Genomic DNA, 72,089 nt, shown 5'->3' on the forward strand with positions numbered 1-72,089 from the left:
AAAGATTGTAGGCAAGATAACCTCTCTATAAATTAAATTTAAAAGTGAAATTGTAACACCTCTACATTTCTATTCTAAATATATTTTGAACAATTGTTATTTTTAGACATGCAAATATTTATGGATGTGAGTGGCAATGGAATCCATGATTTGGATATTATTATAATGTAATTGTTTTATGAAATAATAAATAAAAATGGTTTGAAAACATTTAGGAAATAACATTTGAGATTGAGATTTTTTGTCAAGTATGGAAACAATTATTGGTGGTCAAGTTTAAGATGAACTTTCTCTACTTTAATATAATGGGAGAGAAAAATCATATTAAAACTAATTAGCTAAAGAAAGATACTAAGTAAAAGTGGAATAAATCCCTACAAGAAAAAATTGAGGACTTTAAAGAAAAAACAAGATGTTTTTTTTAAGAAAAAAAAGAAAAAGCCTAAGCAAAAAAGGGTTGGTAGATCCAAAAAAAGAAAAGAAAAAGAGTGATAAAAAAAATATATTAGCAAAAAAATATATAAAATAATCCACCAAAAAATCAAAAGAGTTGTTGATTCCTTAGCGAGAAAACCTTAGCTCTGGGGAACTTGCAGAGGTAATTCATGGTCAGGAAAGTACGGGTCACAGTCACGGTTAGATTTTCTTGTTGTGGTTATTGTATTAAACGTACAGTAGATGATTAGTTAATCATTAATATAGTTTATGATTTAAATATCGCCTATACACATGTATCTATACTCATGTTTGGTTTGTGGATATGAGTTGAAAGTCTCCTTTAAATATTATTAACCATTAAGAAATAAATGAAAATATACCTATGGGAGTGATTAAGAAAGTTAGGTTGATTAGCCAGAACTGTGAAACTAAATGAATGTGAAAGTTATATATAAACGTAATGTATATTGAAAAACACAAGTCAGGGATTAACCCTTGCCTGCATACAATCTGTACCACCAATTTGGTTTGGTGTATTGGAACTGATCTAGTAACTATAAAATATAAGGAAAGAGTTTTTAAATACAATTGCAAACATATGAGCTACAAATATTTTAGCTGAATCTGCAGTAAATCTTATCAGAGTACATATACCGCACGCATATAAACAAAAAAACAACACAACTTTCAATTTGCCTAAGCATGAAAGTATGCACACCTTTAATAGATCAAAATGAAATGCACAGGTAAATAAAAAAGGAAATTATAGATGGGTAATACTAAGTATATTGGACCCCTCATTTAGGAATAAAGAATTACAAATTTCTCTCTGCTACCCAAAGTTAAACATTTGATTGTCCAAAAATTAATATACAACCGAAGAATTTCATTTTAAATTTCGAGTCAAAACTCTTAAGTATCCAAACAAACAGGGCTTCTACAGTGGGCTCCTTGGCACCATTAATTGGAAAGGAGTCATCATGGGAAGTAGGGCATACAGGCTTCCGACCTGGAACACTTGCAACAAAAGCGATGAGGACTTGCACTGTAAGGGTATCACAACCTTATGCATACGACTGGACCTAACTGGGATTAAGTCGTGGTACCTGAAATAACAGAGTTAAATTCAAAATTAGGAACAATTAAATTCAATAAGACAAGCAATAGGTACAATGTAGGCAAGCCAAATTAATTTAATAACTAAAATACATGTAGTGGAGATTTGCAATGGAAATCCTTCTCCCAAATCCCACGAAGAAGGATAAATTTCAGAATGTGCAAATTGTCCCAATTTCCGTGTGATACTTCAAACCTTAGCAGTGCTCAGAGGAGCGGCCAGAGTGAGAGCGACATCGCAAAAATGGTGGATAAGCACTATTCACAACAGTCATTTCACCTTTAACCGACTAGCCTTACTGTTCTCAAATTCCACTTAATAAGGGTCTAAAAGATCAAACCCTCAAATTCCGTTGATGAGTACCGTACCCAATTTCCCATGGTGTTTACGTGAACGACAAGGGTCACCATCTGTATAAGTAAAACTAAGTGAATTCTCTAGTCTCTTCAAAAACTTAATATTCGGCCTAGAGCGTATTAAGTAATTTACCATGACAGACAACATAGAATGCCAAAATAAATTCAAGCTATGGGAACCCATTTTTCTTATGTGTAATAAATTAATCTTCCATTAGGTGAAGACACCTGTGGGTAAGGACCGTGTAACAAAAATTACATATATATATATAAAATCACACTATTCATTTCATTCGTATAAATGATTTGAAGCTTGAAAGGTATAAATATAAAGGCAACTATCTCTTTATCTATTAACAAAAAAATGGATTTGTAAACTTATAACCACTCAAGTAGTCTTTCTACATAAGCTTAGAAATTGTATTATTGCACCTGTATCTCAATCAAATTGGTGATATAGGTATTAAAAAAAAAAAAAAAAGTAGAAGATAAGGTATGTGACAAAAATCATTCACACCAGAAGTGCCACGATTGAATTTTGGAATGTAGTTTCTCTCATAAATTATCAAATCAATGAAATGTTAAATTAACTGTCATCTCCCTAGAGATTTTTTGACATAATGTGCTGAGGAAAACAATTTTTTCTTCAATGACTATTTAACGTGCTGAGGAGAAATTTTTCTTCAAATTTTTCTTCAATGACAGAATGCGCTGAGGAGAAACGTTGGTTAGTGGAATAGCCACAATACGTTCCTATAAAACTTTTGGAAAAATTACCCTATTAAAACCTTGGATGTACTCTATAAGAAAAACCCTTGTATTAATCGAAAAATTATGAGAGACTACTCGAGAAAAACCCTCAGAAGTACTGAGAGGGAAAACCACGAAAAAAATATCCTCATAAAGAAAGAATAATGAGTGCAACAGTTGAAAGGTACATATACAACCCTAAGGCCATTTAATTAACCCGAGACAAAAGTACCTATTAGTGTAATCCTAAAAGGTTTTTGGAAGACCTATAGTCCATGTATAAGTCATCAGGCACAAGATTTTTATTAAAAGGCATGACAGAAAAACCTTTAAAAAAATAAATTTTGTTAATATGATACTTTAATGCCCAAATTTAAGTTAACATTGTTAAAACCTTTAACAAGACAAGTAACAAACAAAGTGCTAGGAAGACATGTGAACATTACCTGCTGTATATCGTTTGAATAATTTCCCTAGTGTGGGTTGGAATCCAATTACCTTCAATGACTAAGAAAATTAATTTGCAGTGTCAAACAATGGAATAGAACTGTGAGATTTTCTAAGTGTAAAGGAAGAACAAATGCCAAATGATTGATTCAAAGGGGTAGTCATTACAATTGATTAGTCATTAAGCAATCACCACCGTATGATTACCTTATGTAATCTAGAGCATGCACATGTGAATCTGTCACATGGACCAAACAATAATGTGGCCAACATGTTAGACATGTTGACAAGGGACCCACACATTAAGGACTTGAGGTGTGTTGCAAGGCATGGTTCCATGGTGCTTTGATTACACATTGGATAAGAAACAAGAGGTTTTTATTTCAATTCATAGTGGGCTCAATCATAAAGATCACTGCTAGACAAAATAAATATATAACAAATACATCTAAGAATATTGGTCAAAGACCATTAAAACAAACGATAATGTGGTAATGATATTGTGTATAGTTAAAGATAGTCTAAAATAATATGGATCCCACGGTTAAAAGTTCAAAGTTAAAATGTCAAATTTTGTATTTTATATATGAATGTTATCTCTATATGATTTTAGGAGAGGAAGTTTTGTTAAAAAAAAAGTTTTATTTCTAAATTAATGACATATAACAACATTTGATTAAATAAGGGAAGTAAAAAAATAAAAATGGGTGTGTATGTTAGAGGTATATTACTCTCTAAATCTCCTAGCTTATAGTGTCAACCCCGACTTCACCTTCTTTTGCCCTCTAGTAAGGAATTAGAAAGTACATTCTGTATACCAAGCTCTTACCAAATCCAAGGTCAACAAAATTAGCCAAGTCCACATTATCAATTTCATTTTAGGGTATCATCATATGGGTTCCTCTCCAAATATCTTCTTGGTATGTTGCCTCACTGACCTCTTTATCTAGTATTTAGTGGTGTCACTGCACAAGTCACATTATCTCTCCACTAGCCAAGTCTTCTATCTCCTTCACTTTTCCTTTATCATGATGTGAGGAAGGGTAAATGATCATAGGAGGCATCAAGAGGGCTCAGGGCCCTCAACTTCAAGGGCATAGATATTTGTGGAAAGCTTAGTCCAAATTTACCATAACATGGCTCTTTTGGTTGTCTAGAAGGAAATTGAGAAGGTAGAGAAGAAAGCTTCCATTGAACATCGATTTATATCCAATGAGGATGTGCTTGTGTAGGTTGGGAAATGGATTCAAGACCAAAACAACTAGGAAACAAAACACTAAATATATGTTTATTGGTAGGTCAAAACTATAATGGGATGAGTTCCGGTGAAGCTATATGAGGAGCAACAAGAGATTTTTCTCTGTCTAGATGAGACCCAAAAGAAGATGAAGAAATTAGATAGGAAGGTGACAAGGATGACATGTGTCCATGGGTTTACATTGTTCATTGAGACCCCAATTGGAAAAATAGCATGGTTGTAGCGTGAACATGTCATGATAAAAGAAGTTTAGAGAGAATTGTGTCCAAATAACTTCAGAAATCATATGTTATAACTGAAGGCAACAAACATGTTTAGCAAATACCAGAAAAGAACAAAACCAATCCATGGATGGATTAGGAATATGTTATGTACATCATGTAACATATGGAGAAATGTAAATTAGGTTTCCCATATTCTAACAAAATGTATGAAGCAGTAAGAAGGTGGTAACCAAAAGAAACATAAAATCAATCACACTATTCTAAATTGTTGGAGAATCTAATTCCAACCACTTGCTAGGTGTCTAAACCATTGCTAGGTCTAAACCATCCATCCAAGTGTTCTAGTTCAATTTCAGTTAGTCATGTTTAGTTCAATCTCACTAGAGTTATTTATTGTTGATGTGCCCAATATAATATTATTTAACTGATTTGTAATATTGAGAAGAATAACTCCTTGCTCCACAATTTTCATTACCAATCTGCATAAAACTCCGTGAAAACAGCCGAGATCAAAAAGTCAAAGAAGAAAAGCCCTCGTCGAAAAGTCAGTAGCTACGTAGACAGTGAAGGAAGGCCAAGAGGACAAGACAATACGGATTGTTTCAGCTTAAAGAGACGGTGGAGTTATTTTTATAATTTTTTCATAAACTGTAGCCCATTGAGGCAACGCACTGCCTCAACAAATTGGGTTACCTGTCACAACTCACGGATTCTTCTCTGTGGCGAGTTTCATTCCCACAAAAAAGTGTGTTATCTGTGATTAAAAAAGATCGAAAGGGCATGAAAAGTCAACAAGATCTTGATTTTCATTTGCTGTATTCGTAAGGCAAAAAAATGACGTATTTTTTTTAAATAAATTTTTGCACCCCATAGAAATATGAAGCACGTTGATCTACTGAAAACTACGAAACATTGGAAATCAGCGGCTCAACAAATAAAGGGAGTGACGATTAAAGCCTCCAACGATAACGAAGTTTAAAATTAAGAGCACGAGATCGAAGTTTAAAAAGTCAAAGGTAAATAAAAAAATACGTTTTCCATTTATCTTAAACAAAAGCTTTACTGAATGGTTTGGAAAGTCAAAGATAAACGAGAAAAGGTGTAGGCGTCTTTCATTTATGTTAAACAAAAGGCTTTTGCTTGCGAAAGGCATTCGTATTATAAAGGGCTGATGTCAATTTTTATTTTTGTTTAAAAGGACTATTTTCATATATTATTTAAAAAGGATATTTAAAGCCTTAAAATGGGTCTATTAAGAAAAAAACGCATTGCATTGTTTCAATTGGTTTTGGGTATTGTGATATTTTTTTTAATGTAAGAGTTTTTGAAAGATTTTGTGAAAGTATTAGAAAAATTGTTTACTTATTTATTTGTAGAAGTAGAGAAGCTATTGTAGAGGCATTTTTATTGAAGTTGGTCACTATGTCTGTAAATTTATTTGTTTGTTGGATCTATAATAACAAATCTACAACGAGATGAAAAGTTAGTTGAATCCCATTGTGGTCAGCCAAAAGTGGAGGATGTTTGTGAAGGATTTATTGAAGAAAAAGAGAAGGGGCACGTAGATGCTTGTGATTCCCACTGTGCACAACCACAAGTGGACGAAGATTTGGTGAATCCAACAACAAATCTTGTTGATGACAACTTGGTGGTTCCAACAACAGATCTTGCTGATGACAACTTTGTGAATCCAACAATAGAACTTGTTGATTACAATTTGGTGAATTGAGCAACAATGGTTGATGATGACAATTTGGTGAATCTAACAACAATGCTTGTTGATGACAATGAAATTGCCATTGGAGCAGTCAATTCTATGGTGAATCCAATAATTAATATTGCTGATGTAAAATTTGATAAAGAATTGTTGACTAAAGATGAATGGTTGCAGATGAGGCAATAAAAACATCATATTGACATGATGCTATTTGGTGAGAGAGGCTCACTTGAGTCTGAAAACCAAGTGAAAAACAACTTGTTTGCAACAACATAGGTTAGTAAAGAAGTCAAAGAGATAGAGATAGAAACAGAGAAGGAAGCGCAACATGAGAAAGCTCTCATTGTCGAGAAAAATGAAGAGAACCTATGTGGTTCTACAAATGTTTTTACACTTATCATTTATTTCCAATGTGTAAGTAAACATGATGATTATGAAGAAGAATTAAGTTTCCTTGAAGCATGGCTTGCAACAACATGTCTAGATGAGGTTTACATAGAAGTTGCAGAAATGAATGTTGTAAACAACATGCATGATAAACACATTAATGAAATTTTAAGGTATTTGAGTTTTGAAGATATTAAATTTTATTCTAGTCTTATGTTGCAGACTTATGATGAAAAGCGCACTACAAAAGATAATATGTGGCAGCAACCCACATACAAGTCATTTTTTGAAAAATTCCAGAACATGCTTAAACAACATGGAACAATGGAAGACATGCACCAACAAATGAAGAAACTAAGATTTGAAGGATACAACAAAAAGAAAAAGCTGAAACTAAGGTTCGAAAGATACAACAAAAAGAAAAAGTTGAAAAAATTTAGAGGTTATAGGATATGGAAGAAGAAAAGAAGAAAAATAAATCTAATTGAAGACAATTTTTTTTTAAATTATAAGCCTAGTTGAGACATAGACCAAGACATCTTAATTGAATTTTTATGTGGTTGTAATTAAGTGGGGGTGTTAGAGAATCTAATTCCAACCACCTGCTAGGTGTCTAAACCGTCCATCAAAGTGTCCCAGTTCAGTTTTAGTTAGTCTAGTTTAGTTCAATGTCACTGCAATCATTTATAGTTTAGTTTAGTGTCACTGCAATCATTTATTGTTGACGTCCCTAATATAAATTTATTTAAATGATTTGTAATATTAAAAATAATAAATCCGTGCTCCACAATTTTCATTTTTTATCATAAATAACACGTAGGGAAACCAAGAGACAGAGTAAATAAATTTACTCTTGTAATAAGTATGATGAAATTTCACCATAGATATTAGTAGATTGTAAGTGTGTGTGGTCATATCTATTGAGTGCATATAACAACATTCGGTTTCCATCTAACTTAGCTGTAGTACATGCCATGGAAAAACATTACTACACCTTGAAAAGGATCAATATCTAGTTTTAATCCATAAATGTGAAACGCACGACTTTTATTTGAAAATTTGTTAGGGAGATGAAGAGTCTTGTATTACATGAAATTGAGAGCAAGAGAGATTTCAGGGTGTATCACCAAAGGAAGCAGTACACGCCCCTTTTATTATTGCATAATGTGGTGTTCCTTTAAAAAAAGAAGCTGCTGTCAAATGGGCTAGTAAAAGCGCTTGAGTAGTTAACTGTAATTGATGCTGAATGCAGGGAAACAAAAAAAAAACGGGAAATGGAACCTTCGAGATCCGATTTTCATTGTAGATGAGCAAATCATGAAGCGAGTAGCACACCGCAATCCTTGTCGAGTAGGCGGAAGTTCCACCAATGGAGACACTCAATTGTTCATTTCATGATATTCCAAAAACTTTCATAAGGCCATGGGAAGAGATTAGACACAACAAACACATAATTGGTTTGGGTTACAAAGAGAATATTTTGGATGTATCTTTTCACATACCAGATTTTGCTAAACCGATACAATTCCGAAGCATTGGATTTCTAGACGGTGTTGTTCCAGAACAAGTTGATAAATGCCAACAGTGTAACAGAGTTGGACATGTGAAATATCAGCATTTTTATCTTCACCCGTGTGAGCATTGTGGAAAGAGAAATCATCATACAAATAGATGCTCCAGAAAGAAGAGAAAGAAGTCTACTGCAAGAGAGAAGGTAAACTTCGGATGGGTTGCTTCTTGAGATTAGATAAAAACAACCAAGAATATTTACAGGGCATATCGAAGAGTATGTTCCAGAGTGATGACCAACCTTGCAGCAATGAAGAGTACTTCTCACCTTCTATCCGACAAGGGGGTAATGGTTGATGGTCTACTACAGGTTCAAGTTCGAGATGTCAAGTGAGCCCAAGTAAGATTGAGTTGATTGAGCACTTCCATGTTTGGAATTGTTCGAGGAACTGCTATGATAGTCAGAGTTTGTGGTCACCTTAAAACCACTTTTTTTGTTGTTCTGAAAACCACTATGAAGGTTCTAGAGTTGGTGTTGGTTGAGACCTTGAGTTCTCCCATCTTGGTTTGTGGTTATCCTTAAAAACCATTTCTTGAGAGACATTCAGCTCTTGGCTGAGATGCATTTTTTTCATTTTGATCTCTCGTTCTTGGACTTTGGTATATCCCTTTGGATTGAGGGGGCACTGTTAGATAGATATACTGTAAGATACACAAGACTAGAAACCAAATAAACTGTATATTAAATGATCTCAAAGAATTATGTACATGCTGTACATATAAATACATATAGGAAACATTTGAATTAGTTCTCGGGAGTTTTTGGACTCCAATAACTACCCAAACTGACCCAAGGTTAATCTCAACGATTAGCTATCTAATAATCCCCCCTTCATCCAAAGGGATATACGAAAGTCCAAGAACGAGAGCTCAAAATGCAAAAATGCATTTCAGCCAAGAGCTGAATGTCTCTCAAGAAATGGTTTTTAAGGATGACCACAAATCAAGATGGGAGAACTCAAGGTCTCAACCAACACCAACTCTAGAACCTTCATAGCGGTTCTCAAAACAACAAAAAATTGGGGTTTTAAGGTGACCACAAAATCTAGAACTATAATAGCAATTCCTCGAACAATTCCAAACATGGAAGTGCTCAATCAACTCAATCTGACTCAGGCTCACTTGACATCGCGAACTCAAACTTGTATTAGACCATCAACCATTCCCCCTTGTTGGATACAAAGTGAGAAGTACTCTTCATTACTACAAGGCCGCTCATCACTCTGGAACATACTCTTCAATATGCCCTATAAATCTTCTTGGTTGTTTTGGTCCAATCCCAAGAAGCAATCCATCCGAAATTTACCTTCTCTCTTACAATAGACTTCTTTCTCTTCTTTTTGGAGTATCTATTTGTATGATGATTTCACTTTCCGCAATGCTCACACGGGTGAAGATCAAAACACCGATCTTTCACATGTCCAACTCTGTTATACTATTGGCATTTATCAACTTGTTCTAGAACAACACCATCCAGAAATCCAGCATTTCAAAATTGTATCGGTTTAGCAGAATCTGGTATGTGAAAAGATACATCCATAATATTCTCTTTGTAACCCAAACCAGTTCTGTGTTTGTTGTTTCTAATCTCTTCCCATGGCCTTATGAAATTTTTGGGAATATCAGGCTTCTCATAAGAACTTTTAGTTGCATTTCATTTTGTAGATCTTCGTAAAGGTTGCTGAAGTGGTTGTGATGGTTGCTCATCTTGAAAAACAGGCTCTTCAAGAGAAATTTCTGGTCCTGTAGAAACATTACTCTGATTATTTTATGAGTGATGATTGGGCTCAAACACACTATTATTCTGAACAAGAACGGGTTCAAAATTCTTCTTTTGCAGTTCTTCTCACTGAAACTGGGATTCTAGTTCCAAAAATTCAATTTTGCTTTTCGCATTTTGCAAATATATTTGGATGTCAAAGAGCGTGTCCTTGTTGACTTGGACACTATTATGAACACTGGATGACATTAAATTGCGTAATAACTGCAACAAATCATCGACTTTGGCCATGTTCTTAAACAATCAACTTTGAAAAAGGGTGTCAGCTACCACCGAAAATGCACCCAATACAAACAAATTTATGATAACTGGGTGTTGGGTTCAACCGATCATGCACCCATCTACAACATAACTTTAACTTCGAATCTTCAATTCAAACTTTGACTTTTCAACTTTAACAATTTTTGTGGTAAAAAACACAAAAAAATCTTCTAAAATTATGTCTTCGACTTTGACTTTACAACTTTAACAAATTTTGTGATAAAACACAAAAAATTCTAAAATTATCTTGTCAAAAATTTGAACCTATGACCTTCAATCCACCAAATAACTATGTAAATTTTACCAACCACTATGCCTTTGATTTTCTTGTTTTTATATAATCATAACTTTAGAAGGCAATAAAAAAAATGATGACTTTCTTATGGCTTTCCTTGGAACCGATCTGGTGAATTTGCTGCAACGTTCTCATACACTGCCACATGTCCTTATGCCTCAAATATTGCAGTTATATAATTATTAACGCACAAAATATCTTTGCCAAAGCTTCCAATCCCGTCGAAGTTTCCTTATGCCTCGAATATTGCAGTTATATAATTATTAATGCACAAAATATCTTTTCCAAAGCGGGGATCAGATTTCAGATTTCAGCTCAACAATCACACGAAGAAACAACGACGCTGATTTGTGCTTTAAATTGTATGTTAAATTTTAATAATATGTCGACCCTGTTTCATTATCCTTTCTTTCGTAAGTGTAAAAAAAAACGACACGTGTGCAGACCTTTAAAATGAGAAATTTCAAATAAACTCTTTTAAAATTCCTTTGAAAAGAGAATTATTTTTAACTCTGTGATTTTGTAGGCAAAGTGGATACCAAAAATTTTATTTTTAAGAAATTCACTTGCCACAAATCGAAATCATTCCATTCAATGAAATTGCAGGGTTCGGCAATCGAAACTAGCACAAGAATTCGTCAATTATAACAAAAGAATCTGACTAAACTGAATGAATCCATGAAGACAGGCCATGAAAACCACCATTCTCTCAGAGTCAATCTCGACAGTGGAAATATACACTGTTATCTCTGGATCTACGTAGTGATGCAAATGGCTCTATTCTTTAACACACAAAAATACAAATTGGCGTACCTTTTGTATATAAGTTTGAAAACACTACATTCAATGAAATTGCAAAGATTCAAACAATGCTTTAATCAACAGTCAACAATTTCTTCAATCAACTCAGTTCTAATGGAAATCCAACTCGAACTCACAATAAGCACCAGTTTACATCTGCATTGCCTGAGAGCTAGGCGTTGTGTGAGACAGAGACTGTCTGCAAGAAGGTGCACACCCAGCTTCTTTGTAAAAAATAACTCTGCTGGTTTATGGCTCAATTCAACCTGTTGTCTCTTCAAACCACGAATTGAAGGGGCTACACAGGTAGAAAATGCAGAAAAACGAATCGATGCTGCACATAAAACTTTGTTTGAAACAGTCACTTTGAAATCACCCCCTCATCGCTCCTTTTTATTTTTATTTTTAGATCCACATTTTTCGATTCGCTCCTTGTTTTTTTTTTTTTTAATGAATTAATAATATATCTAAACAAAGAGCGCTGAAAATCTAACAGATGTGGAATTGATGGAGCAGAACAGAAAAATACCTTAATGCCTAATCAATTTTTCCTTCATTAATCGGTCTGGTTACAGATGTAGCATACGTATGCAATTCTGGCAATTAAGTTTACGCCGTGTCTCCTCCAACAATTCTTCAAGATATTTAGATTCAATAACACGTGTAACGGGACGTTACATACCTTCGTTTACTTGATCGAAAATCATGCATCAACAACCCCAATACCCTTGACAAATGTGGTACTTCGAATGCTCCAGTTAGCAACACACCCAACGAGGAATCAAAGACAGACCCATTATGCACAATGCGTCGACTAAGAATATTCTGCAAGATCCCCCGTTCAAAGCTCTAGATCGAACGCAGGGAAACTTAAAAAAAATGGGAAATGGAACCTTCCCGATCCGATTTTCATTGTAGATGAGCAAAGCATGAGGCGAGCAGAACACCGCAATGCTCGTCGAGCAGGCAGAAGTTCCACCGATGGAGACACTCAATTGTTCATTTCACCATGTTCTGGAGCTCTTTGCAGACATGCTCAAGAAATCCAGATAGCTTTAGGTTACAGTACAAAGTATTTAGGTTACAGTACGAAGTATCAGATAAATTTATCCTGAAAAATGGAAAATCGAACCTTCCAGATCCGATTTTCATTGTAGATGAGCAAAGCATGAGGCGAGCAGAACACCGCAATGCTCGTCGAGGAGGCGGAAGTTCCACCGACGGAGACACTCAATTGTTCATTTCACCATGTTCTGGAGCTCTTTGCAGACATCCTCAAGAAATCCAGATAGCTTTAGGTTACAGTACAAAGTATTTAGGTTACAGTACGAAGTATCAGATAAATTTATCCTGAAAAAAGTAGCTAATCGGATATGTGTAGAGTCTTGAAAGGAAGAAGATATTGGCCTCATTATTATCATGGTGAGGGGACCGATATCACTTTCTACATCACAGACCGTTCATAATCACGTTGAACACAAGAATAAATGACCAAGTTCTCCTGGGCATAACGTTTTCTATAACGCGATTTTTTGAAAGTTTTTCTGTCGGGTTTTTCTGGTCGAAATCTGGCAAGAATTTATTGGAATCGCAAGTTTGATAGCTAGTTTTTGCACAATGAAAGCGTCCCAGGGGTTTTCGAGGGTGCTGAATCCAAATATGCAATTAAAAAACCATTTTAACTGCAACAAATCAAGATTTAATCTCAATTTCTTCGGCCGGATTCTGTCACCGGAATCTCCAAAAAAATCACATTATAAATAACTCCGAACGTTTTCTGACATGAAAAAAAAGTATCGCACTCATCCAGGAGAATGTCTGACCTTGCACTGGGGACCCGTTTTAGTATTGCTCCACGAGTCAGAATATCGAGCTGTTCGTCCATGCGATTCTTTACTTTTTCATTACTGTTTATTACCCGCAAAATGACGCAAAGAGCTCATAATTTCATTTGTTTTTAGTAAGAACACGCTGAGCGTTTTGAAAATATAACATCGAACACTTATCACTCTCAGTTCCCTTAAATATCAGGGATGGCCGTCTCAGAAACAGAAATTTCGACTATCTTATATTTTATTTTATTTTTATTAGAGCAATGCAATTAGGCAGGACGCTCTAAGACAGAAAAATTTGGACAGCTTAATTATTTTTTGTGATTAAAATAATTTGTAATTTGGTTGATTTAGTACTAGCACAACACACAACGTAAAATTTCATTTTCAATGTACCTGTTAATTGAGTTGTACCAATAACTTTGTCATGAAAACGAAAATTTAAATATTTTAAAGTATTATATATATATATAATCTTTTTTAATTTTAAAATACATTATTTATGTGAATAACTTGATATCTTTTTTATATTTTAATATCTTCTATGTTTAATATGAAAGACTCTTTACAACTCAATATAGGAGTGATGTGTAGGTGTAATGTAAGAAAGTTTGCAAACATTTTAACAATTAGGATTAATATGATAAATTTATAAAGATTGAATTTAAGCTTCTGTGATCCATATTATGGAAAGTAAGAAAATTTTGTGTAAAAATCACATCATCACAAATTTGTCGACGCCCTTCGAACCATGTCGTGTAGTTCATTGTATTTATATATGATGACTTTATATTAATATGAACCATGTCGTGTAGTTCATTGTATTTATATATGATGACTTTATATTAATATGTCCATTTTATAATGCATAAAGTATTGGTAAACATTTGAATGACGGTTAAAAGTAATATAGGTCCCAATATGGGGCGAGATGTTGAATTTATATTAACATGTCCAATTTATGATGCATAAAGTATTGGTAAAAATTTGCATGTTGGTTAAAAATATTATAGATCCCAATATTGGAGAGTGAGATGTTGTAATATTCTTAAAAAGTTAAAAGTAATAAGAATAATATTAATAAAAAAAATCATTCTTTATATATATATATATATATATATATATATATATATATATATATATATATATAAAAGTATCAATAATAAGTTAACATCAATTTTACCTTATAAAATATAATGGAACCATATTTAAACTTAATTAATAAGCACATCAAACCTTTAATACTTACAATATAACAATATGTTTGTCATAGATATTATTTAGCTGTAAATAAGTTTTGTTATGATATCATGGGCCAATACCATGACTCATCAATACAATATACCCAGAAACCATCTTTCTTTTCAAAATCAAAATATTTTATTTGAATTTAATTTTATAACATTTTTTCATTAAATCTAAAACAAAAAACTGATAATTACTTCTGAGATATTATCACATTAAAATATATTAGATATAAACAGTAGCTATAAATTAAGATCCATTTTACCATATGAATTAAAATAATAATTTTGTAACCATATTTAAATTTCATTAATAAGCACATAAAAACTTAATACTTAAAATATAACAAGATTTTAACCATGGATATTCACCCACACTTTACAATGGATATCATTAACCGTACTATACCATGGGCCAATATGATGGCTGATCAATACTACATACCCAAAAACCATCTCTTATTTCACAATCAAAATAATAATTACAATATAACAAGATTTTTAACCATGGATACTCATCCCACTTTACCATGGATATTATTAACATACCATACGATGGGCCAATACCATGGCTTGTCAATATCACATGCCAAAAAACCCCTCCCATTTCACAATCAAAATATTTTGTAAATATGTATATATTTTTTTAATTTAATTTTAATACATTTTTGGGTCGAGAGACACTCTCCATCCCAGTATAGAAGAGATATTTAATGCCCGTATAGAAGAGATATTGTAATGCCCTTATATTATGTTATCCAAACATTTTGACCTAATCAAATTATATAAAAATAAAAAATAAAAGTATTAATTAAAATATTGACTTAGTGAAATTACATAAAAATAAAAATTAAATAAAAAGATAAAATTAATAATTAAATGAGCCTAGATTCATCTTAACTCCAGATCAGTCAGCCTCCTAGAGGGATCAAATCTCTTGAGGTGAAAACCTTTCTTCAAATTTTTCATAACTTCAGATCTATCAACCTTGTAGAGGGATCAAATCTCTCGAGGTGCAAACCTTTCTTCAAAAATTTTGAGTCATAAAAGAGGTTTGCACTTCGACATATTTGATCCCTCTGGCCCTTGGAGTTAAGATGGATCTACACTGGTTCCTTATAGTATTAATATGAAGTGGATAAGTAATAATAAAAGAAAATAAAATTAAAATAATGAGAATTGTAAAATTAACCATACCTAAAAAAATGAAAAATTAATGGAAGCCAAATATTTCAATTATATATATATATATATATATATATATATATCCGAAAGTAAAAAAAATAAAATTAATTAATTAATTTTCATAATAATGGATACTAATTAATATTAATGATCAATTATTAATATTAATTATTGTTAATTAATTATTAAGTGATTATTAATTAATTATTATTAATATTTATTAAATTTTTTAATATTTATTAACATTAATAATATTGATTTATTAACATTAATAATATTAATTATTTTAATATATTAATTAATTTTAATATATCAATTAATTAATATATTAATTATTATTAATATTAATATAATTTCAAATGAAAATTTTAAATAAAGTTTAAATAATTTTAAATATTAACACAATATACTAATTTTTCTATTCATTAAATACTAATATATATTAAAAATAAATAAACATTTTACATACAAAAATAAAATTAATAACATTATATTAACATATATTAAATATTAAATGCTTAAATGAGTGATTATTATTAAGATTATTATTAGCATTAAGGTTAAGGATTTTAACAATAATAATTTAAATCAATATTTTAAATCATCACTAAAAATTAATAAATCAATATATTAAACTCAGCAATAAAAATAAAAAAAATTTATTCAAAAATCTACAATTAAATATTATAAAATCAAGTCAACATTTAGTTGATCCTTAAATCTATTCTCCTCATAACTATTTATCATTCAAATAAGCTCTTCTTATATCATCATTCATAAAGTCCTGATGATGGATCCCGGTTGGGATTTGAAACGTTGACGAAAAATGGTTCGTACTGTGGATTCTCCAGTAACTAAGTAAAAAAAAAAAACTTTATTGAACCGATAGACTCATTCTACATCTCAATATGATGGAAATGTGTAAGTATGTCCATGCTCAACTTGGAGTTGGCTTAATTTTTTTTTCTATAAATAAAAAAAATGTAACAAAATATTTCGATGTCCATGTGATATAACATAACCTTATATCAACTTTATAGAGAAATAAAGTAGTTAATACCTATACATATAATAATTGAAACAAAAATATTTTTTATGGATAAAACATTTTAGGCAGCCTCACTATTTTATGGCCAACTAAATTTTCAAGGTGATGAATCCATTTTATACTTTAAAAAATGCAACTTAAAAAAATAAAAAATGCAAACGAAAATTGCTTCTAACTCTAGTCAAAACACTCACATTCGCCTCAAGTGCAGGTGGCATAAGGATGCCCGGTCTTGGCTCAACCATTGGGGGATTAAGGAGGAGAGCATCATGGGAAGAAAGGATAGTGTCAAAGAGGCTATTACCTCCAATTTTAAGGACACGTTGTGGGATGCTAAGGAGCTGGAGGGTAAAAGGAAGCTAAGATAATATAAGGAGGTGATCAACCCCACCCTTGATAACCAGAATGATCTCTCTATGTTAACCAACACTAATAAAAAAATAAATATTGCTAGGATAAGAACTAATTCTCATGAGCTTCGATGTGAAACAGGGATGTATTCTACTCCCAAGACTTCATGGGAAGATAGAATATGTCAGATTTGCAATACTAAGAAGGTGGAAGATGAAAAACACTTCCTTTTAGATTGCTCGACTCTTACTCACATCTGCTCTCAATTACCTAACATTTGCCACACTTATAATCTTCTTGACTTATTAATCCAACCCAACTATAGCGATCTTGGAGTACTTTTTTCCCTTCTCTTTGATCATAGAAACAAGATTTTGAAGAATCAGAATTAATCCTTTTTATTTTCTTGAGGTCCGATAGGTCGCATTTGTCTTAGTGGACGTTAATCATCATCATCATCATCATCATCATCATCATCATCATATATATATATAAAGCTTCCAGAGAGATCAAATTTGTCGAGGTGCAAAAATTTTATTCAAGTTTTGTACTCTAAAAGAGGTTTACACCTCAAGATATTTGATCCCTCTCAACTTTTTCTAGATCCATATTTAAGATGGATCTATAATGGTTTTTAAAACATTTCAATGATATATTGCATGTGTAATTTTTCCATGCTTGACATGAAGTTGACATATGACATATCAAATGTTGACATATGGCATATCAATAACTAATTAAATGACACACATCAAGATAAAATTTTAGCGTATTTGTTAAGGATACCTTCAATTCAACATCTATATGAAAGAATAAGAACGTAAGTATATAGTATAAATTTTCTAGGCCCTTAAGGATGTTTCAACATTTTTTTATTTGACATTATTAGAATTCAAGTAAAATTTCTTGAAATTGTAATTTTGGGTTGATAAAATTGTTGTTTTGAATACATCAATAAACTCAATACCTTTAAATAAGTTCTCCCAAAATTATCAATTAAATTATTTTATTCAAAAGGATAGATCCTTCCTAACTTTATAGCCTTTATTTCACAACTATTTTGGTTACAAAAGTATTAGACCAAATTATATTTGAGCCTAGTTTATTTAGAATGACATTATTCCAAATTAGCTTCAGTCTCATTGGATTTTGAAAACTATAGGCATATTAGATCATATAAAATATCATCCTAAGGTATTGATAAAAACATATGCATATTATATCCTAGATTAGGCAAACCAAGATTTAAGACACATTTATTCAAAAATAGCTTAAACGTTAGGCATTTAATCATATTGGTGATAAGATTAAGTTATTTTTTTTTAAATAAGAAGGAAATGTATATACAATTACTTTTAAAGTTGGATTATTTAGCAAATTGAAACTTCATCATTTTAATGAGAAAAATTAGGATTAGATCTTCAAATACATTATGCAGATAGACAAAAGTACTTTCAAATTGTAATATTTAGTATTTTATGAGATTTAACAAACTAATTCTTTTACAAAGTTGGAAACTTTTATAAATTTTTCATGAATTGAATATTTCCTTATAAGTATGAAATATTATCTTGATTTGGAAGTGTTTCATTTATATTAATCTATAATTTTTGCATGTCCATATTCTTTATGGATGCGTCTACACTCTCCTCTCTTCTCTAGCCCACCTATCTCTATCTTCCACCAGTATAGTTGAAATCATTGGCAAGTTTAATAATGATTGTCATTGCATAATAAATTATCTAAATTTCAAAGGTCTCGTGTCTTACATATATGACAAGTGTTTGAAGTAAGTATTGAAAAATAAGTATGCACTGCTAGGTAAGGAGAATAAACACGATCTTAGACTTTCCAACTTGTCAATGTTTAATGCTAGGTAAGGAGAATAAACACGATCTTAGACTTTCCAACTTGTCAATGTTTAATGCAAACCTATAGGATGAGTGCATTTAAATAAGAAACATTATGATCATTACTAAGGCCTACCCTATCCTTTATAATTTCAAAACCATTTCCCCATCTGTCAATTACCATGAATCATTTCTCCATACTTCCTATACTGACACTCTTTTCTAGGTGTAACCCAATTCTTGCATGCAAAATATAATTGTATTAATATTCCCAAATAATATTTCTAGATACTTCCAGGGATTCCATGAAACATGCTCAATTTATAGTTCAAACTATGCTTGGTACTAGAGCCAAGATTTGCATGGGATTGTTGTCGTGTGTGTTGTGAATAAAGTGTGAATGTATGCTTGCATGGTAATGGGGAAGAGTTGGCTGTTTTCTTGATTGAATTTATCTTGGGTTAGGATATAGCCATGATGAGATGCCATTTTCCTCATTTAGTGTAAAGTCGCTATGCATTTGAAAGTTATATAAAATATATATAATTCCTGGTCTATTTTGAAGATATAATTCCTATGACATTTGTGTTATACAAGGAAGTATGTCTTGCAATAGAGTATCCATGATAATGCATAGTTTAATAATTTTTTCAATGGATTTGATAGGGGCATTGAATGGTGTCCATAAACAAAAGGGAATATTTTATTTCTCTTGACATCATCATACCATCTTCATTTAATACAAAAACATTGATAGGTAAATGACATTTGGCATAGGTAGGTTCAAAAGGAGTTGAATATGCATTTATTGATGTTAGTGTGCTTTCAATTTGTTTATACAACGTAAGATTTATTTCTAATAAAACATAACCTATGCGTTTATAAAACATGAGATATGAAGTTTGTAAATGAATTTCCATATCTATGCTTACAACATTTGTTGACCTAACTATTTTATTTCAGATCTTCTACTAATTCGATTATTAAGTGTATTTTATGTGCAAAATATTTTTCTTTCATATCTCTCCTTGTTATATTCTTAAACCACATTATAGGAAATTCTCTTTTTGTAGTCATTGCTCCATTGAAGTAAAAAAATGTGTGAATGTTTCAAATAATTGAAGTTTTCATACAAAATATTATGATAGTTATTTCTAACTTAAAGAATAGAAGAATTTAAAAGTAAAGATCCTAAATATGGAAATTCTTGTCATTGCTTTCTCACCATCTAAATTTTCATGTGTTATATAGTGAGTGTATTACATCCCCATATTTTTAGAAATCATGACAATAACTCCAATTGTTTAACTTGGGTGTATGTCTGTTGTTTTTACAAGTTGTTTAATTTTTTATTCTAGGATGCAATTGTACTCTTTGTAATTGTAGATATTATTTCCAAAATACTTGTTTTTTCTAGTGATATAACATGATTACAATCACCAATATCATAACTAGTTTTTGGAAAAGTTTTAAATTTTGTAATGGATATTCCGTTACTGAGGAAACTATTTTATTCATGTTGTTGAATAAGATGTGTAGGGACAGATAGTATTATTGTCATAATTTCCTTGTCATACATCATATCAATATACAAAATCCAACATGTTTTCTTTCTTTATTCAAAATATGTATTACATATGATCATGATGTCTTTAATAAAGACTTGTCTAGTTCCATAAATTTTCAAGCATTATATTAATACTAAAATTAGAGATGCAATCATATACCTATTACCCATCCACATCTATGGGTAACCCAAGGATAAAACTTTTCTCCTAAGATGCAACTTGCTATCTGGTAACCAATACTATATGTAAGTTTTAATCCTTATACAATAATGAAATTTATAAATAAATTATTAAAAAACATAAGAGTAAAGAAACATTAATCACATATCACAAAGATATTTAACTTGGTAACCCAAACTAGGAAAACCAGCTAAGCGTTTAGAATTGCACTTCTAATTTTTATCGTCATTCAACTTCATTGTTCACAATATAATATATATGATATAGAAACATCAAAAACCCCTAATCCAATAACCTAAATTATATTGCAACCATAATTCCTTAACCAAAATTATAAAACCATTGGCTAAGCCATCGTTCCCAAAAAAAATATTAATAACAAAATCCATGTGTCGAAAACCGCTAAAAACGGATGCAAAAAACTGCCAATTTGATTTTCGAGGCTCCACCCCGTATGAACTCCCCTCTACACCTAATTCATCTAAATCATGCATTGGATAGTCATGAAAATAATATAACACATAACTAACACTATGATCTACATAAAAATAGCCTTAACTTCCTCTCGTTCATTCTCCAATTAGTACATTCATTGATTTAGCTTACTCATTTGATGAAGGTGGGTCATCTATTGTCAGATACATTAACCAATTTTGCATTTAAGTTCTTTCATTTAATTTTCAAGGAATCCTAATTGATCATGGGTTGAAATTGGATTATATACCATTGTTGTTTGTGTACTTACTACCTTATTTCTCCTTGGTGGTTATCATTTGTTCCTAGCTCAGTGTGACCTTCCTTAGGGACTTTTATTTCACTATTTAGGAGGAGCATAAATAGGAGGCTCTAATGATGGTTGCATTCCATACTTAACACTTATTATAATTGACCGCATTTCATTATTCCATATTTTAAATGGTTGTTTTCAGTTGCTCATGCCAGTTCCCCATTAGCCTTATTCTATGGGAGGAAGGGGTTGAAAATAATCATGATTGATTTAATAATCAAAAAGGAAAAAGCATGGGCTAAATAACAAAATTCAAAATAATGTAAAAGGGTGTAGATCAATTAAAAGACAATTATATCTTGAGCTCTAACCCCTATTATATAATTACTTGTCCCTAAGAGTATCCATGGATATAATGCCTATCAAAGTAGAAGGAACTCTCATAGAACATCCCAACCCCTACGAAGTGATAAAATACCCATCATTAAAGGTGGATTATATTGCCATTATATTTTAATAAATCAATGAATTATTCTTACCTTTGTATTGTAACCGAGACATATAAATGTTGTCTAACCTCCAATATTTGTTTTTCAATATAGATATGCAAAGCATGAGGCAATAAGAACACCACAATGCTCATTAAGTAGTTAGGAGTACAGTTGAAAAATACATTTATTTGTTCATATCACTGTGTTCTACAATAGTTTTCAAACATCCTCAAAATAACTAGATAACTTTAAGATATGGTGTAAACTATTAGATAAATTTATTTTGAAAGAAGAAGCTAATCAGATATGTGTAGAGTATTGAAAGAAAGAAAGAATGAATTAGCCTCATTATTGTCATGCAGTGGGGACCAACCTTGATATCACTTTCAATAACATGGCCTATTCATAATCACATTGAACACGAGAATAAATGAATGAGTTCTCCTTGGCCAAATGTTTTTTGACTTTAATTTTTAAGAACAACAAAAAACCCATGAGTGTACTCCTCCATGAGACTATTAATATTCTAGAAATGCACTCAAAACTCATTTTATTACTGCTCCAAGAGTTAGGAATTGATTTGTTTTTCCATCAATTTATTTACTATTTATTATCTACACCTGAAAAATAACATAAGTTCCTAATCCTTTCATTTATATTATATTTTTGAAAGTAAAAAAATTATTTCTCTCTATTCCCTTAAATGTCAAAGTAGGCAATGGTCTTTGAAAATAATCAAGAACTTAATTATCTAATTATTTCATTTTTTCGTAGAAATAAAAATTTTACTTTTGAAAGTAGTCTATATCTTTGTTGAGCTCGAATGGTTGAGAGAAATGTTGTTATTTTTTTTTATCCACATTTAATCCTTGCATATGAAAAGATTTAAATTTTTTTAAACCAACCTATAACCATCTTAAACCTGAATATAATCCATTTTAGTCTTAATGGATATTAATCAATATTATAAATATCTAATACAAGGGAGATGCATAATGCTTTCATGATCAATATGGAGTTAACATGTCACATTTTAAAATTTAATATCGAGAAAAGTATTTTAATGTGGATATAATAATATATTTCGATGATCATCTCAAGAAAAATAATTTCATATATATATATATATATATATATATATATAGAGAGAGAGAGAGAGAGAGAGAGAGAGAGAGAGAGAGAGATATATATATATATATATATATAGAGAGAGAGAGAGATGGATGTAATTCCTTCAAATTCTTGAAAAGAGGCATTTAAAAAACCATTTTTAAAATCTTGCAAACTATAACTTAAAATTATTAAGCCCTGAAGGTCAGCTTAGTTGGTAGAGAGAGAGAGAGAGAGAGAGAGAGAGAGAGAGAGAGAGAGAGAGAGAGAGAGAGAGAGAGAGAGAGAGAGAGAGAGAGAGAGAGATGGATGTAATTCCTTCAAATTCTTGAAAAGAGGCATTTAAAAAACCATTTTTAAAATCTTTCAAACTATAACTTAAAATTATTAAGCCCTGAAGGTCAGCTTAGTTGGTCGAGTCTCCATCATCAAGGCACCTCTCCTATTGATATGTAACTAGTTCAATTCTCTTGACACTCTTAGGGTGAAGCTCCATGGTTGAGCTGGTAGGAAGTGATCCTCTAGGTAGATCTGCTTGGTACAAATATTCCATTGACATAGTGGTGACCGATATCCAGGGATCATGAACCACATAATAAAACAAACTTAAAATTATTAATAATGAAAAATAAATATTTCAATGTCCACATTAACAAAATATTTCAATACCAATTTTGTATATCCACACACACACACACATAGATAAAGAAAGAGTTCTTATGGCAAAAACATTTCAATGATGTGTTCATTGTGTAATTCCTTCACTCAACATTGAGTTTACATATAACATAAATCCATCTTAATTTTGGATGTATCATGCATTGAGAGGGATGAAACCTTGAGTAAAGGTTTGCAATTATAGGATTTGATCATTCTCAATGAGTGATAGGTCTGGAATTTATGTGAATCTTGGTTAAAACATTTCAAGGTGTGTGCATGCATAGTTCTTTCCATAATCAACATGGAGTTGACATATAGCCTATTAATAACAAACATCTACATTCATATTAACTTTATAAGCATTAAATGTTGGGAGAAAACTGACCTAACAAATTGAGAGTTAGGATGAATTTACACTAATAAATAGAAATAACAATAAAATGTATGGGTGTACTTAATTTAGTTTATTATTATTAGTTATTAGGATAGTTTGATATTAGAAAGTGCATGCTACAATTATCTATATTAAAAGTACTAGTTTAGATCCACAAGTTTATTAAGGGTGTCATCATAAATGGAAAAAATCATCTCTTGGGCATGGGTGTATTAAATTTAAGGGATTAATTTATTTTATTGTTGTTATTCTCATAAGTTATTAGGCTAGTTTGATATTAGAAGGTGCATGTTATGAATTCTCTATATCAATAGTACTAACTTAAATCCACAAATTTATTAAGGATGTTATCCATAACTGTGAGAAGGCCTCCCTTAGGTATCTCCATAAGTATTTTCAAAGCTTTTGTTAGAAAAAAATATATATGGATATAAGAGAGAGCATTAGCCTATCCGGTTAGCTTAATTGGTTCAAATGGACTAGTTTTAATGTGGATATTATGGTTCAGACCTTCACTACACGCACGCGCACACACACACACACACACTCTCCAAGGGCTAGATCAACCACTTGTTAATATACATTTGATTATAGTTGTTACCATGCATTTGTCTAATTTTTTGCTAGCATGTACCTAGATTCAATCTTAATGAATTTATTAAGGATACCTTATATTCAACATCTATGTGGAAGACTAAATTTTTTCTAGACCCTTAAGAGTTGTGACCCATTATGGGACTATCGAGGGCCTCAAATGTCAAATAAGATAATTAACTCAGACAAAATAATATATTATTGGGAAAAAAAACCTTACAAAAAATGTTATTTTTTGAAATCTTCTATTAAAAGGCATTCAATGTTTTCAACTCTTTCTAGTTTGTCATTATTTTGATTTAGCTAAGAAATCTTTGTTGAAATTTCAATTTTAGGTTGATGAAATTGTTGTTTTCAATCCATAAATGGACTGCATATCCCCACAGTAAGTAGATTGTGCAATATTAAACTATAATAACTACAATTCCAACAATCTCAAATCATTTTTTCTAGCTTTCAAACCAAAATTGCCATTTCTCTCTATCATTATTTTGAATGGCCAAAAAATGGTTATTTCATTACACATTAAATACTACTTAGTTAGGTCAATAGTTTTGAATGGAAAAGGATAAACATTCTAAAATTTTTTCCTTTCGAGTTTTCCTTCATCGGAATCCAATCTAGTAATCATTGTAAAAGTTAAAAAATGAGATGGATCAAAATTATTGTTTTTATAGGAAAAATGATTCAACACCAATGAAACTATGAGGAAATTCCCACTAAAAACCAAAATTTTAAGACCTAATTTATTAAAGAGTTCACTAGACAAGCTTCCATTGAACATATTATGTCTTATATTCACATGATAAAACATATAAGAGCTCTTATCGTAGAGGAAATTATGACCACAATATTGGAGTACTAATATCAATAATAAAAAATGAAAAAATGAAATTACTTTAGTTCCATAGATCCAAAGAAATTGGACAAAAATATCTAATGTAAGGATTATATAATAGACATTGAAATTGAAAATAAGAATAAAAACACAAATATGATAGAAAATAAATAACTAAGGTGGTGAATAACCACTATTACTGCAATGTTAAATGTTGTAGATTTCCGTTGCAATTCCTATCAATATCCTAACAATAAAATAAAAAATAGATTAAAATATACATACACCCTTTAATATAAAGATATACAATGTCTTGATTATTCATAATCCTAAGAACTTTACCACCATAATGACAATAAGACCTCAAAATCCAAAGCCAATAGAAATTAAAACAAATAAATTTAAGTGTTTCATTTAATTTTGAAAAATTGATACTATTAAACACAAAACTTCACATATTGAACTTGAAAAATAAAAAAGGAAACATCAAAAAGGAAGTAATAGAAGCCAATGATGAACTCATTGCTATAATATCTAGGCTTTGAGTAAGTTATAATATGTTAGGTCCCTGTAATACTAGCGTATCCCTCTTATTATTATTGTTGTGCCCATGTAGCCCCCATATTGTTATTGTTTTTTTTTCCAAGGAAAAAAGCGAACTTTTTTAGAAGAAGTAAAAAAGTTACATAGCATATGAGTTAACATTCTGCAAAAGAAACTGCCTGGTAAAGGCAAAAACTCCTCTGAGGAGGATCATCAGCACCCCTTCAGAGTACTAGTCAAAATCACCTGTGCGCGGCCTGTGCAGCCATATCCAGAGAGCAATATACTGAAAGTCCAATTGTCCACTGGGCCTCCTTTCATGAGGAAAACAGCCCAGGGACAACAAAAAAACATCCATAGTCCGCTCTATCAAACCAGAGCATCAAAGTATCTATAGTAGAAAAAAAGAAGTACATATGCCACTTGATATCATATGAACAGATAATCTAGTGCATATAAATAACAGCAAGAAAGACTAGAGATATGGGGGGAGATCCGACACACGGATCTGATCCAGAATCTGTTCAGATACTCTCCAAGAGCCCACAGCTTGCTGCAGACCTGTTTTAGAAAGCCCATATGCTTCTTCGTTGTATTCCCTGTATATGTGTTCAATAGAAAAAACATTAAACTGCTGTTTTAAAGATTGAATTTCTTCTAACAAAGGCATCAACATGTAGTGCTGGCATCTAAATTTCCCAATAACCTAGTTTACAACATTCATTGAGTCTCCAAAAATCTGAACTGTGTGGATATTTTTGTGGATGAGCCAACAGAGAAGAAGCTTTAAAGTAGAGAGTTCAGCAAAGTTATTTGAGCCCATTCTGATTCCTACTGAAGCCTTTAGAGAATGTGATGTACTTAGATGAATGCACAACCCAGCACCCGTGTAATTGTTTTGGGCTGCACCGTCAAAAAAGGCCCACGGTATCCCATCTCTAATTCGGGGCTCCTTCCGCTGATTATGATTTGCATGTTCCTCCTTTAATGGGATACTGTCTAGAATGGCGTTGCTTTGTATGGCAACAGCAGCCACAGGGGTCTGTATTTCTCTGAATATACTACGGTTCCTAGCAAGCCAAATACCCCAACAAATGATGGGAGGCAAATTCCTCAAATTCCTATCTTGAAAATGATTCCACCAGTATTCCCAAGCAGTTGTTAGACTAACTCCTTCCCACCTTAATTTTACATTTAATAGCCTTTCCGCTTCAAGCCATACCTGCCTTGTAAACGGACATGAAAGAAAAAGGTGGGTAATGGTTTCAGAATCCGCATAGCACAGAGGGCATCGTCCAGGCCCCTGTTTAAAGCGAGCTTGTAGAACTTCCCAAGTAGGAATCTTATGATTTAAGGCACACCAAAAGAAGATTCTAGCTTTTTTAGGACACTTTAGTTTAAACAGAGGTTTTGACCACCAAACAGGAGGATTCCAGCCTTTATTCTTCATCAAGAAAATGTAACCAGCCTTTGGAGAATACAACCCTGTCTCAGCATGTGCCCACACCAGAGAGTCCGACCTATCCTTTAATCTCACATTTGATCTTCTCAACTCCTGAAGAAAGAGCTGCCAATCATTCCTCCAGATGATATTAATTCCTAGCTCAGCTTCAGACTTCCAAGCTTGCCCCCAAATAGAGGACTGCTCTAAACTTGCAATCTGCCCTAAGCTTCTTATTCCTATTTCATCCAAATGATTGAGCAGTCCTGGAGGAAGAGCAAAACCTTCGCTGCACCCCACCCACGGATCCCTGCCAATCCTCAGGCTTTCGCCATTTCCAACCCGCCATGCCAGACCTTGTTCAATTATCTTGAAAGCCTCCGCCGTGGCTTTCCAAATAACAGAACAGTTTCTTCCTTTCTTGTTTGGGGTTCTTATCTAGTCTTCGAGTGGAATGGGGTCGATGTACTTTCTTTTAACAACCTTGGTCCATAGGTTCTCCATTGAAATGATTCGCCAGCCTGATTTTGTTGCTAGGGCCTGACTAAAGTCCGTGGGGCTTTTCAAACCCCAACCTCCCCAGTCTTTTGGTCTTGCGATCTTATCCCACGCCACCCAAGGGAGTACAGAGTCCTCCTTGTACCCTGACCACAGAAATCTACTGCAAATTTGTTTTATTTTGTGCAGTATCCCTTTGGGGATCCAGGTCAAAGCTGCCCAAAATACCGGAATAGCCTGAAGTACTGAGTTTACCAAAGTAAGTCTTCCTGCCCTAGACAACCACTTGTAACTCCAATGGGATATTTTTTGTTCAATCTTCGCTACTAGCCAGTTCCAGTCCTGCTTTCTGTAAGAGGATGGTTTGAGCCAAAACCCAAGATATTTGAAACGCTGATCCATATTACAGGTTCCAAAAGGCAGGTGATTAGCAATTGAAGCCTCCTCTTGTCTACTGAAGCCTTCAAAAATTAGTTGGGATTTTCTATCATTTATTTGAAGCCCTGTAGCTTTCAGGAACTGGTCTAGAAGGAGCTTAATTTCTACAATTTCAGATAAGTTCCCATTTGTAAACAAAAGAATGTCATCAACAAAAAGCAGATGAGTAATGAACAGGTTAACAACAAATTCCAAACCTTTGACCAAACCTAAACTTTTTGCCTTCAGAATAAGCCTGCTTAAGCCTTCTGCAGCTAGAAGGAAGAGCAGAGGGGAGAGCGGACACCCTTGGCGAAGACCTCTTTGGCTTTTGAAGAAATGAGAAGCAGCTCCATTTATCAGGACAACAAAATTTACATTTGTGATACACCCCATGATCCATTTGATGAAGCCCACCTGGAACCCAAGATGTGTCAAGAGCATCTTTAGGTATGTCCAGCTGACCCTATCATAGGCTTTGGATAGGTCAATTTTGAGCACTGCCCCCTTCTTATTTGCCTGCCTGAGACTGTGGATAGTTTCTTGTGCTACCCCGATAGCTTCATGTATTTGTCGCCCATCCAGAAAACCAAATTGTTCCTTTGAAATATAGCATGATAAGATAGGTTTCAGGCGGACCGCAATGATCTTTGCTATAATCTTGTAGATGGTATTGCACAGAGAGATAGGCATGAAGTCTTCGAAAGTATCAGGATCTTCTTTTTTTGGGATCAGAGCAATGAAGGTTGCATTAAACAGACCATAGATTTCTCCTTTTACTCTAGACTCCTCCACAACTTCCATAAGTTCTGTCCCTATGGACTCAAAAAAATATGTGAAAAGTTCTATGGTCCAACCATCGGGCCCTGGACTTTTATCTTTCGCCATAGACTTTATAACACTCTCTACTTCCTCCTTTGTCACTTCTCTAAAAAGGTCTTCAGCCTCTTCCTCCTCCACAAAACGAGGAAAGGCCTGGGCTGTTCTGATTATTTCAGGCAAAGAAATCCCCCCAGGATCAGAGAAAAGTGCCTGAAAATGTTTCTTTCCCATAGCAGACAAGTCTTCGAATGAGGAAGCCTCCCTGCCTTCTGAATCCCTCAACTTCCAAATAGTATTTGCATTCCTCCGCCCTTTCGCATAGTTATGAAAAAATTTTGTATTTTCATCCCCTGCTTTCAACCAGATAGCTCTGCTCTTCAGTCTCCACTCTTCTTCTCTATCCAATAAAATCTTCGCTCTTCTCTTTTCTAATGCCAGGATTTTATCTTTTGATTCCAGAGATGCATAAGCATCAGACTCTGGGTCTTCAAGTACCCCCAGGGCCTCATCAATGTTTACTAGCTCTTCCACTTGTTTTTTCCTTCTGGCTGAAGCCCATTCGATGGCTGCTTTCTTGAGCCTTTTAAGGTTTTCCATGAAAAGGCCCGCTTTATTCCCCAAAGGTTCCGAACCCGGGTGTCTCCAGGTTTCATTGAAAAGCTTTATGAAAGACTCCTCTTGAAGCCACGAGGCATTGAATTTGAAAGGCGCGGCCGGCTTTGGAGGGGATTTTGAGAATTCCAGTATAATGGGGAAGTGGTCCGAGTTCCCACCTTCACCAACCCATTGTCGAAACAACAGAACCATGGATGCCAACCTTTCACTGATGAGGAACCTATCCAACCTTTTCGCAATTCTATCATCCCCCATCCTTCTGTTCCTCCAGGTAGGTTTGGCTTTTATAAGGTTTACATCAATCAGCTGATGAACCTGAAGAGCATTTGAAAAGAAATCTGACAGGGGGTCCTCCCTTGCGAGTGGCCCCCAAGCTTCGGAAATCCGCATCGAAAAATTTAGATCTCCCCCGATGATGAGATTCTTATCTTTTAACAGACTTTTTGAGAGGAGATCATTCCAGAAAAGGGCCCTCCCCTGGCAAGGGTCGTAAACATTGACAATTGACAAAGGAAAATCAAAATCAGGAGACACCACCTCCATTCCCAAAACATTCGTTAATCCCCATGTACTTAAAACCTTCAGTCTTCCTTTTTTAAAACCTATAGCCAGTCCTCCCGAGTGACCTGAAGCATCCACAGCTATGAATACCCAACCCGGAAAAAGAGAACTGAGAGACGATTCAATATCCATACTTTTGCCCAAAGTCTCTTGAAGGAATACTATGTCTGGGTTACTGCGCGAGATAAGGTCTTTGAGCGCTAATTTTTTTGGTTTACTAGCTAACCCCCTACATTTCCATGAAAGACAGATCATTTAATAACCAATTCAGGGGGTTTTGCTGCTCTAAGCGCCCCAGGAATTGTCATTTGTTTCCCATCAGCTACATCAAAAATTGCTTTTGCTTGAGTTTTTGATAACATGGATTTTCACCCTCTACTCTTCTTAGAATAGCTCTTAGGAGTCTCAATCCCTAATCCACCTACAGGCTCCGAAGATTCATTCGAGCACACCGACTTCTTACTTAAAGATCTCAGGTTATAATGCTGAGCAGCAGAGGAAGGCCCAGCGCCATTACCCAAAGGGGGAAATTCCTCACAGTTCAGATTTAAGGAGGCAATGTGGCAGATAGATTATCAATATTATGCAAAACATCATTACAATTGTTTAACATAGAAGAACCCCCGGCACTAGAATCAGATATAAGAGCAGAAAATTTTGGAGAATACTGCATACCCGGATGTTCATCTTCGACGACGGCGTCCATCGCAAGAGGAGGGGTGTCCATCATCGGCTGGTCATCTGAAGGACGTATCTGATCATCGCCCTCCTTGGGCTTTCCTTCCTCAGCCTGATACAAATTCTCTTCCGCAACAGCTCCCATATGGGTAGGCTCCTCCACCTGGCTCTCAGCCTGCCTCTTGAGTCCTCCCCATTCCTCATCATCCTTTTGAGTCCTTCTCCTTCGCCTTCCCAACGGGCAATCCCTCGCCAAATGCCCGTACTCGTGACAGCGATGACAACGGAACGGGAGGAGTTCATAGTCAAGTTTCTGTTCAATTTTATACTCCTTATAGCGCAAGGTGATTGATTTTGCAAGGCCATCCTTGGGGTTTAGTCTCACCAAAATCCTTGCCACACCTTTCTCAAAGGTATGCAGATACGATCTATCGGCATCCAGATATGTACCTAGTAGGTTCCCTATAGACTTGAAAACAGAGTCCGCCCATAGAAACGGGGGTAAACTTGGTGCTCTGACCCACACAGGGAATTCGTCGACCTTTTCTGTTTCAGCATCAAAGAGCGGCGTCCATCTTTTGAAGAAAACCGGCCGGTTTCCATAGGCCCAGTTCTGCCCTTCGACCCACTCCAATGCCTCCTTACTGTCAAAACTAACCATGAACCAACCTTTGACCAGGGCATTTGATTTGAAGGAGGCCGCTGGTGTACCCGACCACTGACTCTCCGCCCACTGCCTTAGGGCCTTGCCTGAGACAGGCCTTCCTCTGATCCTGCCCACCAGCGTGACCTCAGCCACATCTAGCACGTCCTCCACCTGCACATCCATGCCCAGGACTAGCTCCGAAAAACACTTTGTCTTCAAAGGTTTTGTTTTCTTTCTATTTTCCCCTGTCCTTCTCAGCTCCGGCTCGGCATTCTTTTCCCCCAGATCAGGGCTTTGTTCATCCGCTCCCCTCCGCTCCCCATCTTCTGCCCCAGTTGCATGATCAAACCCTTTACTTGTCGAGGACTCGACAAGTCCTTCGATCGGGCTACCAACCTTCCCTGCCACCAAGGGATCATTTGCTTCTCCTTCACTTGCTCCAAAACCCTGCTTAGCAAAACTGCCTGGTTCCAAACCCTCCGACCCAATAATACTCTGCGAGGATTCCTTATAGAAGAGGCCTCTGTTAACCGCCGACGGGTGGGAATTTCTTCCGGCCTCGTTCCTTGAAGCTTTTAAACCCCCTACGGGCCTCCAAACCCCTACGTTTTGCACCGAATTTATGATATCCTCTAAACCTCCAGATGGGTAGAAGATTTTTGAAGGCGATAGCGACTTACCAGTCGGCGCATTGATACCCTTCCCTCCCCTTGTGTCCGACTCAGTGATATGGGTATCCTTCACAGGGTCTTTTCCATTGATGCCCAAATTCCCTGACAGGTCCCAGCTCTCGTCCAGTAAAACCTTCGCATAGCTTGAGGCTCTTGTGACCGCCCCCGCCACCATAGCAGCTCCATGACCTTCAGACTTGCTGAATAACTCTCCAAGGGTCTGCGCATTGACCTCCTTTCCCCAAACCGTGAGCAAATCTTCGAGAGATGGGTCCAGTTCCACCGACTCATTCGAAATTATCATTGTAAAAAGATAAAAACCCGAAATAGCACCTTGCAACCGTTACCCGGGACAGGCGCTGAGTAAACCGCCTTCAGGAAAAAAGCATAGACATATGCAGCTAGGCCGGAACAACAAAACTCCAAAAGATCTTCACGGGATTTGAAAGCCCTAAAACCGCCCTCGCACCAACTAGCAACGAAAACGAGAAACCGCCAGCCGGAAAGGGAAGTTTCCTTTAACCCGCCGTCCGTATCACCTTTGACCCATGCAGTTTGGCAAAACACAGTGCTGCCGCCAGCTCTGGAGGCCCCGTACCTGCGTGTCGTCTACATAGTCCTGCATCACCTAGGCCTAGGGCCTAGGGTTCCAAGATCGAAACCCTCCTTCGCCATCTCTCCATTGGTTTTTCATTCTACATCTTGGTAGGATTCCCAATTACTTATCCCCATATTGTTATTGTTGTTCCCCATAGAAGCGCACTATTATTGTTGTTCCCTTACATTATTATTGTTATGTAGGCTCTGATTATATTGTGATCCCTTAGACTCCTATATATACAAACGAGGTCTTGTCATTTGTATCTTCCAATAATTGTCCATTTATGTAATGTAAAGGAGGTTTCCCCCTTGAAGAGGATAATTTTTAATTCATTTATCTATCTATTTGTGAGCTGGTTGCATAACAATTGGTATCAAAGCTTTGGATTCTAGGGTTTCGCTGCTTAAAATAGGCCATTGTGGCATTTTCGCTATAACATTTTTTCCATGAAGATTAAAAAGCTGAAATTGAAACCACAGGAAGAAAAAATATTAGTGAACTTCATGTATCAATTTCAAATCTTGTCTTTCTTTATTTTATGAGATATGATCTGAGGAAGTTAGGGTTGTTTCAGGCTCTAGAATTCCATATCAAACATGTGACCTAGGGAAAATCGTGATAACCTTCTCTCTGAGCATCAAAGTTGAATTTTGTAAAAAGTGATGAAAATAGGACAGATTGTAGTTGTTTTTGGTATCATTTTCATGGCCGAAGTTTAAAATGGTGACACATGGAAATCCATAAAATTTCACTCTACTAAACCATTCTATAATCAGGTCATCGTGGGAGATTGGGAATAGCTCTTTCTTGAAGAATCCAATCTTGGTATGACTCGTTGGGTTGGAAAATAAGACTCAAAGGCTACTATATAAAAAAAAATCAGATCTTGGAGATTTGTAATTATATAGATACAACAATTTCAATATCTAGCTCCTAAAATGAAAAAAGATGTGTGTATTTTTAAAATTTTGCATAGCATTTGTTTGAAAAATCAGTTTGAAGTTATTCAAAAGGCATAGTGAAGCATAGATATCATTGTTTGATTTCAAAATTCCTCAAAACAAAAAAATGGGCACACTTAGTAAGAAACCAGAAATCTCGTCTATGACACATGAAGAAGAGGAAGAAATGCAACATGATATATCGAAATAACAAGACCAAGTGCAACAAATTTCATTCTCGCAAAGAGTAACCAAAAATGAAATGGAAGCTAATATAGATGGTTTTAAGAATGATATCAAAGCTAATATGGATGGTATATAAGTAAAATGAAAGGTGACATGGAATATTTGAAGAATGGTTTAAAAGCAGACATGGAAGGTTTGACAAAGTTTCTACAAGAAATTATTCCTAATGGCAAAAAGGTATTAGATGAAACTCATGATGAGAATAAAAGGAATTTTAATCATGATTCCATAGGCTCTAAATTTGGATTGAATACCTACCATATTCTAAATATTGATATGAGTAGGTTTGATGGCAAGGATATGTTAACATGGATACTATAGATGGAGAAATATTTCGATCTCCATAATGTGTAACACACACAAAAGGTATGCATTGCAACTTTATATTTAGAACCTAATCAATTTATATGGTATCGATGGATTTTTTCAAATAAACCACTTGTCACTTGGTCAATTTTTATGGATGAAAAGACAACACATTATAAGGATACAAAAAGAAACACCTTCTTTCGCCAATTAATAAATCTCAAACAAAAGGGTTCAATGGTAGAGCACATTTAGGACTCCAAAAATTGAATATCAGGGTAAATAATATTCTAGAGGAGAAATGGATTGATGTCTTCATATGCACCTTAAAGGATAACATCCAACATGAGGTTCACCTTTGGGAACCTGATTCATTAGAGAAGGCATTAAGGGTTGCAAGAAAAGTTGAAAGAAAAATTACGGCAACAAGGAACTCTACCACTCACAACTATAAATATGGAAGTTTTGCTACTCCTAGCCTTCCAAAACCTACAAGGTTGACACCACAACAATTGGAGGAAAAAAGAGAAAAAGGGATTTGTTACAATTGTGATACAAAATACACTAAAGGTCATAACTATGTTGATAATAAATCATTCTACATAGATTGTGAAGAGGAGGAAGAAAAGGAACAATAAACATAAAAAGAGGAGGATATACACCATGAACCAACCCTAGAGAAAGAAGAAATGAATCTGACCATATCTTCTAATGTATTGACAAGAATTACCACTCTTTAAACTCTCAAGATAGAAAGATATATCAAGAAGAAAAAATTAATAGTGCTGATTGATTTGAGTAGTACCCATAATTGTATTCATTGTAAGATAGCCAAGGAATTGAATTGCTTCCTATATCTAGCACCATAGTGTCAAGTGATGGTTGCAAATGGAAGAATTATAAATTTCTATGGAAACTGCCATAATATCAAGCTAACCATGGGGGAATATGTATTTAATAGTCCAATTATTTCCATTCCAATGGGTGGTTTTGATGTTGTACTAGGAGTCCAATGGTTACAATATTTGGGGACAATAGCTTTCAATTTTCAAGAAATTTTCTTGATTTTTTTTGGGAAGGAAAGGAAGTTGAATTAAGGGGAATCACAGGGAAACTAGGAAAGATAATCAAATCACATGGCATGACAAAGTTTTTGAAGAAAGAACAACGGGACGTAATTGCAGAATTATGCTCACTAGGGGTTACAACATCGAAATCATCTACTTCTCTAGATCTCCAAAATGTATTGGACAATCATTCCAAGGAGTTTAAGACTACCAAAGGCCTTCCACCTATTCATGATCATGATCATGCAATTTAATTGATTCCGTGAAGTGTTCCTTCAAACATTAGGCCTTATATATGTCCTTATGCCCAAAAGCGTGAAATTGAACGTATGGTTGCAGAAATGTTAGAGGTTGGTATAATTCAACATAGTCAAAGTTCTTTCTTTGTTCCAGTAGTGTTGGTGCATAAGAAGGATGGATCATGGCGTATGCGTCTAGATTATAGGGAGCTCAAAAAGTTCACTATTCCCATTCTTGTCATTGGTGAATTACATGGAGCAATTTACTTCACCAAGTTGGATCTTCATCTAGAATATCATTAATTTAGAATCAAGACTAAAGACATTCCAAAAACAACATTAAAAACTCATGAGGGTAATTATGAATTTTTGATCATGCCTTTTGGCTTTACTAATGCACCTTCCACATTTCAAGGTTTGATGATTTCCATTTTCAAATCCTTCCTTAGAAATTTTGTGTTAGTATTTTTTGATGATATACTAATCTACAACAAGTTTTGGAAGGATCATGTTCAACATGTTGACAGGGTGTTCAAATTATTGGAACAATTGTATGAAAAAAACTCCAAATTTTTCTTTGGAGTACAAGAGGTGGAATATTTGGGTCATATTGTATATCATGAAGGTGTTAAGGTAGACCCTAACAAAATTAAAGCCATTAAGGAATGGAAAATCCCCACAACCATAAAGCATCTTTGAGGATTTCTTGGGTTGACAAGGTAGTATTGCAAGTTTGTTAAGAATTATGGTAGAACAATGGAACTTCTAACATCATTATTGAAGAAATATGCATTTTCTTGGACTCTAGAAGCAATGAAGGACTTTTAACATCTTAAAGAGCCAATGTGCCAAGCACTGGTCTTAGCTACGCCCGACTTCACCATTTTTTTTTATTGTGGAATGTGATACTTCAGGAAATGGAATTGGTGCTATTTCAATGCAAGAAGGAATACCCATTGCTTTTGAAAGTCGTCCAATCAAAAGAAAATATTTACACAAACCTATTTATGAGAAGGAAATGTAGGCAATACTACATGCACTAAAGCAATGTCGACCTTACCTAATGGGAAGACACTTCGAGGTAAAAATAGATCATGATAGTCTTAAATAATTTCTGGAACAAATATTTTCTTTAGAATAGCAACAAAAATGGGTGACAAAGATGTTGGGTTATGACTTTAAAATCATCTACAAAAAATGGAACAAAATTTTGTTGCAAATGCACTCTTAAGAAAGGATGAGGATGTGGAAGAATTTCTTTGTCCCATTTCGATTATCCAACCTAAGTGGATAACCAAAGCAAGGGATGAATGGAAGAATGATGAAGAGGTTTGGTCACTCATTTAAAAGTTGCAGCAAGATCCCAGTACATCTAATACATTTAGCTAGAAAATTGATTCATTATGGTACAAAGATCACTTATGTCTTTTAAAGAATTCCCAAATCAAACAAAAGATTCTTTTGGAATTGCACACCTCTCCCTTAGGAGGGCACTCAGGATTATTAAACAGTTACCATAGGGTCAAGAAGTATTTTTTTGGGATGGCCATATATCTATTATTCAGAAGTTTGTGGTAGAATGTTTGGTTTGCCAACAAAATAAAGTTGAGACAATTAAAACCCCAAGTATGTTACAACCTTTAGCCATTCCAAGTCAATGTTGGGAGGAGGTCTCAATGGATTTTATCACAAGTTTACCCATGTCCAAAGAAGAAAGTGTCATCATGGTGGTAGTTGATAGACTTACCAAGTATGCACACATTTGTGCATTATCTCATCCTTTTAAAGCCAATAAAGTTGATACTGCATTTATGGAAATAATTCAAACTTTTCATGGAAATCCAAAGATTATAGTAAGTGAAAAAGATCCCATTTTCACTAGAAATTTCTGGATGGAATTATTTTCTTGTCCTGGTACTCAATTAGCTCATAGCTCATCTTATCATCCTCAATATTATGGGCAATCTGAGATAGTGAATTTTTTTTGGAAGGATATCTCCGTTTCTTTGTATCTGATAAAAAAACATAATGGTCAAGTGCTTACCTCTAGCTGAATGGTGGTATAACACTTCCTTCCATACTGCAGAAAAAATGACCCCATTTATGGCACTTTATGGATATCATCTACCATCCACGACATCATATTTAATACAAAATTATAAGGTTCAAGTGGTGGAAGATCACATCGAGCATCAACAACAAGTTCTCCAACTTTTAAAGGATAACCTCACTTTGGCACAAAATAGAATGAAACAACAGGCATATCATCATTACAGTGAAGGAAGTTTTGATGTAAGTGACTGGGTATGTTTATGGCTACAACCATACAAACAAATGTCTCTAAAGCAAGCTAAGAATGATAATAAATTATCATCCAAGTACTATGGTCCTTACAAGGTGTTGCAAAATATTGGTACTATGTCATACAATTTGGAGTTGTCTGCATCTTCTCGAGTACAACCAATTTTTCATGTTTCATGCTTAAAGAAGGTTATCAGTGATAAGCTTCTAGTTAAAACAATGTTTCTAGAACTTGAATAAGAAATAAAAATCGTATTTGAGCCTGAAGCAGTCATGAAAACAAGAACCTCACAGCTACATAATCAATCAATTTCATAGTATCTCATTAATTGAAAGAACTTACCTACTGAAGATTCCACATCGGAGGGTGAGAATTTTATATAGAAGCATCCAAAACTACTCAAGTGTTGAGGACATCACTTTTTATAAGGAGTGGGGCATGTTAGGTCTCTATAATACTAGTGTATCCTCCTTATTATTATTGTTGTGCCCCATCGAAGACCACTATTATTATTGTTGTGTCTTTACATTATTATTGTTATGTAGGCTCTGATTATATTGTGACCCCTTAGACTCCTATATAAAAAGGAGGTCTTGTCATTTGTATCATCCAAGAACTGTTCATTTATGTAATGTAACTGAGGTTTCCCCCTCGAAGACGATAATTTTAAGTCGTTGATCTATCTATTTGTGAGTTGGTTGCATAACATAATAGGTTTCATTGTAATGGTTATGTATTGGTTATCTATGTTTTCCTACAATTAAAAATAAAAGTTAGGTTTTCCAAAAAGGTTACAATTTTATAATGCTTAAAAACATTATAAGCATGCATATGAATATGATTTATTTATGCATCTAAATCTTAGCTCACTTGCAATGTGGTATTGATTCTCTTGATTTTAATCCCTTTAAATAGTATGCCTAATAAATATTTGGATTGACTTATTAATTAAAGGAAAAATATAGTAATAAATTTAAATTAATTGTTGTAATATAATTAGATTATTTTATGCATAAGGATAGATCCATACCAACTTTACAACTTCTATTTCACAATATTTTAATTACATAAAGTATTATACCAAATTTATTTGAGCCTATTGTAGATTTAGAATGGCATTATCCTAGGGCATTGATAAAAGCATATGCATGTTAGAGATTAGAATGATGCATTTTGAAAAAGTTTAGGCAAATCAATATTTAAGATGCAACTATTTCAAAAATAGCTCAAAATTGAGTAATTAATCATATTAATGATAATATTAAGCTAAAAATTTAAATAGAGTGTAAATGTATACAAAATTACCTTTGAAGTTGTATTATTGAGCAAACTAAAACTTCATAATTTTAATGAGCAACCAAGATGAAATCTTCAAATACATTATGAATATATGTAAAATTACCTTTGAGATTGCAGTATTTAGAATTCTATGAGATTTGATAGAATAATTATTTTACAAAGTTATAAACATTTGAAAGAATTTCATGAATTGATTAATTATTTATAAAGTAGGGAATATTATCCTGAGTTGGAAGTGTTTCATTTATATTTGAGTCTCTAATTTGAGCATGTCCAAGTGTTTCATTTTGGTTGCATCTATACTCCCTTCTGTTCTTTGGCCCATCTACCTATATCTTCCATTGGGATAGTTGAAATAACTGGGAAGTTTAATAATGATTTTCATCGTCATAATAAATTATCAACTTTCAAAGGTTGCATGTGCTACATATATCACAAATTTTTGAAGTGGGTATTGAAAATAAGTGTGTCTAAACAATATATATATATATGCTAGTTAAGGAGAGTAATTATGATCTTATAATTTTCCAACGTATAAATGTTTAGTGCAAAACAGTAGGATGAGTTCATTTAAATAAGAAATAAATCATGATAATTTCTAAGGCCTATCATGTTCTTTATAGTTGAAAAAACCATTTCCAATGTGTTCATTACCATGAATCATTTCTCCATATGTCTCATACCATCACTCTTCTCTATGTGTAACACAATTCCCAAATGAAACATATAGCTATGGTTAGTGTCCCAAATAATATTTCTCGGTGTGTATAGGCATGGCATGTGACTTGAAAGTCATGTCACATGATCAAATGATGCTTCAATCTCTTCTTGGCACTAGGGCCAAACTTCACATGGGATGGTTGTTTTGTGCGTTTTGAATTAAATGTATATGTAGGCTTACAATGTAAAGGGGAAGAGAAGGATATTTTATATCTTGAATCTATGTTTATTAGGATATGGCCTTGTTGAGGTGCCATTGTACTCATTTACTGTAAATTTTCTACGCACTTGAAAGTCTTATAGCATATTTTTTTTCCAAGGAAAAAAATTGTAACTTGATTTATGAGAAACAAAATTACATTTTGTATATTCTAAAACACATTAAGGAAATACACCTCATGACCAAAGAAAAATTGAGAACAAGGCTCATAAACTATTTCCCCTAAACAAAGAAACTACAGCAATACATCAATAACCCCAGGTTCAAAGAGCCAGACTATAACGACAAAAACCCTACAATACAAAAAATAGACAAAGAAAATGTCCAAAACATAACATCCAAAGCGAAAAGGCCCGCTTAAATTACCCAAGAGTTACAAATAAAACTTGGGTCACAACCGAGATAGACAACTAAGTGTCCAAAAATCCAACCCATAATATGCAAGCATGAGGAGGTACAAGGTACAAGCAAAAAACAAAGCAACGAAAAGAAAACACTGTGGGTCGAACCAAGAGAAAGTGCCACAAACAATCCATAATAGACCCCAATAGAAAGAAGAACAATGTAAAACAAGCAGGGGAAAACCCAACAATAGAATACCTAAGCATGCGAAGCATAAAGACCACAATGAACCCTTCACTAAGCACACAACAAAGGTTTATGAGAGCACCAATAGAAGAATTAGCTACAATAATAAAATAGGAAGAAAAAACAACATAACCACTATGAACCCCCACAAAAATCCACGTGAACTCGTCAAATGCACCAAGATACAACAAAAGAATGATACCTGACAACACAAAATGAGAAGGATAGAAAGGCAACATGAACCTGAGGGTAATTCAGATAGGGTTCTAGCCGCCAAGCTCCCTACTCCCTCAATGTATCTACTAACCTTCCAAATCCCTCCCAAGTTGCATAACATATAAATAGAACTTGGTATTTTTTGAATAATTATTTCATATGATATTTTTGTTTAGCAAAGAAGTAGGTCTTGTAATAGAGGATCCCTAACAATGGATAATTTAATAATATTGCTAAGAACTTTAAAAGAGGCATTAAATAATGCTCATAAATAAAAGGGAATTTTTTGTTTCACTTGGGATATTTAATCATCTCATCTTTATTTATAGTATATGTGTTGATAACAAACTACGTTTGGCATAGGTACGTTAAAAAAGGCTTGAATATGCATTTTTTGATCCTAGTATACCTTCAAATTATCTATCTAATGCAAAATCAATATCTAATAGAACATAATGTATGTGTTTATAAATGTTGGTCTCTTGTTATGATACTTTTTGTCACTTTTAGTTACACTTTCTAATCCTTAATCCTTCACTACGTACCTTAATATTATCCTTTCTTTCATACTATTTTAATTTTCTATAGGATATGCATATCAAGAAGGATTAAAGATATCATTTTTTCTATTTTATATAATTTTTACCCTTTGATATGCAAATAAGCTCAAATATCATTTTATAATTTGTTTCTATAGGAATCACAAATATTGTAGCAACTACTCAATTCCTATTGCAATATTGATGGTCCATATGGTTGTGTAATTCCAAATGAAGAATATCCACTTGAATATGGTTCCTAATCCTCTGGAGATGGTTATGGATTACTCAGATGAATCCCAGATTAAAAATGGAAAGCAATTAAGAATTGTTAAACATAAAGTCGACACATGTACCATAATAGTGTATTTTGAGCCACATCAGAACTAATTCAACCTTATATGAGTCAACAAATCACATGAAGAATTCCACGTGGCTTGTCATGAAATTATTAAAGTGGTTAAAAATTTCATTAAGTGATGATAAAGGAAAATAAAATCCTTTATTTTGTTTTTCATTTGCAAGCCCATGGGTTATGGGATGCCACCATAGCCAGTATTTTCTCTAAGAATATTTTTGTAAATTTTAAATAAAAAATGGGTTAGAGAGCTAGTGATATATATCTATATCAATATTGTTGATTTTCGACTTCATGTGTTGATTTCCACATATTGTGTTGATTTTTATTTGGATTTATAACGTTTATGTATCATATCCTAAGCCAGGGAGGGCCTCCTCTGTGTTGGCATGTGTTGCACTATGATTGCTAGAGTAGTTTCATTTATGCAGTAATTTAATTTAAGTTTCATTCATTTATTTTATTCAATTTCAATAAATCATTTGTAATGAATATGATTGATGAATCTAAAATACAAAGAGTTAAAGGTGTATTGATACATAAATTGTCATTGAATAGATTTCTTAAATATTTCTTACAAGGACATTCAATTCATTGATGAATGTAATACTATGATACAAGATTATAGATTGTGATTCAGTAGATGGTAATTTTAAGTGGTCAGAGATATGTCTATATCATTTGAGTAATTTTCCTTTAAGATTAGTTTTTTGGTTAAAGGCCTTTTCATAAGTAGTATTCCTTTCATTAAGTTAAGAGATAATAACAAACTAAACCTTGCACATACAAGTATGCACTTTGCAAGAATACATCCTTGATCAATAATATAATGTAACAATATTTAAACTATATAAGTTTCCTCACATTTTTGGCACCATTATTGAAGAAGTGTTAAAAGGAATTATTTATTTGTAGTATTAGTTTTAATGCATATAGGAATTTTCACGTAATTAAAATCATGATAAATAGGATGCATGTATAGATGTAGATGCCCTAGAGGTAGATTTATTAAACATAGAACTACTCCACCCACTACTCCAACTATTCCAACTCATGGTGAATTAAGAGCCATGCAAAAAACTAATCCATATGCGAGTAGAGTTAGAAGAGTAGGATGATAAGGAAAATTGTGGCTTTTCATGGTAGAGGCAAAGCCAAAGAAGAAGAAAGAGTTCAAGAAGTATCTAATCCACAAGAAGCTACCATACTTTCATCTTATCAAAGAGATGAAGAAATGATTAGTGGCCAACCATTAGAAATATCATTTATAAATAATCACATAGAAGAACCTAAATATTTCATTTCATCAAAGGCATATATACAAGGCAATATGAATTAAAATGGATGATAAGAATGGGAAGAGTGAACATAAGAAATATAAAAATCAAGTGAAGAAGATGAGTTTGGATTTCCCATTTTGGATTCAACAAAAAAATCTCTAATGTAAAATATTCTAACATCAACGTTACCTAATTTCTATGGTATGAGAACTAAATATACTTAACTTTTGTTGGTATGCCAACCACCTCCCCTGTAATTTCCCATCAAATGATAGGGTCCCCTCTCAATTTTTGGCTTTTGGATTTTATTTTGATTTAGTTTGGCTACATCATGTATAGTCTATTTTATTTTTCTTGAGAAGTTTTGTGATATACCTTTGATTACTTTTAGGAGTTTTACATTTTTCCATTTTGATGACTGATGCATTCCCTTTCAATGGAATTTCATTGCGAGTGAAGAACCTTGGTTTATGGTCTCATAATAGAAAAATTTACCAAAGACATTTCACATTACTTGCATTTGAATATGTGAAAAGAAACACCAGTACAAGATTTGCATATTATAGAGCCCTTAACTTATATTTGGGATTTTATATGTCAAGGTCATTTGCATATTAATCCCTTGATATTAAATGCATGAGGTTTTATTTTTATTTAGTCTTTGGTACCTATGTTAAACGATGTATATTTGGTCTATTAAACTTTCCTATTGAATGTTGAAAACCTTATATCGACATTGGTTTATTTTGTTTAATATAATGTTGTTGAGTATTAAACATGGTTTAGTATTAAATTTGAAACCTTTTCTCTTAACTATGGTTTGGAGATATTTTTCCCTAAAGTTACTCGATCCTTTGCTTTAATCATTGCGATTTATGAGTGATGTCTATGATATTTTCATTATTAAATTTGGTAATTTGTGTCAAAGGACTGAACGCCTGATTCATTCCACTTGTGTTAATCCAATGATTATATACACCCATGTCTATATTCATCATACTCTTTCATACCACATATTTTATTATCGATCTCTGAAAATGATTGTTAGGGTTTCAAGAACAAATTGACCTCTGGTTGTATCATTCTCTCTTCTCCAAATGTTACTCTGTCAGTGTCGAGAGTTAGGGTTTCGAGGGTTCCTCCCCATTACATGACCATTGTCTAGTTTTAACTTTTTATTTTGATTGTAAACCTCTTGATATTTTAACAATGGTGTGATTTATTTGAACCGAGGCCATTGGTATTGATATGCTTGAAGCATATGAAGAGTGCACTTATCCTTTTCATAATGTTGGATGGTTCAAGTTTCCGCAATTTTTTCATGGGTTTAGTCAAGTGTGCTTGAGGGCTTTACCACTTCGTTCAATGGAAAGAAGGCCAATGTGGAAGATATAAAAATGGTTGTAGATGTCGATTTTATAACATAGAAAAATAACCTACCTATCAATGGGGAAGAATGGTCAAAGAACTGCACAGTTCATGACATCCCCTAGAGGAGGTTGCTGGAAAAAAAAGAGTATGCTTATAATGTAAAAGGTATGTGAATTACCTATCTAAAACCTAAGTGGAAAAACATGGTGTTGTTTTCCTGTTGTTATATAACCTACGAGGGATGTTGTAGTATGGTCTTTCTTGATCACAGAGGTTGTTATTGTCAATTTTATTTTATAAGTTGAACTTTCGTTTCTTTATTCATATGAGTCTAGATAAAATGTCCTCCATTCACTAGAAGCATGCCAAAATGATAAGCATTCTCTAATTCACCATAGTTTTATTTCTATTTTGGTTAAACATCAACTGAACAATCTTGGGGATGATTGGGAAGATTTTCTGGACCGAAACCATTTCAATAAAACCCTAGCTTCTGGAGAGATTAACTTTTAGATATCCTCAGAGCCTAACTCTATTCATAAACGTTTTCCACCTTCACAATTAAATGATGCCATGCAATCTTATGATCAATAATATTTTCAAAAGACTAATCCTTGTATCTCATAAGAGGATAGGGCTTTAAAGCCTATAACTATTTGTATTCAACGAGAATTTTCTCAGGATACTCTTGTCAATCAGGATGGGACAAAAGCTCAATAGTGAGGGTAATTCCTACCTTTTCAAAGTTAAAGCCGAATCTAAATTTTCCTCCTCAAAACATGCATGTTAACATACATAGAGACAATGAAAACCAAATTTTGACTCTTATATTAAATAAAAAATGACAACATGAAGATTTCTAGGCTATGATGAAATAAATGCACAGTTTATCCTGATAAAAATGTGTTGATATTGAGACCGATGTAGATCCAAAGTCTAAAATAATAGTCCAAAATCTCCAAGGAATTATGAATTCCTTGATGATGTCGAAGGCACACAAAAAGTGGATAATGATTTTGAAAAAAATGCTTCGGAGGCTGTTGGTAAGGTAAATCCCCTCTGCGGACAGAGGCGATGCCACTAGCCTATCATAGAACTAGCCACAAACAAACCACGCTGCTACGCAAGTTCCTAGTTATGCATCAAAGGTGAATCAAGAAGACTAACCTGGAGTCCAACGCTATGATTGAAGCAGAGTTGATATCTTCGCTCCCTTGCTCCAACAGATCATGACAAATACCTGCACATGCAAAGGAAGAGACAGATACCAACATAAAAACTACCAAGGAACAACTATATTTCAATCAGAAAGGAAATAAATCAACATATCACCATGATAGATAATGAGATTGGAACTATAATAGCAGTCGCTCATCAATTAATAAACAGGAAAAGTTACAACCATTGTTCTGACGTCGACCCTTCTCCTAGCTGGGCGAGTAACTATATGTGTCTTGACATGCATCTCTTCTCCGGCAGCATAACCTCTCTAGCACTCACTAGCATTCCTCCATAAACTCAACATCTAACACTCCATGACCAATAATCATCACTACTATCACTCAATCACCAAATCACTAGCATAACACTAACACCAACACTCTCTCCCTCCCCCAATGCATAATGACAAGCTTATATAGATGAAGAAGGGAGGAGGATGTGATGAACCGGGACACCTTTCGTGGAATTAGCAAAAGCCATAAAGATGGATAAAGCTCGACAAAAAACTGATTTTCTATCCTCAGAAAAGCTCCATGTAATGAAGGAAACAACAGTCGGACGTGCATTAAGGCAAAAAGCACGACTAAATTTGGTTGGCGCGACTGTTGCTCTAAGATAGAGCGCCAATGGTCGCGCCCTCTTTTGAGGATCTCCATCATTGGCGTGGGTAGGATACTGTGGACTTGCGCCAATGGAAAAAGAGCACTTTTTAGGGATGATCTGCAGAAGGTGTCTCCAGGGAACATGGAGTACATACTCAGGGGAACATAATGCAAGTGTTTTTAGCCCTTGTCACTTCTTATAACTCCCGAAATGAGTCCTCTAAGGTACGACAAGAGGAGTAACAGGGATGGTGACAAATTACTGTGTAACAGATGCCCCCTAAAGCATGAAGTCCGAGAGGTGGAGAGGGGTGAAATGCTTTAACAGAACGCACATAAGAGCACACAAGAGCACATATAGTTATTGCCGCCGAGGAGCTGTATTAAGAGACATGACTGATAGTTCAATTACATGATGTACGTGGCATGGTCGCAGCCATCCATAAGAGAGTACATAAATAATCTGGATCCATAGTATGGACGCAACCATCTAGTTAGGATCAATGAACTGACTCAGGTATGGTCGCAACCATCCAGTGAATGAGTCAAGTACCAAGAATCATGCCTGGATTACGACAGACACAATCCAGGGTCTTGCGCTCCATCTCGACCCGAACAAGAGTACAAGTCCAAGCATGTGAATATATGAGCTGAAGTCGAACATGCATGAACATCGCCTGATTACCAGTCAATAATGGAAACTGTTAACAGACGCGAGAGGTACCACCAATAATGACAATGGCCCTCAAGGTACTATAGGTACAATCTACGGCGTGTGAATTAATGAGCTGAAGTCGAACACTCGTAGAATCATTCGATCGGAGGCCAATGATGAAAACCTCACGTCGAACACGAAGAGCCTGCCATTGAGGTATGCAGGCTCCAAGGCACCAGAAGGGAGTCTCTGGGTCAACTTCCTGGATAATGAGCTGAAGTCGACAGGGAGTGACCTTGATCGAAGGCAGGCCATAATGTTTCCCACATCATCGACACGAGACAGAGAGATAATGTCGTGAATCAAGATTGTGCGAACTATCAGAGGGAGGTTGTTTATTTGCAGAGGTCAACTTCTCTTGAACATATCGGCGACACATTAACGGAATTGGCAGTATTTGACATCAATGTATCAAAGGTCATTATGACGAGGCAATGAGTGAATGAGAGGTCAAATAGGGTACCCAAATCCATGGAAGCAAGTGAAAGATATGAGATGAAATATCCCCACCCTGGACACGAAAGCAAAAAGTGCCATGTTCAAGAGCGACATACTGCCGTTACGGTAACAATTATGGTTCAAAAATTTTATTTTCCCCCACCATTTCTGGCGAGTACCCCAGTTATTTTTAACAAGCTTGATGGGGATAGCATATGCTTGTGTTGTGACAAAATCCGATGTCATTAAGTTTTAACGAGTCTGACAAAGGAAGAACTCGGTGTCTTTTCTTGTTTAGAGAGTTTGAAAAGACAGCAGAAAAGGAAACTCCAGGGATGTCCTTTTTCGTACAGTTGTGTCTCTCGGGCCCGAAAAAGTATAAAATAATACCCGAAAGAATCGCCCGATCATTACGATCGAGGAGTACTTTTCATGATTAGTGACTTCGACCTGAAAAAGTAAAAAAGCGGTCAAAACCACGTCGTTTCGTAACCACTAACGAGTTTGAAACGGCAAAAACCCGGTAATCTTTTTATGTTTTAACGGTCGACAAAAAAGAACTTAACACGACCGCCCCTTATCACCATTTAACGAGTCAAGAGGAGCGACTCGGCAATCTTTTCCTCTTTAAATGGTCAGAAAAGAGCTGAAAGCGGACCTCCATTTTTATTTTCTTTAACGAGTCAAAAAGGGAAAAATACTCGGCAATCTTTTCATATTTTACGAGTCAGAAAAGAACGTAAAGGCGACTTGTCCTGAAGGAACGAGTGGTATAAGGGATAGCAACTGGTTCCGGTAATGGTGGAACTTTACTTGAAACACGTAAAGGTTAAGAGGCTGGCTAATAAGACCACTCATCGCTGCGGTTCCTCAGGAAAGGAGAAACAACCAAGTGAAAGCATATGATCGGCCAAAAAGATAGTAGCGATGGAATGAAACAACCAGGGCTCATCTAGCAGAATTTTAGCGGATAAAAGGCAATCACGGGATGTAAATGGGTTCATTTTTACACAAGCTTGAACCATGGAGAACTTTGCTTGTTAAAAAAAATTTTATTGCATGCCCCCAGCATGATTATACCAATCGAGGTACATGCCCCCCAAGCTTCATGGCATTCACGGAGTGGATGGAATGAAGGTTTACTTGGAAAGACTCGATTGGAGGATGCCCCCGGGCTTCAGTCACGCGCCCGGGTGAGCTGCCGTCATCAGAATGACGGGGTGGGTGATGGGGCATTTCCTGTGGAAATAAGACCATTTAGGAATGGCAAATGGCTATATGTGAAGTGTGAACCGGGGAATGAAAGTTGGTCTACGACTTTGATCGTTCTTCCTTCATGCGAAAAACACATCACTCTGAAGAGTGAGGACACAATAGCACGTATGCGATAAATATAGTCTCGTCCAAGGAGTAAATTGTAATCTAACGGACCTTGGACTACCATGAGACCCATTTGGATAGTCTTCCCTTCTAACGTGATAGGTACATTGGGAAGAATTCTTAAAGGTCGAGTGATTTCTCGATGGAAACCTACAAGGCTTCTCATCTCAGGCAGAAGCAGTGGGGAACCAAGTGCTTCCCAAGCTGTTGAAGAAAGGATACTAACAGGAGATCCTTCATCAATAATTGTACCAGCCATGACCATGCGATAGACTTGAACTATAATTCGAAATGGTATGGAGGCTGGTAACCGAGGATTGACTAGTTGATCCCAATTAAAGGAAATAACTAGGTTGCTCGGAGGTGGGACTGGATAGACAGCCGGATATGCCTCTAATGGACTTTCTTCCTGTTGTGAAGAAATGAGAGGGATGCTCACTTGATCATTAATGTCTATGTCAATGAATAGAATTTGGACGGTGGGTTCGTCATTCTTGGCAGTGATAACATCATCTGAGGAGGTAACTTCTGAAGGCGAAACCGGGTCACTTGTAATCTGGACCATTTGACTGTTGTCTGGTTTGGATTCAGATGTAGGATCATCTAGGGGTGGAAGTTCTGAAAGCAAAACCGGGTCACTTGTAATCCGGACCGTTTGACTGTTGTCTGGTTTGGATTCAGATGTAAGAGCAGCTAAAGATGGAACTTCTGTAGGCAAAACTGGGTCACTTGTAAGCTGGACCTTTTGAAAGACCGGGTTACTTGTAAGCTGGAACTGTGGACTTTCGGTTGGTTTGGACTCAGGTGGTTCATCTTTGATGATCAAGTAGTGCGTAGATGATGAATATAAATCACTTGTTCCGACCAGGGACTGGTCTGGAGCAGGCGGAGCACAGGTAGGTTCAGGAAGAGAAAGCTGGACCAAAGAGGAATCATGTTTGATCACTTGGTTAGTGGAGAGACGCTCTGCAGGTGTAACAAGACGCTGATATCCAGCGGGTAGTTGGGGTAAGGAATCCGACAGACTTGCCAAAAGACGGGAAGCTTCATCCATCAGTGGACAAAGGCGAAGGAGATGATTACCTTCACAAAGTCGACAAGGGAAACGAACCTTCCCTTTTCTGTTACCAACTAGTAAGGTATCGTCAATTTGCGACAGCAAGGGGCGAGTCGGGTCACGGGACCATATATCTAGGATCCTGGGAATGCCAGGACAATCAGAAAGAAAATGGTCCCCTTTGCATAATCGACAAGGAGACCGGAGCTTCCGCGGAGGAGCAGAAGGTGGTTCCACTTCTGATAGCTTCGTGGTAGATACGACCTTTCCCTTAGGAGACTTCTTCTTTTTGGTCTTCTTCTTCTTCTTCTTAGCCACCTGGTTAGTGAAATCCAAGGTTTCACCAGGCGAAGTAGAAGATGAGGACGCAGCAATAGGCGAAGAAGGGAAGGGGTCCACCTTAGAATCAACATGGTGTTGTTCGGGTGGAGGAGGTGGTGGTGGGACAGGAGTCATCACACTTGAGACCACCGAGTTTGAAAACAACCATACGGGTAAACCAATGGTCAACCCAGGCAAAGACAATGTTGCGATATACTGAACACCAACATTTCCAACAGAAGGAAATGGGCGAGGGTACCCATCAGGAGGAACACCTTGGCCGGTGGGCACCGGAAAGGCTGCCATTGAACGAGGAATAACCCTACTCAAGCTAACGCAAACAAAATCTAATTGGGTAGATGTTATCGTGGCAAATAAATTTTAAGACACTGAACTTAACCTTTTCATTTTTTGAGAGTCGAGAAAAGGGTAAAATATGACTCTAGTCTCCTTCGAATATTTAATGAGCACGAAGTGACAAGACGCTCATAGGCACCTTTTCGTTTAGGGAGTCCGAAAAGGATCAAAAGTGACTGCTCTGGAATTCTAGGTAGAGGGTGTGCCAAACTTTTCGCAAAACCACAGAATACTTTTTAGGGTACGGGTGGTCGATCTTCGTGAATGCTGTGTTCACTGCATTGCGAATCATAGGGCGGCTGACACGGCTTCCTATGGATAAAGGCTTTATTCCTATGGGGGTCTCCCAATATATACTCGACGGTACGTGGGAGCACAGTCCGTATTGGCAACGACCGTTTCACCGTGGAGGAATCACCCAACCACTCGACGATAAAATACCAGGTTTAACGACGCCGGAACACGTCTCTAACCTAGACCTCTAGAGTGTTTGCGTTATGTTCCAATGCGTTGTTATGTTCATTGAGTTCATTTTAAAGTTTATCTTTGATTATGTTTCAGTTTTTTGGTCCTACCGTATGTGATATCTCGAAACTTCTTACATGCAAACTATATGCCGAAATTAAATCATTTGATTCGATGAATTCTATCTACAGGAGGGTTGAGATCTTTTTCACAAACGAAATGATCACTTCAACAAAGAACAAAGATCCTAATGCAGCTAATAACAAGAAACGAAATTTTGTCTTTTTTCTTTTCAATAGCAACAAATAACAATAAATGCTAACTACTATAATGCAAGAGATTTTTTGTTTTTCTTTCCTTTAAGATGGCATGGTGCATGTAAACAAATTCTAAGAGATATGCACAATCCAAGTTCAGTCAATGAAATAGAACCAATTCTAAAACACAAAATGAACCATGCAAGCAAGGAAAAACACAAAAACTAGTGAACTTCAAAGAGGCTAGAAGTGAAGTATTCAGAGTATAGAAGATCAAGCTTTAACAAAGCATTGGATAGGTGTAGAACAATCAACAAGCTGACTGGATGATCAAGAGACCGAAACTTCCCACAGAAGGCTAGACATGCAAAGTCACTGGAAATAAGCAAACAGCTGAGGGATACAGGCTAAAACCAGTCAAGCAGAGGTTCAACACAGTTCCAGAGGCTGAAAGAGATATATAAAGAGACTGAATGAGCTTTCCACCCACACACAGGCAAAATTTACAGAGCTGGCGCGACTGTCAGCCTGCAACTTGCGCTACCACAGAATTGGCGTGAGTTGCTTTTGAGCAACGTGCGCCAACTGGCGTGACTGTCAGAGAAATAACCGCGCCAATTAAGCTTGCCAACTAAAAAGATAAAAGATACAACCTCAGGTCGGGTTGACAGTGCTTAGATGGGTCAAACAGTAAAGAATCAACTCAAAACTGACTCAGGAAGCTCATGCACTCAAGCAAGCAGAAGAAAATTAACATGCAAGACAGAAATCAAAGAGTTACTCCCCAGCGGAGTCGCCAATTTGTTGGTAAGGTAAATCCCCTCTGCGGACAGAGGCGATCCCACTAGCCTATCACAGAACTAGCCACAAACAAACTACGCTGCTACGCAAGTTCCTAGTTATGCATCAAAGGTGAATCAAGAAGACTAACCTGGAGTCCAACGCTATGATTGAAGCAGAGTTGATATCCTCGCTCCCTTGCTCCAACAGATCATGACAAATACCTGCACATGCAAAGGAAGAGACAGATACCAACATAAAAACTACCAAGGCACAACTATATTTTAGTCAGAAAGGAAATAAATCAACATATCACCATGATAGATAATGAGATTGGAACTATAATAGCAGTCGCTCATCAATTAATAAACAGGAAAAGTTACAACCATTGTTCTGACGTCGACCCTTCTCCTGGCTGGGCGAGTAACTATATGTGTCTTGACATGCATCTCTTCTCCAGCAGCATAACCTCTCTAGCACTCACTAGCATTCCTCCATAAACTCAACATCTAACACTCCATGACCAATAATCATCACTACTATCACTCAATCACCAAATCACTAGCATAACACTAACACCAACACTCTCTCCCTCCCTCAATGCATAATGACAAGCTTATATAGATGAAGAAGGGAGGAGGATGCGATGAACCGGGACACCTTTCATGGAATTAGCAAAAGCCATAAAGATGGATAAAGCTCGACAAAAAACTGATTTTCTATCCTCAGAAAAGCTCCATGTAATGAAGGAAACAACAGTCGGACGTGCATTAAGGCAAAAAGCACGACTAAATTTGGTTGGCGCGACTGTTGCTCTAAGATAGAGCACCAATGGTCGCGCCCTCTTTTGAGGATCTCCATCATTGGCGCGGGTAGGATACTGTGGACTTGCGCCAATGGAAAAACAACACTTTTTAGGGATGATCTGCAGAAGGTGTCTCCAGGGAACATGGAGTACATACTCAGGGGAACATAATGCAAGTGTTTTTAGCCCTTGTCACTTCTTATAACTCCCAGAATGAGTCCTCTAAGGTACGACAAGAGGAGTAACAGGGATGGTGACAAATTACTGTGTAACAGAGGCCCTGCTAGATCTTTTCTAGAACCATCAAGTTTTGTTTCATATTCCACAACTGAATTTCCAAATTGGTTATCTCATGAAGGAAAATGAACAACTCAGAGTTTCTTATAGGATTAATGAAACACTTCGACAACAAAATTACCAGTTCGGTCAATGACATAGGTTTCTGATACTCATATCATTGTCAAATTTTCAAAGGTCAAGGCCACAATCTCACTAGGTCATGACGATGCTAAATAAATATTTTATTGTTAATATCTCTTAGTTGTTGAAAAGGTAAGGTATGATTATATTTTGGATTTATTTTTTAAAACTAAAAGTGTAGGTTTTAACCTTGTACAAAAATTACCTGCATATGAATTCTAAAACACAAAAAATAAACAATGTGAGAGCATAACACATAAAACACATATATACAGGGATTTTCCCTTGGATCCCAAAACCATGACTACTAGCTTGATTTTTCATTATATTCCTTTCAATGTTACAATACATATTTATACATGTTGAAGCATCCATTACCATGGACCAAAAACCATTACGTCCAAAACCATGGACCAAAAACCATCGCATCCAAAACCACGTGTGAAAAACATGCAGAAAACCATAGGTAGGTCCGCCCAACCTAATATAGGGTCCAAAACCAAAATTTTCTGGGGCACTGGCCCAGGCCCCATAGAGTGGGGTTACCTGCACCCCTCAAACACCCTATGACTCCCCTCACTACGCAATCGACGCAACGAAGGGGGGGGGGGGGGGGGTTCCGCCCTCCTTCTAACCCCCCGGTTAACTACGTGGGCTAGTCGTGGAAAGAATATAACACAACCCAACATTCTCCCACTTGTTGTTTTCTTTCCACAGGGAGCCACAAGAGAGCTTAGTCATTTATCCAGCCCTGCAACATCCAATGTTTCTCTACATCAATAGAACTTCTCAGAGCTCACAAATTTTTTCAATGCATCTGCAGTATTCTTCAAAGTGTCCACCTTTACCAGCAACACCCTTTTGTCTTCTATCATATCCCTCACAAAGTGATACTGAACATCAATGTGGTTTGTCTTTGAATGATATGTAGGGTTCTTTGCTAGGAATATTGCACTTTGACTGTCACAGTCTATCATTATAGCTCCTTGTACTAACCCCATACTTGAACACAATCTCTGTAACCAAACTACTTCCTTGCTTGCATGAGTGGCTGCCATGTATTCTGCCTTTGTAGTTGATAGTGACACTACAGATTGTTTCTTACTCATCCAACTGACTGCACCTCTAAATAGGTTAAACACATACCCACTTGTAGATCTTCTTTGATCCAGATCTCCAACCCAGTCTGCATCAACAAAGCCACGAATATCCAACACTTTGTCCAATCCTGGTCTTCCTTGGTAGCACAAACCATAACCACTAGTGCCATGCAAATACCTGAAAACCCGCTTCACTACTGTCCAATGCTCCTTCCTTGCTTTTGACATAAACCTGTTCAATACTCCCACTGCATGTGCAATGTCTGGTCTAGTACAAACCATCACATACATTAGGCTACTGACTGCACTTGCATATGGAACACGGGACATGTCCTCTTCCTCTTCTTTTGTCTTGGGACATTGTTTAGCAGATAACTTTACACCTATAGGAATAAGAACCTTCACCAGTTTACTATCCTGCATATTAAACCTTTGCAATTTTTTCTCGACATACTTCCTCTGGTTTAACCGTAGCTTCCTCTTTGTTTGATCTCTTTTAATTTCCATACCCAAAATATAGTTTGCAGCACCAAGATCTTTCATCTCGAATTTGGAGGACAAATGGGTCTTCAAATCCTGGATAATTTCTTTGTCATTTCTAACCAGCAACATATCATCCACATACAAGAGCAGATAAATAACACAGTCACAAATTAATTTAAAATACACACAGTGATCTGCTTTGCTTCTGGTGAAGTCAAGTCCCCATATAAATGTATCAAATTTCTGATACCACATCCTTGGTGACTCTTTTAACTCATACATAGACTTCTTTAACTTGCATACCATTTCTTTATTACCCTTCAGTGCAAAACCTTCAGGTTTCTTCATGTAGATCTCCTCTTCCAAATCCCCATGAAGAAATGTTGTCTTCTCATCCATTTGTTCTACCTCAAAATCAAAAGAAATAGCATAAAAGAAATCTAATAGAATTCAGCTTGGCAACAGGAGAAAAAATATCACCAAAATCAATTCCTAACACTTGGGAATAACCTTTTACTACCAACCGAGTTTTGTATTTCTCCACCTTTCCTTCTACATTTATCTTCTTCTTGAACACCCATTTGCTGCCAATGGGTTTCCTTTGAGTTGACAACTCCACTAGATCCCAAACCTCTTTTTTGTGCAGTGATGCAATTTCATCAACCATGCCCTCTTTCCAGAGTTTTCCATCCTCTGAATCTACTGCTTCCTTCACAGTTTTGGGATCATCATCAGTAACAGACAAAGCAAATTTTAAGCATAAAGTAGATGGACTATACCTTTCTAGCTGCCTTCTTTCTCGAACTAATCTTTTCACACCTAGAGTTTGTGGCTCTTCATCTTCTGCTTCCTCCTCTGCTGTAGAGTATGATTATTCCTCCTTAAGCTCAAACTCTATCTTCTTAGGTTCCTTTGGTTGGGCCTCATGTTTAATAATATCTTTCACCTCTCTGAACACCACATCTCGGTTATACACAACTTTCCTTGTTACTGGGTTCCAAAGCTCATAACCCTTTAAACCATCCTTATACCCAATAAAGATGCACTTTTCAGATTTACTATCCAACTTGGTTCATTTCTCCTTTGGAACATGTACATATGCATCACATCCAAATACCCTTAGATGTGAAAGAGAGGGTTTCTTAACAGTCCATACCTCTTGTGGAGTCTTATCCTTCAATGCTGTTGAAGGTGATCTGTTGACCAGGTAACATGCTGTCTCCACCGCCTCTGTTTAGAATCCCTATCCTAACTCGGCACCACTGAGCATGCTTCTTGTCCTTTCCATCAACGTCTTGTTCATTCTTTTTGAAAATCCATTTTGTTGAGGTGTATATGGAGTAGTCTTCTGCCATGCTATACCACACTTCTTACAAATTCTTCAAATTCCTTATTGCAAAATTCTCCACCGTTATCTATCCTCAGCACCTTTATCTTCTTCTCTTTCTGGTTTTCCACAAGAGCCTTAAATTCTTTAAACCTGTCAAAGACTTCAGATTTTTTCTTAAGGAAGTATATCCATGTATTCCTTGAGAAGTCATCTATAAATGATACATAGTACACGGACTTACCTAGTGACAGAAACTTCATAGGTCTAGACACATCACTGTGCACAAGTTCTAATATCTGTTTCACCCTCTTACCACTAGAGGGGAAACTCACCCGATTCTGCTTACCATATACACAATTTTCACAGAAATCAAAATCCGGAGAGCTATTACTCATACTTTCTACCATACCTTTATCATGAAGTATTCAAAGGCCCTTCTCTCCAATATATCTAAGCCTTTGACACCACATCATGGTCTTCTCTCCAGAGACCAGTAGATTTTATGCTCCACTTTCAGGAACCACAGAACTGTTGCACCCATCAACAACAGTGCTACCTTGCAGCTTGTAAAGAGTTCCAATTTGAACTCCCTGCATCAATACCAGTGCTCCCCCAACTATCTTGCAAGTATCCTTCTCAAACACTTTTTTTACACCTGCATCATCCAGCTTGCTTATAGAAATCAGATATCTGGCTAATGCAAGAATATACAGAACACCCGAAAGTGTTCTAACCCTTCCACCTTGCAACTTCAGCTTTACTTTTCCATGACCAACTATTCTAGCCTTCCTGTCATTCCCCAGGAAGACATCACCACCATCGTATTTCTCATACTCGCAAAACCACTCTCTATGGGGAGTGAAGTGAAAGGATGCACCTGAGTCAATCAACCATGCCTCATGATCTACATGTGTACTTGAAGAAGCCAAGTACACATCCCCAACTTCATTTGAGGTGGTTTTCACCTCTGCAAAAGGAGCATCATCAGATCCCTTTCCTTTATTAGGGGCTTTAGAGTTATAGTCCCTTTTGTAGTGCCCTTCCTTTCCGCATTTCCATCACACCACCTTTACAGGATTTCCTGGAAATTTAGAACTCCCACTCAATGACTTATTTTTGTTTCTATTTTGTGACCATCCTCGTATAGACAAGGCATCACCATTTTGGCTCTCCATATTTTTCGATTTCATCTCCTGTGTAAGCAAGGATGAGATTATTTCATCAAACTACAAGGCAGTTGCATTGCTACGTATTGAAATAACTAGACTATCCCATGAATCTGGTAGAGAACACAACAAACTGATGCACTTATCTTCATCTGAAATTTTAATAGCAACAGGTGGTAACTAACTTACCACAATATTAAATGTGTTCAGATGCTTTGTCACCAAGTCTCCATCTGTCATTCTCAGGTTATACAGTGTTTTCCGTAGGAACAGTTTATTCACTAGAGACTTAGATTGGTACAAAGTTCCTAACTTGTCCCACAAAGCCTTAGCTGTAGCTTACCTTGATACATTCAACAATACTGAATCTGAGACACATAATTGTATTGTGCTCTTTGCCTTCCGATCTAACTTCTTCCATTCTTCATCAGACACTCTCATTGTTTTAGTACCTGGATCTACCGCGATCCACTGATCTTTATCCACCAACAGATCCTCCATATTAAGTTTCCATAACTTAAAACTATGACCATTAAATTTCTTGATCTCTAATTTTCCACTGCTCACCATCTTCTTTCACCACTAGAATTGATCCCGCAGATCTTCCATTGAATAGGGTCTACCATAGGCCCTCAATAATAAAGGCATCCCCTTGAAGCCGAAACAACTCTGATACCAAATGTAGGTTTTAACCCCATACAGAAATTACCTGCATACAAATTCTAAAAAACGGAAAATAAACAATGAGAGAGCATAACACATAAAACACATATACACAGAGACCCTCCCCTGGATCCCAAAACCAGGACTAGCAGCTTGATTTTTCATTATATTCCTTTCAATGTTACAATACATATTTATACATGTTGAAGCATCCAATACCATGGACCAAAAACCATCGCATCCAAAACCATGTGCAAAAAACATGTAGAAAACCATAGGTAGGTCCACCCAACCTAATATAGGGTGCAAAACCAAAATTTTCCAGGGCGCTGCCCCGGACCCCATAGAGTGGGATTACCTACACTCTCAAACCCCCTGTTACTCCCCCCGCTACGCAATTAGCGCAATGAAGAGGGGGGCTCTGCCCCCCTTCTAACCCCCCAGTTAACTATGTGGTTTGGTCGTGGAAAGAATATAACACAACCCAACAAAAAGGGTGTTACATAATCTCAAATTAAGTAATAACCCTCTTTACTTTGTTTATATCATGAATAATCCTTTTTTCTTATTTTTTCATAGGTAACTACATTGGCTGGTTTCCTGCTCTCATCTTTTATGGAGCGAGTACCTGTGAAATATCTCCAACTCTTACGAATGTTAGAAAATGATTTTTTGTTAGTTAGTTTCTTGATTCTTTGTTATTTGCTGAGATGAACGAGAGGCCTAAATAAAAATAAATAAAAAATTTTGTTTATTTTCATAAAAAAATGTTTTTATATTTTCAGTTTGTTATTGACATATGAGATGGAACAATAGTTATATATAATCCCTCGTTTTTGTAAAGAAAAAAAGAGGATTCGAGAAGGAGAAACTGGGAATAAAGAAATGCTGTTTAATTTTTTACTATGAAATACTTATTTGATACAGTGAAACAACTTGGTTGAATTTAGTTTATTACTGGTGTTTATTTTATGTTCCATGGTCTTGTTTCTATCCTTTTATGTCTCTGTAATTGGATTTATGAGACTTAGAAGATGGTATTTTTTCTTGTTTAATGATTGGAATTCTTAAATAAGAGAATGTTTTTTATCAAATTTCTTTGTTGATTAAGTATTTTTCAATTTGTTGTGCTTAAACCAGATTGATACATCTCTCCAGTGACTTGTGTCTTGAGAGTGTTATCTATCTATGCATTTGAAATATTTGAGTGTTTGTGGATGGGTCATTGATGTTTAAATCTATATTTTGTCTCTCTTATTACAAATTGAACAAACATTGTGACTGTAAATGATTGGTAGATTATATCATTGTCCTTGTCAAATTGTTTATTGGTTGTATCCATAAATCAAAACAATAGAAGTCTATGGATTCTATATAGAATCACTTACAATTATCATTATTTTCTCTTGGCCAAGCAATACATACATCTATTATTTAACTTTGCATATATATATTTGTAGGTGTTCTTAATGTCAAATATTTAAATAAACATTGTTATGCTTTATTTATTAACAAAATTAAGTAACTTATATGTTCAAATTTATTGGTTCATTCATCATTCACATTGAGAATTATTTAGTAGTTAATCACATTTAGAAATAATTTTTTTTTTCATTATGTTGAATATTTATTAATTTAGTTACAAATCATTTTATCTTGAACCAATTTCATTATGATCTAGTCTTAAACATCTGTATAATATAATTGTACATGTCGTATAGTATTTTGAATTTGTATCAATAATGACTAATTTATTTTTTTCTCTTCATTCTAATTTATTAATAGAATATATAAATTATAATTCCTTTAATTTTTTTTGGTAAGTTAATAATGAAGTGCTAGGCCTTCAATAATTAGGCTCTGATCATACCTAGGTTGTTTCATTTCATTAATTTCATTTAACTTAAATTCTAATATAATTTAGAATAATAATAAATTATATTAGTATAGGATAATTATAACATCCCTAGGTAACCTCGTAGGAAAACACATGGATTTAGGATTTTTTTCATTTACCAATGTGTAACTTTCTAAATTACTTTCTATATTCCATCAATAACCATTATAATAACCATCATAATTACATAGAGAAATATTTAGTAAAATCATATCAAGTTACACAACCATTAACTACCATTGTTGTAGCATATTAACTTAAATTTCCTGCTATAAATATGCATTGGTTCCATGATTCTTTTAACTCGGTTAGTAAATCACATAAATGATAATATAAAAATCACATCATGAAAGAAATTAATATCATAAAAATGGCACAATGAACAATCACACCATTAGACATTGATATACCCTGGAAACCCTATAGGGTGAAAACTAGAAAACATTTAATTTTATTATTAAATGCTCATGAGGGTGTTCACCCCTCACTCAATGATTATAAGGGAGTCCATCCCTTGACCATTGTCATAAAATATTACATAGAAAAATCATCTTAGATGCAACATAACTAGCTGTAAGTTATTACAATCATCATGATATTATTTACCCACGAATTCTCAATCTCTATGTTTTTCTGGTCAATATTTCCATTAGTGGATCATCCCGCAGTTAGAATTCCTAAATATGCATGGACCAATAAATTTTTATCTGACACATTGTTAAAAATGAACTATCCTTTGCACAAGTCACCGTCCTTTCCTACCATTGTTGTCATCAACACACTTGATGATTAGATAAAATATTAGTAAATTAATAATCAATCTTTATTAGTGACACTTCAGCATCTATTTGTGTGCATGCATAAAACATAAATAGAATGTCATTAAATGCCTTCACATCATTGTAGAGCTACAACTAGGGTCTCTCACACCGCTAATTATTCCACATTAATAAGTCAATCCGGGAACGTTTTGTTATTGCAAGAAGTAGCTCAATCCGAGGCTATTTGTCCGAGTAATGCTTAGTAGTACAGGGTTGAGAAGATCAAAGGAAAACAGATGCTAAGCTGTAACTAAACTAATCACACAAAACAGCTGATCAGTCAAGGGTACGGAAGCAATATCCCATCCCTTTAGAAACTGATTAAAGAAGGGAAATTAGAGCATGGACTTATAGGTCTGGGAGCTAAGCAGCGTCTTGCTGAGGCTCACTACAGCCTTAGGCCTTCTCTCACACCAAAGCGACAAAGGCAGGTAAATGAATCAACGGAAAGTGAAATGGAACAGCGAAATGGAAATGGGACAGCAATAAATGGAACAGCAGTAAAATGGAACAACAGTAATCAAATGGAACAGCAATAATCAAATGGAACAGCAATAATCAAATGGAACAACAATAATCAAATGGAACAGCAATAATCAAATGGAACAACAACCCTTAATGATTTACGAAACAACAACCATCACCCGTATGTACATGTTCTACATTAATATAGCAATCTGAGAGTATTGAATGATACAACTATGTTTCTAAACAGAATGACGCTACTCTCAAATCCCACGAATATTGTTTAACATAAATCCAATGACAGTAACATTCATACCAGTACTCTGTTACAGAAATGGCTGAATAAAGATACAATCCGACCCTGTGTAAATCCAATTATACAGTGCAGAATCTTTACATAGAGAAATCATTCATTCATTAAACATAACAGAGCATAGTGTATCATATAAAGAGTTCATCAGACTGCTAAGTAATAAAGATAAACAAACCACACACAAATCACCATATAATGATACAAAAGCAAGTGTCCTTCGGAGCCGGGCCCTTAGCTGCCAATGGTACACTGCCTTAGATTACTCCAGACGCAGAGACGGAATAAACACCAAGTCTTTTATATTAATCGCATCCACAAAAGTATAACAAAATCAGGTCTCAGTGAGACTCAATGATTAAAGTTTGTTCTGAAACTGTAAAATTACAAAAACAATCCTCCTCTTGTTTAATGATGCTGTGCCATTATATAACAGAAATGACGGAGATATCTAGATAATCAGAGATAAGTAAAGTAGCGATCCCTCACGATCGAAGATCCTGAGGGATTCGCTAATCGTTCAATCTTTCTTGCGTTCGCCGAGCCGGTATCCCGCATTCTTTTCCTGGACTACTCAATTCCGATTTTTCTTGATCGTGTCCGCATCCGGTTCCCTACTGGAGGAACAACAGTTATTTTTCCTCTGCTTCTCGCTTTTGGGTGGGAACTCCTTGCTCGCATGTCTTCCTGCATAGAAAACGTCAATTATTAGCACTTGAGCTTCCTTTGTCTATTTTTGCACATTTTATCAAAATCCTTTATCTTCTTTGAATTCCTTATGCAGAAAAGGTTACAATTATTATTGAAAAACCACTAGATTGCTAGTCAAAAGCATACCTTCCAGGTGCTCCACACACCCCCCTGCTTACCCTGTTTCATGGCCTCATGAAAACATTGTAGTTGACATGCAAGGCGGTGAGAGAATAGGCCGGAGAAGGGATCTCATGAGGAGGCCGACAACCGTGATGAACAACTAGATTATCAAAGAACTGATCTATTTGATCTGCAGGCATCTCATACAAGGCTTGATATCCGGGTGCAGGGTGCCAAATAATTGGACTGCGAAATCAATACCCTAACCAGGATGGCCCTGCTTGCAGAATCCGTTCCCCATAAAGGTTCAATTGGCTGGCAGCCAGCTCAAAATTCTCATATTTGAATGGTTCCCTGAGCTGGATGCTTGGACTAGAGGTCCGGTATCGAAATTTTGCAGCATCGAGGGCAAGATCTTTAATAGTCAGGAAATATTCCAGACCATTTCGGATCAAGTCTTCGTGCATGGGTCCTATTACCTTAATGACACCTGGGATCCTCATAAGACTCCTATGCTCTCTCCATAGCGTCACTGGGTCTCTAGGTTCAGCTCGTATCCACAATTCTAGGCTATTTTCTTGTCTCTGAAAGGTGTTATAAGCTCTGAGCCATTTCACCTGATTAACCCCAAATGAGATGAAGGCTTGGGATTGTATATCGCCAACAAAAGGGCCAGGATTTAAATCAGTTTCCTGGTCTAGCACAAGGTTGTGCAAGTAAAACTCACACAATAACCTTTGAACCTTAACCCCATAATGCTTGCAACAGCCTATAAAATCATTAACAGTGTTGATGTGGATAGGTGCTCCTGCCCTAACGGCTTTTATTTTCAATCTCAAATATCTTTCAAGCAAAAATAAAGCATAATTTTTAGCAGGGGCCCTACAAGTCAAAACGTCATTATATAAGGAACACACAGTGTCCATCTGCTTAACAACACTATCTAATCGACGAGTTACCTTAGCAACCTTTTCTTGTTCCTTCTGCCACCCCTCAAAGGCTTGGCTTTCGGATTGACTAATATTCCGAAGTTGTTGTTGTAATTCTTCATATTTCTCCCGGGGGATTGCTTGCTCTCTTAGTTGTTCAGTTTCTTGTTGGGCTTGCTTCATCATCCTGTGCAAATTTCTCGTTTTTGGATCCTTGTTCCATTGAGTCGTAGAGGCCGGAAATTTTGCCTGCAACTTTTTATTGCGCTGTTTAGAGTTCAGAACCCGAATAACCCCTGAGGGTGGTGCCTTTGTTTTGGTCTCCTTATTTTCTTTCTCCTTCTTGACACGAATGAAAGGCTGCTGAGGTCCCCCTGCCATTGGAACATCTTGCTGCTCTTCTTCCTTAATTGGAATGTCAGTTTGTTCTCCAGGGTCAGATAGAACAACAGTCTGTTTCTCTATGTTATTTGGAACAGCACCATGTTCCTCATTAACATTTGGAACAGCAGACTGTTCCTCGGCAGTAGGTCTCCTGATGGGGTTTCGACCAACAAAACGGGTTCTTATCCTCGGGGTTTTTGCTGTAGTGGCCCTCCTCCCTTTCCTTGAGGTCCTTTGTATTCTCAAATCGGCTTTCAAAATTCGAATTTGCTGCCGGAGCCTGGCTATAGTGCCCAACAACCTCTGTTGTTTCTTTCTTAATTTTTTAATCTCCTTTGCCTCGGCAGAGGGTTTGACCCTTAAGCCCGCTCCTTTTTCATCTGGGATATCTTCCGGCGTCCTGGGGACAGACTGTCCCTGATTATTGTCTTCAATTTCATTATCATAACCAGGCGGGTTTTCTTCTCCTGCGTTTTCTGCCTGTGCTTCCTCGAGTAGTTCTTCCTCTGCGGGACTTTCAGGGATGCCTGCTGTGCTGGAGGGCTGGCCATATTCCCCCATATTGGCCAGAACTGCTGCCAATTCCTCCTCACCCACAGGGTCCTGCAACGGGCTACCCCCTGGCTGTGCTATTTCTTCTTCTTGATTGCCCTGTTCGGTAATCCTTTCTTCCTCAGAGTGCTCATTTACTTGATTGTTCTGCTCGGTGGCCATTGCTTCCTCAGAGTGCTCATTTCCTTGGTTGCTATGTTCGATAACCATTTCTTCCCCTTCCGGCTGGCCAGTCCCAGGCCCTGATTGCTCCACATTTCCTTTAGAAGATCCTCCTTCTGGTTCTGGGGGTTCGTCCGCAATTTCAATTGGCTGGGCCGTTGCTTCCTGAATTCTTTCCAACCTTCCTCGTATCCGAGCCAGTTGAGCTGACTTCCTTGGTCTCTCAGGTAGGTCGGGTGTGCCAGCATGTTCTCTGGGTTCCTTTGGTCGTTCTGGCGTATCGGAAGGTTGTTTCCATTTTGAAGCGGCATGTCTTTTTGTTGCTGACTTCTTGCGTTTCTCTAATCGTTCCGGCGTGCTAGAGGACTGTTCAGGTTTTGGGGTGGTGCAGCCGATCCTCCTTCGACTATTGCGATCAATTCCTCCCAAGTGCTTTGCTGTTGAGTGAGACTGTGGCTCACTATCAACCGAATCAGCCCATGGTGGCTAACGACTGCATCTATGTGCTGGGCCTTTCTCAGGTTTCGGGCCGCGTCATGTAGTAGCGAATTTAAAAGTGCGGGGAGATTTACAGAACATTTTCCTTTTAAAACAGCTAAAAGTTTCAGGTGACGAGGTCTTACCACATCTTTTCTCCCTTCGCAGGTGATATAACTTTATACTCTCTTCGCTAGCTCGGTCCAGGGTTCCCCTAGTGTTGCCGGTAGAACTCCTTTCCCTTTGACTGTAAAGCTTTAGCCTTCGTCCTGGAAAATTTCCATAGCTTTTTGTAATCTTTCCTTCTTCGGCGTCCATATGGGTCCAGCAGCTGGTAATCCTGAAACTTCTGCGATAACATCCTCTGTAACCGCTATCCGCTTTCCTCCTACTATTGAGTAATTTTCCTGCAAATTCTGCAGGAATTCCAACGCCACAGCTTCATTTGATTCTTGCAGGCGGCTGAAGTAATTCAACCATCCTACGTTTTCCAGAATTTCGTGAGCAGCAGTGGAAATTGTCAGCTTGTGAGGTTCACTTCGGACCGTCTTTCCGCCCATGATTCTTCTCAGAAATGGAACAGCAACTGCTTACAGTGTTTGTGACGTAGAGAGGATGATCACCGAGCATGCAACTAAAAAAAAAAAAAGATCGTGGATGGCAATTTCTGTAAAATGGAAGCATCATACCGTTAAACCATGTCATTCCTTCGTACATTGTCTCGCCCGAATGGTGTGCAGCCACGTAATCATGGAGTAATGAGATTACCTTCCCCCCCGCGATCTGATAGGCTGTCCCCAGCCGTCAAAGAGAGGAGCAGCAACCAGTCGGAGGTCCAATCATAAAGTACAGCATATGAAATTATGCCATGTTTTAGAAAAACAACAAAATGCCGAAACCGAGGCAAAAAGGTAGATCGCGTTTTGCATAAGAGCCTGCGTGATATAATGAGGAGCTAGGGGATGGGACGTCTGTCAAGCGTACGAAGTCTCTAGTGGTCACTGTCAGTTCCGTTGCCATGATTGGTGGTAATAAATATTCATGCGATATATACATCGGGTGTGACATATGATCTTTGCAAAGGATAAGAGACAGAAAAATTTTAATATCATACCTGTTGGTGTAATTATTACGACTTCTATGCCATTAACAGAGCTCTGCTGCCAACAGGTGTTCATAACCTTGGTAGAGTTGTTTATTTCACCCTCTGGAACCATGATCCTCTGTGTTTATTCTGAAGAGTGCTTTGTCAAAATGCAGGCCATTATGCTGGCTTGGTGACCAGATAGCCATAATGCCATTCACAAGGTAGGCGTGAAACATGGTCAGGCCGGCTCGCGATGAGACCTCTTGTTCCAAGGTTTGCTTGTTAATTTACCTTCGGACCATATCCCTGGTGTGGTGGCCATTATGGGAATGCCACTTCGCTTCCACCCTTATGATCATGGTAGGCCGGCTCTGAACGAGACCCCCTATCCTGCATTTGACAATTTTCATATTTTGTTTTTGTTTTCTTTTGCAGAGCACCTCTCTTGTTTATTTTCACATAAGGGTGGTTCCGCACTCCTTAAGAGCGGGGAATGGTGGAAGAAGTCTTACGATCCCAACAGATAGATATAAATCGTTCGTTCTTACTCCTAAGTAATGATCAAAAAATATTTTTAGGGGAATCGTCATGATAAAGATCACCAATGACAATGGTACCGGTAAATGACAATGACAGCGAAGATGAAAAGTTCACGTCCCTCCTCTTGTCCTCTTATACATACTGGCTACATAGTGATAACGATTTATGATGTGCTGATTTCGGTATATCATGGTTTTATGTTCACCACATAAGTTCATTGCTGTGTCTACAAGATTGAAGAGAACATGGAGGCAAAGCATCCTCCATAAGGGAAAAAACATGTCGATGGCATTCCTGAGAGAAGATTTCATTCGTAGGATACCATTTCTTTGAGAGGAACAACGGAAAATCGCAAATGCTGTCCCCTTTTGAGAAGGGAACAGCGAAGATACTCAAATGCTATTCCTTTTGAAAAGGAACAACAAACACACTCAAGTGTTGTTCCTTTTCTCAAAGGAACAGCAAAAACACACAAGTGCTGTATGGTCTTGACCCATCAGTCCTCTCTGATCGAATCCAAACTGAATCTGAAGAATTGGTACAAATTCTTTAATCGGTCAGAATGTTCGTCCATAGTTCCTTCGGACAGACAAGCTGCTTGATGTATCTTTCAATGTCATAACTATACTTGAGAGAGAAACAACCAAAGTTTCAAGCTAATACTATCACCCATGGCATACCCCTAACTCCGTGGTAATTTGGAAGACGGGAGCGATGGTGGTAATCTTCCCACGGTGCCTCTCCTATCATTGAATGAATGATTCCTTCGTCTGTTGAATGTACATGCGACGAAGGATTTGAAGAGGTGCCATATTCCTTAGACCTATCTATCCAAACATTCGATGAGCGCTGATTTGGGTTTGCCCCCCAGGCCAAGAAAATTGATTGCTACAATATTTATATTAGGGTGATGATCCATGCTAACAAAATGTTTAGGAATCTTCCGAATCCATTAGATATAGAAGATTTCATATTGCAGGTTCCCACTGTGGCCACTTCTGTCAGATTACTCGGAGGCAGTAGGGCAAAAGTACCCATTAAGGCGGGGTCTTTTAGGAGGCCCACTCCAATATTTTGAAGCGAATGATTGCTTCCATAGACCATTGGAATGTTTCTCGTAACTTGTGAACTGTTGGGGAGAAATGTTTGTTGGTCGACTATTGTAATTTTCCCTTGCTCGACACAAAACTCTGCTTACAGATGGATCATATTTTCTGTCAGAACATCATTGACCAAAATATATAACCAAAAAAGATTATTAGGGGGGCTGGAGGTGTTGGTCCCAGTCTTTGATGCCTTCCACCAGTGATCAAACATGCTCTTAAAAAGTGGCCTTAGGGTGTCAAAGTCAAATTTTGTCATTTCAATGAGTCTTCAAGTAAAATTTGACCACTAGGTCTTAGGTCTAGGATTTGTTTTCCAAAGTTTTCCAAGTGTCGATCCATGTCACCATTCGGCTGAGTGTACCATCATTCAAATATTTGTCATCATCATTTCAGGTTCCAATGGGTCATTTTACACCTTGTTCCTGCTTCAGTTGTACTTGGGTAAGGCCCATTTCCCTCTCCTAGGGTTTTGAAGGTATTTTTTCTTGGATGGCCAAATGATCAACAAAAATTGTGTCTTAATGTTCATACACCTTCCCCTATCCCTAATATACCTTCTTAAACAATTCCAATCGCTTATATCCCTCAAATTCATCATTTTCCCACAAACCCTATCTTATTGCTACAATTTGACAATTTTCTAGGTTAGGCCTGTGTTTTGTCCTTTTGGACCCCTTCCCCTCACTCAATCTTTCAAATTCCATTTTCCCCTGCTTCCTAACATCCCTCCCTACTTCCCAAAATTTTCTCAATAATTTAGAAGCCCCTCATCCCCTTCATTTCCCTTCATTTCTACAAATCCCCTGTTCCACATATCGGGATAGGTTTTCTTCAAACTATGTATTTGAGAAAGAAAAGATGAATTTGAAAAAAGTGAGAGAGGTTTTTGTCCATCCTTGACCTAAGAAGAAAAATTCCTTTCATTTTTTACATAGATTTCATGGTTTGGGAGAAATGTCGAAAACATCATTGGCCTCAGAAGGATTGATGCACTTTTTGAGTGACCTTGGTAAACTCAATATTTAACTTAGCTAGGATTACCAAATGACTTTCTTGATGAGTCAAATGATAGCTAGACAAATATATCTTTCGAAAGAGCAGAAGCGCAAGCCCCTCCGGGACCTTCAGTGGAGCTATGGGAGTAAGGCGGGAGTAAGTAGGTGAGGGGGTTGTAGAGGTGGATCAAGTAGGAGTTGTAGGTCGAGGTAGAGGGCATAGTTTCGAGGGTTGAGTAGGAGTTATAGGGTCAAGGTGGTGGGCAGTGGCTATGCTCATTCGTTGCTATGCTCATTCGGCTATGGCTGGTAGTAGGGTGAGTAATATCACTCTTTCTCGAATGATGATAATATGCCCTTCGGGGGAACACATCGCCCATATATGTAGGCTCACACTCTACCTCGTTCAGTGCATAAGATTTGCTTTTCTTTGAAGTATGCTTCGCCGGGTGAATCACAACACTTCACTTCCAAGGCCTTCACCCTTCAATGAAAGGCTCACAACCCCATACCTGGCACAGAGCTCTCCCCCAGTGCCAGAGCTTATTGCTACCCATACCTGTTACAGAGCAGTTGATTGACACTACAATGCACGCAGCAAGCGGAGTATGTCAGGTAGGAACAAGAAGGAATTAGATGGCCCGTTCTCAACTCGGCTCAATCAAATCATTATTGATGGGTGCATAGCCAACGAAGGCTCACCTTTGGGGTAAGGAGAGGCGCTCGACAGCTCATGAGACACCCTAGGTTCTGGTCTAGCCCTTACAGGTACTTAACCAAGTCCAGTCATAAGTGTTGGTGTATAAGCCCGGATACGGTTCACTAAAGTAACCACGCTGGTAGCCTGGGTCAGCCTCGTTCCTAGGTGGATAGCAATATATATATATGGTACCACTAGTCTTGCGACATTAAGCTAAGTCTAAGTTACCTCTAAGCCGTATGGGCCATCTGGTACAGTTAACGTATGTTATAAGTACTAAGTCCCCTCTAACGACCTACAAACATCGCCCAGCCAAGGGCCAGCCATGCCATTGATCAATAGAAAAAGCAGGTCATGCCTGGGATCACTACGTGTAGTAAGTCCTTAAAAGAGATATAAGGGCGAGGGCGAAAAAGGGCGGATAACTCTGCTAGGCTATGAACAAAGTCACCAAAGTCACCATAGAACTCTGCTGGGCTAGTGGGGGCAGTGGAAAGTAAGTATCTGTCACTATGAAAGTAAGTATCTGTCTGCTTCATATTGGTTAAGGAAATGTATTCCAAAGGGATCTGTCCAGGAAAGGAACAAGGTCTGCCCAGGATCTGTCTGAACTAGATGGCTGAACGAGAATAGGGAGGGATATGGATATAAGGTATCGGAAGAAAGAATACGAGCGGTTATTTGGCTAAAAGTAAGGGCTAAAGGAATGGTTATGGTGGGTGCCGAACTGCTACCTTAGCTGCTGGGGGATCTTCTACTGGTTCAGGATCAACAGATGAAATTGCTCCTACTTTTGGATCTAGAGCTATATGTTGCGGATTAAGTGCTAGGTACAGATACAGATACGGAACCCACAGAGGAGGTAGAGGCAAAGGCAAAGACGGAATTCAGCAAGTGTTTTTTATGGAAGTAAGTGAATGCTATATCGCTGCTAATCAGAGGTGTATAGGGTGTACTACGTGATGGTGTTATGTGCTGGGTAGTACTCCAGGAAGGGGGGTAGTGTGATCCGGTCCTGAGATGAGAAGAGGGCTTTAGCTGTACCTTCTAAGATCAATTCATCAAGTGGTCTAGAGCTAACAGTTCTACTAGGTCATAAGGTGAGGTTGTATGAACTTAATCAAAGGTAAGGCAAGGGTAAAGGGTTAATAGTAATAGTGCCATACCAACAAAGCATTAATTAAGCAAGTGTGATAAAAGGCCTATCCTCTCCTAGCAATGTCTGAAGCCCGTCCAGCTCTTCTATGTTGAAGTGCTTCCATCCCTCCCATCTATCCGTCCAATGCAGCAGTAAGTCTAAGTAAGGCAGTATCTAGGAACAGGGTGGTAAGAGTCAATAAAAAGGTCAAAGTAGGCAGCATAGTCAAGGTGTAAAGGTCGTAAGTGCCTAACCCCACCCAATCATCTGATATCTGATCTGATCTAACAAGTTCTGGCTGTTGATAATTCATCCGGCAGTGAAACGATCTCTGCTAAAGGTCAACCCTCTCGGGACCATCCCCGCAGGAGCATGCTACTAGAAGTCCTCGGCTAATCGATCATCCATCCAGCCGCCCCGCCATGTAATCCAGCAATCGTGCATGGGGAGCAAGGGAAGCTACTCAAAGGTTCAATTTACTTATTGGGTGGGGGGGCTTATGGTCGAGCCTGCTTGCGCTGCCAATAAATAAGAGAAGTGGGCCAGTAAGTAAGTGGCTGCTGGTAAGGATGCGCTGACCGAGCCAGTAAGATCCAGGGAGTGTTTTTGCTCAGTATTTGTATGGGACTAGTGATATGTATAAGTGCATTGCATGCAAGACACCTATATATATCACTAGTGCACCCTGACATAGGATTTTACATTAGCATATAAGTATGACATGGCATATTTGGGGTTATTTAGCATCATACAACAGCATCCAGTGTGATTATCAGATATATCGAGCTCAGTAGGGTTTTCCTTGCCTTTCAGGTCTGTTCCAGCATGGTTTATCAGCTTTTGACACCCTGAATTCAGAGGTCTGGATCTCCTGCGACCTAGGTCAAATTGAGGCATATGACATATGGATGGAAAGCTTCTTTAGAGACCTTTCCAATGGTATATAGCGCTCCCCCGGATTCTAAGGGGCATTAGATATATTTAGCCTCCTTTCTATAAGTTCTGGGACGTTGCATGATCCTTTGAGCTAACATGTGTGACTTTCATGGACGTGCATGGCAATGATTGGTAGCCTATCTATCAGAGCGTTCTGCACTTCTGAGCACCCATTTGGCTCATACATCCACCGGGATCATCATCTTGGTGAGCGCTCTCTCAGATTATCCAGTTTCAGTCAGTGGTGGGGTTCTACATGCAGAGTTCTTACACAGATCACATATGGACGTTGCATGGCATGTTTTATCAGTTATTTCTCAGGCATCTTGGCATTTTTGGATACCTAGTGGGCTCCTCCATCTTCTCCCATCCTCAAATCCTTGAGCGCTCCTCCAGAGTATCAGTATGCAGTCATCTCATGGATTAGACCCTCACACGTGTGGAGGGGTCGATTTTCTTCCCTGCATGGATATGTTTGATGGTTGAGATCTATTTTGACCACATGTGGGAGATGATGTGGAGCTTGGCACACATGTTCTTGCATTTTTGGGTGACTTGGC

This window comes from Pinus tabuliformis, chromosome 8, assembly GCF_031772625.1.
Source record: "Pinus tabuliformis cultivar Carrire ecotype Pingquan chromosome 8, CPIR1, whole genome shotgun sequence".
Classification (NCBI taxonomy): domain Eukaryota; kingdom Viridiplantae; phylum Streptophyta; class Pinopsida; order Pinales; family Pinaceae; genus Pinus; species Pinus tabuliformis.